The following is a 72,089-nucleotide window of genomic DNA, read 5'->3' on the forward strand; positions in this document are numbered from 1 at the left end:
TGTTTGATAAAAACTGTTCGAACTACATGAAATAATACGGAACTTTATTCTAATATCCTATTATATACGTGCATAAACCATACTTCATCCATAGTCTACATTGTTCTTTAAAGCTATTAATTGTAGAACGTCAAGAACACATCATTTTCGCGGCGACCACTATGTTGCTTGACGGATAATTGTTAAAACGTAAAATACTAACGATACTAACTTTTTATCTGGTGTTCACTCGATGAAATATAGCTTTATCTTAGACTAAAACTAACAAACAGTCTTAATGTTATATTTGGGGACATGTAAAAACGAAACCTGCAAACTTGTGAATAAATCCATGAAAAAAATCCTTGAGAAGAGCAAAGCTTGCATCTGGAGCGATATTAAGCTATTATAGTTTCTATTAAATTAGTAGCTCTATCTTTTATTTATATAAATGTACTTCTATGGTGCTTAGAATCGTTGTGACGGTGCTGAGCGTCCTAGTAATATAATTATATTTGCAAAAGTCATATCATCGAGACAGAGGTAAAAACACAGCGGTTACTGTGAGATCTTAATGGCTGCCGAGTGAGACACAGAAGTTTCTGTGTAATGTTAATATTTGCGGACTAAGGCTCAATAGTGTCTATATGATTAAAAGAAATTGATGTAATTAAAAGGTGTACTGGTGATTACAACAAGGGATGTAGACACATCTGTCCATTTATTAGTTTCGATAACAGAATCATTACTGCAAATATTGATGTTTTTTAACTAAAAGTACTTGCTCCCTGTCACAATAAAATTTGATATTAAATGTATATCTGACAGTTAGAAGTAATAAAACAATTTAAAACTGTTACTGCACTAATACACCGGGGGTGGGGGGGGGGGGGGTCTTATCCGAATGCCACTTAGTATAATTGAAAGGGCGTGGAATCAAAATGCACGGCCTTTATTTCGTAGTCAGACACTGGACCACTGCTTCAGCTCTACTGCTTCAGCTCTACTTTCTGTATGAATAATAAATGTTCTATTTGAACAGATTTTCCGCGTTAAGAATGCTTAGAGGTTAGTGACGTTGCTCTTCTATAATATATAAACACTCACGAATAGATTCAATCAAATCGAATCTATTATTTTGCTAAGTCGAATATGATAGATTCCAATAGATTTTTTTTTGCTTTTTTTATAGATTTTATTTACTCATACACTCATACACAGAGTACATAAAATACAAATTGTACTTTCAGGTACCATTAACACAATTCAACCGAACTGTCAGATTCACCCTAGCGTCAGGTCAACGGCAAACGCCTTTTTCTAAAATGTCTACAATTTTCTGAAAGACCTTTTCGATTAAGTAAAGAAATGCATAAAAAATTCAAAACGTTTAAATAGTTTTCTGTTATCAGATCAAAAAGAAAGAATGTTTATATTTGCAATATTAATAGTCTTTAATGAAACAGAAAAAGAGCTATGAAGAAGCGATCGTGGTGGCTTTTCATTAATATGATGTTTGCACAAACTTGATTTACCCCACATTGACAACTGATACTCTTCAATTCGTTTATTTGCAAATAACTTTATACAAAGGCTATACCCTATCTTCCTTCTGTGGGTCCATATAACAGAAATATAGTACCCTATCTGTTTCTGCTAATATTACACTGGACTCAATGTTATATTTTCCGGTCCTTTCGGATCATAAAAAAGCATTCTATCTTTCTTTAATAATATCCTGCTTGAAACGGTGCTGGGGTGCTGGTGGGACGTGGGGGTGGGGGGGTGGGGGGTGGGGGGGGGGGAGAATGGATGAGAGGTGTTGCACATTTCATTACGACTTATGAACAGACTCATTCAGCCCGAGTCTGCTATGATTTTGCCTCTCTGCATTATTTGCTTCCAAAAGATCTTCAAAGAGACTTAATGTGTTAGTTTTAAGTAAAAAATAAACAAAGGTATAAATGTACTACAAAACAAAACATATTAAGATTTTCAATAGGTTCTTCTACAGTTAATGCACTAAATTGATAGTAAATAAATGTTGGAAATAGAACACATAAAAGCTTTGTGCAGTGCTGACTAAGAATAACCAGAGCAACCAAGCACGGAAGAATCAGATTTATCTCTTAATTCGTTTATCTCAATATCCGCTTTTAATTTGTTAAAGGGTTGTTTAAAATGCAGAAAAAGACACATTTTAAGGCTGATCAATTACTTCTTTTAACAAATTTCATTAATAATTGAAATTGTTGTTTTTTTTTAACCAGGTAACCCAATAAAAGATAATTAGCTAATACACGACATCTTGGATTATACTTTATCGGGATAGTCTTGCGCACTGCAAAATCGTTTGATCCTCTGCTATTGAGACAAGTTTTATCGATGGATATTAAATATTCAACATGTAGTCTTAACACTTGCTTCGTAGGGGTAAACAAATTAAAATCTTATTAAGTGTACAAATACGCGAGAAACAGTGTTGGTAAAGGTGAAGCAAAACACATTTTCAATTATTCAGGGAATGAAAACATTAAGCAGTTATCGTGACGATCAGACGCCTTGTCTTGTTTCTAAAAATGCCAGTACAAAGAATTTAATTGTTATTTTATCATGCAGTTTTAACGACATTGGTTCATGAATAAGCATGCGATGCCTACATTTACTGTTTCGTCGAAGATATAAATGAATTAGGACATGAAAGAAAATGTATAATATGGACACAGTCAGACACATTGATCTTTGAGTTTGTAGCAACTGCATTAATACCAAACCATGAAATGTTCATCCAAAGATTTGAAACTTTATATTACCTTTAAACACACGGAATGCATATAACTCATGCAAAGATTTCACCGCTGAACACGTGAAATGCATATATAATTAATACGGAAGAATTAGAATATACCTGTTCCAGTCATTCGCATTTTATCATCTCGTCATCGTGTCATTCTTATTTTTAAGGAATTTGATATTTTTGACATTTCTTGTAATTCTTGTTTTACTCAAGCTCATTTAATACATACTGAAAATGACCGTTTATAAAACAACGTTCTCGGTATGAAATCTAAATGCAGTTAATTAACTTCGAGCAAGAAGTTGTCATTGAGGGTGGTTTTCGGAACTTGTAACACTAGTTTATATAAACGATGTCAAAACTGGGCATTTGTAAAACAAAAAATAGCCAGAAATATTATTGATTGTTAATTGCTCAAATTTGAAAATGCGAAATCTAAGTATGATATTTTTTTCGAACGAAAAAAATACGAGATTCGGATGTTTTTTGCTTTTATCAAATTTTGAAATTATTTTTGCGTGTTTCCAATTGATAATGCACGAGTTTATCAAGCACTAATGTAAAAGTTGTTAAATACGTCACTTTCTTTCTTACAGAAGAATTAATAAAATGCCTAAAGGTCTGCTCAGATGAAGTAAGATTCGTTTTAATGTGTTTGATATTATTTTATGTGTCATTTGCCAACGTCAAATAACACATAAACCAAACTGAGCATACCTAAGATTTTCAACATACCAAAAATGTGCCTGTCCGAAATATAATCAATAATTTCATGGTCCAGAAGTAAATGATAACTGAATTTCTGAAAATGGTGTTAAAGAGAATTCCTATAGTTTTTTTCCTTTCATAGAATTTTTTTAAATTCACATATATGATAGGAAAATTTGTGCTGAAAACAATGAACAAATAAAAACAATAGGTCACCAGGCTTGTTTTTGTGAAAAATTGTTTTGAACACACCCACTGTTGCTGAAACTGCCAGCGATTTTTCAACATTTTCATAATTTTCTGCTTTTTTATAAATACCAACCAAAATATACATCCAGGCAGCACAATACGGTTTTTTCTTTTTACAGATTTTATTATACACTTATTTGATATCATAGTCATATTTGTAATACTCTATCCTTACAATAATGGGTACAAATGAAAAAAAAATATTGTTTCATATTTACTTTTGTGAACTTTTTTCAATGAAAAATACCCATAGTGAAGAATATTTTTTTTAAATTTTGAAAAAACTCTTTCATAGAATTTTTTCTTTTTCTTCTTGTGTATAGATAATTATATTGTGAGCATAAAAATGGCTAAAAATGTATGGGTCACCAGGCTAAATTTTATGTTAAGACCGCTAAAATACAACACCTGTTCGGACGGAAATGGCGCGAACCTGGCCAAATTGATTACATGTATGTCTGCTAAAAGTTAAAAAAAAGTTTTAAGAATTCTTAATTCTTTCTATAATTGAGTACTACATAATCTGAAAGGTGATATTGTCTTATCAGTACTAATGCAATTATCTTACATTATATGAACAACACTGTCTTTGTACTAAAATGCGATGTGAAAACACAACCACAAAAATAGCAAGATACCTGTCAGGCATGATACTTGTCAATACAACATAAACCAGTATCAACATTTGATTACTGATATAACTAATCAAAAATGTTATTTCATTCAAAATTCCTCATATCTAAGATCGTCTGTAACATGTTTCAACAAATGTTGACTTCAGTTCAGTTTTCCATAGAAAGTGTCGGCTGCGCAGAAAGATGCGCATAAAAAACTATAGGAATTCCCTTTAAGTAAATGTATAAATGTATACTTTTTTGAAAAATTGCGTGAGTAAAACGCAACCAGAATGACACACTACAAGCTAACTGACCCCGTAGTAAGAAGATGCATTAGACATGCTTTACACATTTATGATCATTTGCTACGTTATGTGAATTTACTAATTCGTGACTTAAAAATATTCTCTATGTCTGCAATTCTAATACAGAAAATATTTGAAATGTGTTTAATTTTAGCTTGGTCTTCTTGTACCTGCATTTATACGATTTGTTGGCCATCTCTTTCTGCAACTGACTTTGAGCGGGCGGTCTTTGATAAATAAATAAAATAAAATACGTATCATAAAATTATGATATGTGAATACCAGTCATTGGCGTGTATGTGTGGTGGTGGGGGAAGGGGGAGGCGAGGGAGGGGTGCAAAGGGACTAACATTCTTCCCCTTACTAGAAATATTACAAGAAATCCTTATCAATATAAACCTATCTAAGAGCTTTCTCAATTTGACACTTTTTTCTTTGTCTACTGTTATTCCTGAGAATAATCAGTTTTTGCAGAATATCCCTCCTCCTACATCCATGCCAATGTACGCTTCAGGAGTTCAGAAGTATTCCATATTTAATGATTAGTTGTCTTATGATTTCTTTAAAGATACCAAAAGTTCACAAATTACGCATTTATACATGAGCTATTTAAATAACATATGCCTTGATCACATACCTGATGTTATAATAAAGACTTACATGTACAGATTGAATAATTATTACACGTTTCTCTCTCCTTTTGTGTCGGCCAAGATACTTGGCATGTCTAAAAAACTTTATATTCATATTTAAATCATACATCTTTCTCAATTATTTATTTTCTATTTGCCATTAATATAAAGGACATAATTTCGTAAATATTTTGTTAACTGGAACATTTATTCCACGTTTAAATTTTCACGTTGAATGTACGTTAATTTCAATAATATCTGAAGCGTGTTGAGAGTTACCCTCTCTTTATTTATTTTACATTCTTGCATAAAAACTACTTTTTTCACTGGATCCGCCCATGTATTAACGGGAGAAAAATCGTGTGCAAACAAGGCAATTCACGTGCTGTTAATACCCGATTTTTATTTTTGAAATGCTTTCCCAGGGACGTATATGTAATTCTGCGCAGATTGACATCTGGTATCTGCGTCTTGTTTCTTCCATAAAAACCTCTTCTTGAAGCATTAAAGATGCAGTCTAAACCATAGAATGTTTTACTGTATCAGTAACTAACGCCAAATGCGCTGCCCCCGACAACGTTCGTACTATAGTTTCTTCCCTTGTTTACTCCCCTTTTAGAACTCGGCGTCAATTCAGATTTTGTAGACAACCGTGAATGTTAAAGAATAGCGTGTTTACCTGTGCGATTCTTTGTTTTTAGGAATCATATTTGTGATTTTGGTAAGTATCAGTCGGTATGTTTTTATCTAATTTCTCGAAGAATGTATATGAACAGCTTGGAAGCTTGACACTACGTTCGTACTCATCCGTACTCCAACTGTGTCCGTACTCAATATAACTCGAATGTAAAGTTATTATTCTTGAAATTGTGATCGAGTCCATCAAATTGTGAAATGATATGAACAGTCATTGGTAATTTTTTGTTTGTAATATCGAGAGATAAAAAAATCGCTTAAAAACCTTCAGGATGTGCTTTTGATAGTGTTGTTTATTTCTGGGCCCTGGATACGGATATTTAAAACATGTTTACCGTTTCCAACAACAACAGGAATGGTAAATAAAAAATGTACCGGAATCGTCAAGTCATCAAATATGAAAACAATACATAAATCGTCGTGAAATGTTTTTTTTTATCCTTCGGTCTCGGTCACAAACAATCCCGCGGGCTTCTGCAGACGTTAATACACACAAAAAAACGTGTATTATCCCTACATTCTAACACGACCCGATTTGTTTTCCTATAAACAAAGAAGACCGAACTCCTAATCATATTCTGTACGTCACAATTATTAGGTCATAGCGTTATACATTACACCGGCACGCTGGAAAAGATAACACACACAAAAAACTTTTGACTGTCGACAACGATTTTTAATATATTTAAAAATCGTTTTAGACTGAAATATTATATCTCATTTTTTCTCATGAACAAAATTATGGATGCATATTATCGTATCACTCGGACTGCACCCAAGTGATCTAATTCCTTCGCAACCATGTTTATATTCAGCGATATATCACTGTTTGGAATATTCCTTAATTAAACTTGATTGATGCCAGTCACATTTATACTTTTAATAACAGAGTGAGAAACACATAGACATGAAGGAAGTCAACGTATAGTTATGATTATCATTAGAACAAAAAAAAAATAAAGATATAAACACTTGTGCTATATATTTGCACTGAAAAAGTATGTGAAATACCGGAAGTATGAAAGAGTTTCAGGTGAGTTTCAATGGACGGACGAAACAAAGTAATTCCAAATTTTCTCTTTCTCCTGTTAATTGGACGTATGTATAAGACATATGCAGCTTGTGTAACGCACGAAAATATGACAAAAACAAATGACACAGAGAATAAATGAGACAGACTTTACCTTTCGCTTCTGCAATGTTATACTGGAGATCAGAGAAAAAATGAGATAGATTTTACCTTTAACTTCTGTACTGTTGTATTAAAGACAAAAAATTAACACAGAGAATAAATGAGACAGATTTTACCTTTCGCTTCTGCAATGTTATATTGAAGGCAAAAAAAAACAACAAAAAAAAAACAGACTGACATAGAGAATAAATGAGATAGCGTTTGCCTTTTGCTTCTGCAATGTTATAATTTTATTGGAGACAAAAAGACTAACACAGACTTTTTACCTTTCACTTTTGGAAATGGCACATTGCTCATTGCATGCATTGCTGATACTAATTAAATATTAAAGCATTTGATAATAATAATCATATCGATGGAAAACAACCAATGTCGAGGCGAGACAAAACCATCTCAATACATTTTATCCCTGCCGAAAAGAAACATACAGGACAGAGATTTACAAAAACCTTAAGACCTACCTTTTAATCCAGTTTATATATAATATTGTTGTAATGAAAATGTATGTATGTATTGAAATAAATATTGTTCCAGTGAAACATGGTTATTAACATTGCAAAAGGCAAGGCCCTGTAAAAGTCGTTTTAAAAATTAAGATATGATCAAAATTGTATTTAAAATGTCCAGTTGTTCTGTCTCTTGTCGACTTTGGATATGCCTGTACGAATATTGTTGATAAGTTGTGTAAAGTTCTTTGCCAACAAATGAGAGAAAAGGGAATGCACAGACAGACATAGAAATGGACTGATACCCGCTGATACCCGCCTTTAGTAATTCTATAGTACATTACTAAAACAGAAATTTAATGTATTTTATTTACCAAAATAGTAAAATGAAATATCTTGAGAAATGAATGTTATAAAGGAACAAGATAAAAAAAAATTTGAAATAAGGAAACATGTTGCTAATTTCTTGCATTTGTTCATTAACAGGTTTTCAAGTGTGTTAATTCGACAGTCACATCATAGTTACGCGTGTAAACAGTAGGCGATAATTGTGATAAGTTAGGTAAACCAGAGGCTCTACCAGCTGAAACAGGTCAGAACCGATCCGAAACGTTAACGGAATTGTTAACATGTATAATTAGTAAGTGGTTACTCTTTCTTTATTTTACATTGTTTTAGATTTTTATAAGTATAACAAACGAACACAGCTTCTTAAATCAGAAGCACTTGTGTTTAAAGCCTTATGTATATACATGTATCTTCCTTAAATAAAACCGAAAGAAAGACAATGCAGTTTATAGCAGCAGATTGCCTCCTCAAACGAAGGACCATAGTGCTTAAAGCTGAAACAAAATAATGTCGTAGATAGTTTCTTCACTATTAATATCATGCCTGGCTTGTTAACGCAAGAGACTATACTGTTTAAAGCCTTAAACAACCTCCTGAACAGGGTGGTACTGTAAAATAGCAGTAACAAAAGACAACATACACTCGTTGACAGCTTCCTTATTTCTAAAACCGTGAACAGCTCCTTAACACCAAAAGACTATACTAGTTAAAGCCGTATACAGCTCGTTCCCTGAATGTTAGAACTATGGACAGCTTCCTAAAAAGCAAAGATTATACTGTTTAAGCCGTAGACATCTCTCTGACTGTTAAACCTAACATAAAAGACTACAATGTTTAAAAGTATACACAGCCCCCTAATTGCCAAAACCATCATCAGCTTCGTAACATAAAAGACTACACTGTTTAACACCGCTGACAGCTCCCCGATTGTTACAACTATAGGTTGGGCCTCCGTGACCGAGTGGTTAAGGTCCCTGACTTCAAATCACTTGCCCTTCATCGATGTGGGTTCGAGCGTCACTCGGGGCGTTGAATTCTTCGTGTGATGAAGCCATCCAGCTGGCTTACGGAAGGTTAGTGGTTCTACCCAGGTGCGCGCTTGTAATGACATAATGCACGGGGTCTTTCTCTACCATCAAAGCTGGAAAGTCGACGTATGGCTGTAATTGTGTCGGTGCGACGTTAAATCCAACAAAATAAATAAATGCAACGATGGACAACTTCCTAACATAAAAGACTATACTGTTTAAAGTCGTAGACAGCCGCATGACTGTTAAACCCGTGCAGAAAAGACTATATTCTTTAAAGCCATAGGCAGTGCCTGTATTAAGGTTCTCTCAATCCTGAAATAACGAAACGTTTGGTATATGGGGTTACACCTAGTTGTAAGCCTGGACAAGATAGATATTTTATTCCCTATAGTAGCGTATGTATCTTTTATCGATGAGAATTATAGCCAGATTTATTATGAATTTTTAGAGATAGAAATTTCTTTTAAAATATACATTACTTCCTAAATATAATAAGAAGATATAAAAATTGATGATTTTGGCGAGTAATATAAATTACATAAAGTGTTATACTTAAGAAATAATTTATAGCAAAAGAATGTTTAAACACTATTTATGCACGATGGGCGGTTATACGTCGGGCGTAATAATTTCAGGAGGGCGCAGTCCGAGTGGAATTTTTTGTACGACGTATTACCACCCGAGTGTATAAATAGTGTTGAAACACGGTTTTGCTATAAATTATTTCGATTCTAATATATGCCCTCAATCTAAAACAGTTGATAAAATATAGAAGCGCTCTTTCTTGGTCGCAACAAAAACTTTGACGTCAATGCACGTTAAAGTGACGTCATTCTAGCGTAAGAGTGTTTCAACAGAGACAAGCATATTAGAATTCAGCTTAATACACCAGAATAATAGAGCTATGATGACAATGGCCTTACATAATTTGTGTAGAATTATGGTGACAATCACATTGAATCACTGGTAACAATTATCAGAATCAATAGTTACTGTACTTAGTATTATCTTGGAGTATAGTGGAATATAGCAATAACGACGCTGTTCGAGGTTAGATACCTTTTTTAATAATGACGTTACATACAAAACATTGCAAGGATGTCACGTTGACGTTTACGTTACGTTAAAGCGCACCAATTCCCGACAACTATATTTACTATATTTAGTAACAGTTTTCCATATTCCGAAGGGAAAGTTTCAACTATTACAATAACTAAACACTTTGATAAAATGCTATGTTTTCTTTGATATAATAATGTGAATGCTGACAGAAACACTACTAAAAAATATTAAATGTTATAGTCGTGTAACTATTGATCTTTACTCTTTAAATGTCGACATGTCTCAGAAACAATGTGTTTTACGTTTTACATCATTGAGCAGACTAATATTACAGGTACCTGAGAGAGAATGAGACCGATTTTAATTAGCTTTAACAGCGCCTAATTCCCTCATTTTCACAGAATCGTAAATGTTTATCTAATAGCTTTGCTCGGTTTTTCAGCACGTTTCTAATCAATTACATCCTATCATTCACTTTGTATCAGTCAATACAATCTCATTTAGAGGAATTTGAAAGAAACAAATCTTAATTAACAACGTCCGGATAATTACATTTCTATTATAATTTCTTACAACGGGGATTAACTGTCACGCTTGATATGTACAATTTGGAATAAATGGGAATCATTTCTTCCTACGTCTATTTAAAGAGGATATTTTAATATCGTTTCATGTCATTATCAGCGTCACATAAATTCTGATGTAAGCGTTAAAGGCAATTATGTATGATGCCGCTTTTAGTTTGAATGTAAGATACTATTTTGTGTGTTACAGTGCATTCTGCGAAGTGCCAGCTTTTCAAAGAAAGCGTCATAATTTGAAAATTTACAGCGATGTTACTTGAAGTTGCTGTTAAAGGGCAGCATGTTGAAAATATCTACTTTCAAAACATGACATTAAAAACAACATATCATTTCTCTACTTCCATTTGGGAGGGCTATAATACACCAATTTCTTTATAATTGAGCCGTGCCAGGAGAAAACCTACATAGTGGGTTTGCGACCAGCATGAATCCAGACCAGCCTGCGCATCCGCGCAGTCTGGTCAGGATCCATGCTGTTCGCTAACAGTTTCTCCAATTCCAATAGGCTTTAAAAGCGAACAGCATGGATCCTGGCCAGACTGCGCGGATGCGCAGGCTGGTCTGGATCCATGCTGGTCGCAAACCCACTATGTTGGTTTTCTCATGGCACGGCTCATATTTGAAATCGCTAAAGTACTGTCAGTTTACATATCAACAATTAAAAAGGTCGTCTGCGTTACCTTAAAGGTCCAATACTAAGGAAAGTGAACATTTTAATTTCTTTTAAAAAGCACAGAAACTATTTCATTTTATTGGAAAATGAAAGTTGGTATGTAGAAATTCGAAATAAATCGCAGTATATGTACAATTATTTTTCTATGAAGTATGAAGAAAGTTAAAAAGACCTGGGGGGTCATTCTGTCGATTCATTGAAATTTCAACATAATACACATACATTTCTTTGAGTTCCAAAGACCTTCTGTAATTTTGCAAATCGTCATATAAGTCTTTCAAGTTACATATACAAAATTCCAAAGTTCCTCAGTTACCTTAATACCCCTGTAATAATTCGGAACAAATTGCACATCATTGCCATTTTCTAAGAACGATAACTTCACAATATGAACAGTAATATTTCTACAAACATTATACAACGTAATCGGGTATTTGTCATGTTTTGTTACACTGTACTTGACTTTGTTACGGCATTGAGGAAAAAAAAATGTTTTGAAAATCATATATTCTTCGCCTTAAAAACTTCGTCCTCAGAGTGTGTCTATATTCCATAATGCCTAAATTATTGAAATGCCAACCCTATCTGATTGTACACAAGAATCGTAGACTTTACAATACGAGTAGATTCTATGTATAATTTTCTTTGTAAGTTCAGTGTTTCATACGTTTGAAGCAATGAAGATTTGATGTAAATTGGTTTTGTTTGTTAAGTAGAGATGACGTCCTAGAAAATTCAAACGAGTTAGTTTAACAGAACCATAAACAGCTCTGTGAAGCTTTTCTGTAAAACTGTCCGGAGGTAGATGTCCCATGTCACTTTATGTATTGATTTAAAGTCAAAGCATCTCATGACGTCACACTGTGTCTATGTCATTTGTATCATGCAAGTAAAAAAAAACACATACATTTAAAGAATGCAGTGACGGTACAAAATACCGTTTTCTCGTACAAAAACTGGTTAGGAACGGCTGCCGTAAAGCCACTGTTATGCGTAGAAAGGAAAAAGACTTTCAACTTCAAGTTGTCAATAGCTAAATTATTAAAATGGACATCTTTTGTAATATATCTACAACTTGGTGTACGCCATCAAATGCGTAAAGTTCGTTTAATTCAAGCTCATGAAAACAAAACATTTTTGACAAACTTCAGTGCCATATAGTTATTTGTTATATTTTGAAAACGGTTATAATTCCTTTGCATTGTATTACTATTGGTGGAATGGAACGTGGTCAAAATCTATAAGTTATTTCGAATGATTATGGGATTATATTTATAGGCAACGCAAATGTACAGCTAGACAAAAATTCTAATAATAAAATAGAAAAATACTTGTCCACCCTTCATGACTAAAACAAGCAACTGATATCAGTCAAAACATGCCATGTTTGACGGTATTAAGGTGTTAATAATATGTTCTTGGTTTTCACGATAACCTTAGTTAAATCGTGCACTCGAGTGTCTGAAAGTGTCAAAAGAAAAGAAATATTATATACAGATTTACACGAAATTTGTTGTCTAATACTATACTTCCAAAGAAGATAAATGATTTTGTGTCAAAACAAACGAAACCTTATATACAGACAGACACAAGCCTGGTTGTCTTAATATTTAAACTAGCATATGCATAAACAATCTTGCATTTGAAACAGCGAGTGACGTCATGGCGAGTGACGTCATGGCGACGTCACGTTTTCTTCGAAGTTATGACAATATTTACCCATGCAGTTTTTTTTCCTTTTTAAAGCTCTTGTATTCATAACAAAGCTGATTTGGAAAGTATTGACATTTTATTATTGAAAACAGATAATATCAAACAAGCGTGTTCGCATGTGAGTGATGCATTAATGCGTGATTACAAAATTTTCTCTTTTATTTGATTAATGTTTTTTATCTTTGGTAAATCCGATTACAAATTGAAGTACAAAGCATGTATCATAAGATACAATGCAGATACCATCAAAGATAACAGTAGCATTACTGGTGCTTACACTATGATAAAAGATATAACCGTTGGTTTGGTTTAAACATCACATATATTCGTGGCGGACTAATTTTCGTGGGTTTTGTGGTTGATCAATCCACGAAGTCTTATCACAATTTACTACTAAATTTCCCATTCATTTTCTCCCAAAGGTTAAAGGTATACTAGACTCATATTTCATATTATTTGAAAACATGAACAAATACTTCAACTCGTTTAAATGGGTCAACCGTGTTGTTGTACTTAAAATGCTTCTTCCCCTTCCGTTTGGATCCGTCCATGTTTACAAACAAGTTTGTTTATTCTATGTCATTCATTTCCAAACGGAAACTAGTTCTTTAGAAAAGCCTAAATTGAGAGTATTGGGTTGTAAACAAATCTCCTGCTTTTTGTTAATATCTCATTCTAGACGCCTACATGTTTGTATGTCGATTGGCATACGTGGTAAATAAAGGGGTGAGTTGAATATTGTTTACATACAATAATGTACATAATATATGTAACTCTCACGTACAGCAGAAATGTGTTAACAAAGTTGATGAAGTTTATTTGTTTGTTTCAAACATTTAATTATCAGGCAACTGAAGTCTGAGATACACCTAACGATACGCGTATTAACCTAAGCAATCTGACACGTAAACCTGAGCATGCATTTGTCTAGTACGGGACTTCATTCGGATGCGAAAGAATATGAATTATAAATAAATAGAACATACTTCAGTATAAAGTACGATACATTATCTGACACGTTTGAAACAGTGCAGTGAGTAGAGCAAAACCAGCCAAAGTCATACACGACAAAAAAGGGCTAGCCACAAGTAGGTCTATATCAAACAAATGCCTAATAACAACAAGCTTCATTTTCATTTATATTGAGGAACAATTACTATATATAAATAGTTTATATATATCAGGTATACATGAAATGAGTGAAATAAAGGATTTTGACTTTTGACTTTGACTAACAACGTTGTCTTTCACTTTAATGATATCGTTCTGCTATTGTGTTTACTCAGTTGCCTTCTGCATGCATATGCGTTCAAAGAATTCTTCTTACAGATTTTTTGTGTGATAAAACAAAACAAACATAATTACAAATAGGCTTAATCACAAAATGTTACCTTTATTTTAACAAAGTAAACGCATAAACAATAATTTGAAAGCTATTAGTAAATTAAAGTTTGTCTTCGTAATAATACATAATTACAGTATTTACACATTCAGAATCCTCTTTTCAAAGCTCTTATACACTACAAAGCTGATTTTTAAGATATTGACATTTTTGTATTGAAAACAGATGATATCAAACAAACGTGATCGCATGTGAGTGTTGCATTAATGCGTGATTACAAATAAAGCTCTTTTATTTGATTAATGTTTCCTTAACTCTGGTAAATCCGATTATTAAATGTATTGTAAGACACAATGCAGACACTATCAAAAGATAACAGTAGCATTAGTAGTGCTTATACTATATCTTTGGTTTAAAAATAACAAGGTTAGCTTTTTTTATTAAAAGCCGGGCAGCATCCTGTTTATTATGTTAATATTCAACATAACTGATACTGAAAGATCTGCGAAGAACATATTCTGGGATACCATCGACTAGTAACGCATACAAGAAACAAAACTACTTCTAGCTGGTTCTGAGCTTGTCAATGCATTTGGCAATTGCTCGCACAGAAAGCAAGGTAAAAAGGAGATTCGAATACTTCTTTCCTTTTCCTTGCTTTTAGAAAAAATCCTGTCTTAAAACCGACTCAGTCAAGATGAGATGGTGAAAAGGGGAGCCGAATGCTTCTTTCTCTTTCTTTCTTTTCAAACAAAAATCTTGTTGTAACACCGACCCGTCAAGGTGAGACTGTAAAAAAGGATTTAGAATGCTTCTTTCTTTTTCGTTCCCTTTAAACAAAAATCTTGTTGTAACACTGACCGTCAAGATGAGACGACAAAAAGAGGATTCGAAAGTTTCTTTCATTTTCGTTGCTTTAAAACAAAAATCCTTTTGTTACACCGCCACGTCAATGTGAGACTGTAAAAAGTCATTCAAATGCTTCTTTTTTCCGTTGCTTTTAAACAAAAATTTCAAGATAAGACGGGTCGGAATATCTTTATATCGATAACGAGAGTAACTTGATATACATATATAATGTAACCAATGCTGCAAATTCTTAACGATCTATTACAAATCTATAATTCAATGCGTATTATTAATTTTCTCAAATTGTCCCAGTTGAGTGAGCATAACTTCATTTTCATCAAAAGTTTTCTGCTGCCCAGCAACGAAAGAATGCCTTAAATTCTTTCTGGCGGCATAACATTAAGGTACCCCCATTGGAACCCAATAATATTTTGAAAGACAACATCGTTTAAAGTTCAAAATATTATAAATGGACTATATTTCTGTCGTTAAGACATTTCATCATAGAATTAACATGAACGTTTGTCTTTAGATAGCAACATTTCATGCATAATAGTTACGCAGCAAAGGAAGAATTTTGAAGAAATTAAAATTTTATGTTTTAAGCAAACTGCTCTGCTCAGCATGGAAAAAAATGCGCATAGTTTTCAGTGATTTTTTTCTTCAATACAATCACTATTTGTCGTTCAGAGCTATATTTTATCAGCCGGGCTGCGCCCTCATGCTAAAATACCTTCGCATCTGCCGGACTCCAAACAATGTTTTTATTCAACGACAAATCACCGTTTGCGATATAGTTTACCAATTATTTTCATATATGTGGCTGGAAAAGACCTACGTAGGCATTTCGTGAAGATGAAAGTTTTATGTGTTATATGTAAAGTATATGATATAAGTAGTTCACTGATGCCGGTAGTCACAATTCTAAGGTCAAATTAAGGTCAAGAAATTAGGTCAAAGGTCATTAAGTGCAGTTTTTACTAATTTCACTTATATGGCATCATATCTTCGCCATTTAGATGAAATAAGTGAGCAAAAATGGTATTTAATTGAAGCCAATGTATTTAACTATGAAAATAAATCACTAAATGCAAATTAGCTCATTTGCATATTAACTAATATTAATGAAAATGACAAAATCGTACAAAATTACGATGAAAATTGGCATGTATGTACAGCTGTACAATATTTATTGTTTTATATTTAATTTTCATGATTTGGAAAACAGAAAGGTAACAAATGATATGTGGGATACCCATTTCTTGATAAACGCAAATGTTTATATCGCCATCAAATCTGTTTTATGTGTAGATACTGCTTGAAGTGGGTGGGATGAGTTAACTTCTGACCAACAGTTAACTTTAGCATAATTGTGTAGTTGTTTTCACAAAAGCAAGGCAATTCTTTTATATTAGGTACATATCTGCCGGCTATTTCAAACTGTGAACCTATGTCACACAGCCAATATGGCTGCCATTTTTTTCAAAATGGCGACCAAATCAACCACCAAAGGTAAGTATGTTCAAAAGTATGCATATATATGAGCGTTTACATAAGTTTTAATGTAATTTATTGCAATATTAAGATTGATAAATACTACTGATTATAAGACCATACGCCATGTAGGCAACCTCAGATAACCAAAATGGCGCCCATTTTTTCAAAATGGCTGTCAAATGTCAATATGTTACGGTTTCTTTGCATACGTTATAGAGTAATGTAGTTTAGCACAGTATTGTGACTGAAAAACATTACTATTTTAAATCAGGTTGACACCATCTCAGACAACCAATAAGACAGCCACTTTTCACAATGACCGTCAAGAAGTCAGTATGGTCAGTTTTTTTTCTAATTTACTGTAGAATGTACAAAAGGTTTTATGTAAGGTTTTGAAGTATTTTGACGGATAATTAAACGATATACTATTTAAAACATATATTGGGTTTACAGATAGAATAGCCTAAACTGGTATCAATAGTATACTTGGTATAACGACTGGGCACTAAACGTATCTAGTGGTATAGAGAAGGCATATATGTATCTTTGGCATATCGGCAGGCAAACTTGGCTTTTCATACATGCCACTATGGATATTCTTAGGATACAAACAGGCAAACTGTGTAGAAGTGATAAATAGTCAGACCATATTTGGTATCATTTGTTTACAGACACGCCATCCGAGCTAAATATTGATACCACTATCGGTATCGAGGGTATACAGATATGCCACTCTGGGTATCCTGAGTATGCAGACTGGCCCTACTTGCTAAACATACAGACATCTAGGGAAAACCTGGCTATACATATAGACAACAATAGGTAGCCTTGATACAGAGACAGATAAAATGGGTATCCTAGTTATACTGGAAAATTATCCTGGGTATACATACATGCACATTCCTCTATAGGTATCTTAGTTATACAATCATTCACTCTGTGTGTTTTGTGCATATATGTATAGCCACCCTGGTCATACATACAGTCCACTTTGGGTACCTTGGCAATGAATACCGGTCATGAGTATACAGAAATGCCTATCTGGGTATCCTGTGCATACAGACAGGTCATATTGGCGACACATGTATACAAACTGACAAATACTGGTATACTGAATACACAGACAGGCAATTCTGGGTATTCTGGACATACAGCAGGGAAAACCGAGTTTCCTTGCAACTCTGGAATTTCTGTGTAAACAGGCATGTCATCCTGGCTTTACAGTTGTATATAAAGGCTACTAAGGGTATCTTTGATTTACATACACACCATTCTGGGTATCTTGGGTATATAGACACGCCATCGCGGCTATACATTCAGGTCACCTTGGATGGCATTGGTATACAGACAGGTTACCTATGTATCCACAGTATAAAGCCATGCCACTCTTTGTAGCCTGGATATACAAACATGTCATCGTGGCCATACATACTGGCCATTATGGATATCCCGGATTTACATAATAAGCCTTTCTGGGTAAAAAAATCTGGGTATACAGGCAGACCATCGTTGCTATATAATAGGCCAGTAAATGCGTTGAGTATGCCTGGTATATAGACAGGTCACCTGAGTGCATCCTAGGTAGGCCACCTTAAGTATCCTGGGTTTACAAAAATCCTGACCGTTTACTTAACGTCACCGCTATGAATATCCTAGGTATAAATACATGCCACCGGTGAACCCTAGGTATAAAGGCAGGTCTATCTGGGTATCCTTGGTAGACTGTCAGGTCATCTTGCCTATAAATACAGACCACTATTAGATCCTGGGTACTGCTATTTGTAAACTTGCTATACATAAAGACCACTCTGGGTATACTGGGTATATAGGTCTTCCTGGTTATATATACAGAAAACTATGGGTATCCTAGGTGTACAAACAGGCCTCTCGTGGCATCCATTGTATACATACAGGCTGTCTGGGCTATATATGTATGCCAATACGGATATCCACGATATACATAAAGACCGGCAGTGTATCCAAGATAGACAGGTCATTCTGGGTAAGTAATATGGATAAACATACAGGTCAGGTTAGTGATACATACAGATACACTTTGAGTGGCCATGGCATAAAAATAGGCAACTGTCGGTATTTTAGGTATAGATGCAGGACATTTTGGGTATCTGGGTTATACAGACTGACAACATGTGTATCCTGTTTATACAGATAGACCATCATAGCTATACATATATGCCAGTTATATACATACTAATTACGCTTCACATCTTTGCATCGACAGATAGATAATGGATCTAAGTTTGCATGCATACAAAGGATACCATGGGTGACATATATGTCTGTATTCCTATAATACCCAACGTAACATATCATATACTAATGTGGATTACAAGACGAAATGTGGCAGTTAAATGTGCAAATGCTACCGATCCAACCAGGTTTGCATGTTTGAATGTGCATGCGGGGCTATTTATATACCAACTTTAGAAATGTACATGGCAACAAGGACAATAAAGTTGTGACATTTTTAAAACAAAGTCCTGTGGTATTGCGTATAGAGAAAAGACTATGAGCAATTATGAATTGTGTAAACTACGTTGTGCAGTATTTGTATAAATGTTAAATACAAATAATATATATTCTTAGTGCATGGAATATTTACAAGCTTTACTTGGACAATAATAAAACTGATAAGATTCTTATCAATGGTTAAGAACAGATCTATGTGTACTAAATGAACGTTTAAAAGGCATGTTTGATACATTTCAATTAATATTCATGAGTATGCAAATGAGCTGAAAAGCTCTTAATTAATATTTTTGAAGAACATTATTTCAAAATCGAAATATCTTACTATCTTAAAATATGGTTTATATTTGAGAAATGTAAATATTGTCAGTTTTTTTAATATTTGTTTTTCATGATTAATATACCCCACCCACTTTTGACAGTATTTACTCGTGCAAACAATAAATAATGATGATACACACAGATATATATTTATATAAAGTAATGTTTCAAATGTAATATTGCTTATTTTTGTCCATTTATAAACACAAATAGTGAAGATTTTATCTTTGTATTATTTAATAATAACATTTTTAACGAATTATCTGCCCATATTTTAAGTTTTCATGAATATTCATAAGTATGTAAATGAGAAATTTTTTAATTAAGTGTTTGTAAATAAATTTACAAAGCCCTGGCTTCATTTTGATACCATTGTTGTTATTGTACACCAATAAATGACCAAGACACAAGGTATTTTATGTAACACACATGAAAATATGCACCGAATGACCTTTGACCCCGTTTATTTCACTATAAAGGGCATCTCAAGCGTGACTACCGGGCAAGTCTTTCTTGTGGCACCTAGTAGATAACGTTTAACATGGTAGTCGTCCATCTTCAGAGAATGCCTACGCAAGTCACAATTTTCAAAAATCTAGGTATACTAATATGATTTTTTTCCTGAAATTGGAGACCTGGTTGACAACGGGAACAAGGTTTCTTCCAATATATGCAGTCAGGCGTTTGACTGGTTTACAGCGTGAACTCGGTTTTGCCTAATTTTGTCATATAAATCTTAATTTCAGCGATTACTTTTTCAGTATAATCATTAAAACAATGCGTTTACTGGCTTGTACGTCCATGGGCCTTTTTCAACACAGCCTTAACTCATCGCGTGAAGTATATTTTGTAATTACGAAGTGTTTCTTTCATTAATAACATTTCTAAATAGGGAGATTTTTGTTTGAAATTTTATGTTGAGACATTGACCTGTAATAAAGTGATCTGTTGCTAAAATATCTAAATATGATATTATTGAATTCAGTGTTGTAATACTTTCCGGACCTTTTGAGGAATCTTTTCAATAGATGTGTAATAGAGTTCCGCTTAATTTTCTCATAAGATTGAACAGCATATAAAACATATATATAAGAAGAAGAAGAATCTTTATTATGCAATAAATCAAACAAGATCTATCAGCATATCTTCAATATACGTACAAAGTAATAAATATAACATGTATGGCAAGATAGCAGATATGTAAATACAAGTTTAACAATTGTTTCAGTAATTCATAGGTATCAGTTATAACAAAGCTTTGGGAGAGACAATTTTGATAACCCAAGCATGTGTATTAGCTATTTAAACATTAGAGTTTATCTTTTTAGATACCTCCTTTTTTCAAAAGCTTTAAAGATATACGTTGCGAGATTACGAGTATCTTTACTATTTTCGTTAATAAGTAATTGCAAAAATTAAAAATAACTTGGATGGTGCCAGAAATACTTTCTGATATACTGTTTTCTTAAATCTACAAACTCCTAACAATCAATGACAAAATGATACTCGTCCTCTAATATGTGACAGTTAGTACAAATTCTATTTTCATAAGGTATATTATTTGGACGGCTCCATCTACCAGTCTCAACAGCCAATCTATGCGATGACAACCTCAGTCTTGTTAATGCTATTCTGAACTTCCTTATATATATTACTATTAAGTAATTACTGAAACTGAAATCAAATATATTCTTGTAAAATAGTGTTCGGCTGGATTCATTTATAGATGTGTTCAAATCATGTATGTAAATGTCCCTTAGACGCTGTTTTAAAATATTAAGAAAGACCTTTGTGTCTCCTACACTCTGAGCAAGCCAAACATGATAGAATCCTAATTTTGATGACAAAAATTTCACCTTGGAGACCCAGTTTATTTTGCGAGGATTTAGATCTATACAATTTTTCAAAGAAATATATATTTGTTTAGTATATTTAACCTGGTCACAATTGCTAATTTTCAACCAGTACTTTATAATATTATAATGTCTATCTGTTAGTAAGTTGTATCTACCTGTTTCCGCATAAATAAAACTGTTGCGTGTGGTAATTTTCACCCCGAGTAACCTTTTACAGAAGCTTAGATGTGTTCGTTCTACTTGTAAACCTTTATTAAAACCCCAAACTTCACTTGAATAATTCAAAATTGGAATGATGAGTTTATCAAAAAGATCTAACGTATGTTTTGGCCCTTTATCTGTAAACTTGTAAAGATATTTATTCATTTTAAAAATTGCCTTAAGTGCCTGTCCTGAAAGCATTTTGTCAGTCTCATTAAAAGAGCCAACTGAGGTAAATAAGATACCAGGATATTTAAATTTACTCACTATTTCTAACTGAATATTCTTATATCTGAAATTGATATTATGGCTTAGCTTTCCCCCTTTTCTAAAAATCATAACTTTTGTCTTTTCTGTATTAACAGTTAGTTTCCATCTATCACAATATTCGGCTAAAACGTTTAAAGATTCTTGCAGATCTTGTGCTGTTTTAGCAAATAAAATGATATCATCTGCATATAACAATAAATAAATTTTTATGCTACCAATGTCTATCCCTTCAATGCCTTTCAATAAAAAGGTCTCTTAATATCATTTATATACGCTAAATAGCAAAGGAGATAACAACTCAGCCTTTGTTAACTCCTAGCGAACAGGAAATTTCATTAACGACTCCATGCTTTAAAAATTTTGACTTGACATTGTTAACATAAGAATTAAATAACATTAAGTATATTACCCCCGTTACACATATTAATAATTTTGAATCACAGAATTCCCTTAACAAATTTCAAAGGCCTTTTTGAAGACCACAAATGCGCAAAAAGGAGTATCTCCCTTGTCAAAATAATGACTTATTAGTGAATTAAGAATAAATATATTATCCACAGTACTCATTCCTTTTCGAAAACCCGCCTGAGCTTCAATATATGAGCCGCGCCATGAGAAAACCAACATAATGGCCTTTTCGACCAGCTGGATCCAGACAAGCCTGCGCATCCGCACAGTCTGGTCAGGATCCATGCTGTTCGCTAACAGTTTCTCTAATTGCAATAGACTTTGAAAGCGAACAGCATGGATCCTGACCAGACTGCGCGGATGCGCAGACTGGTCTGGATCCATGCTGGTCGCAAACCCATTATGTTGGTTTTCTCATGGCACGGCTCATATATGAAATATTTTTCAGCCCAGCTATTTAACCTTTCGTTGAAAATTCGTGTAAAAAGTTTCTCCAAAGTACTAAGTAACGTTATGCCTCTATAATTCGCAGGGTCATTAATATCACCCCGTTTATGTAAAGGAACGATGAAACTTTCTGACCAAGTTTCGGGAAAATAACCTGTTCGTAAACATGTATTAAACAATCGATGAAAATACAAAGTGTTTAAGTGTTCTGTTATATATATTACTCTATACAACAACTGTCTTTTTACTGATATATACATTGAATTCCGGAAAAGAGTTGCATAAAGGGGCCACACTTTCGGACAGTTCAGCGCCTTTAAAAATCTCACCATTTTCAAAGAACTGTTACACATCTTTGTTTCGATGCATTTGCAATAATGCCCCAGTGCTGAAATTTCAGATAACTAGTTTGAACTTAGTTTTCAGCATTTGTTTATTTTATTTTTTTACCAACGGTATTCATTTTAAATGGGGACAACTTTTTGAACATAGTTTAACTATCCCTCGTACGGGACACTACAGCAGAACATGTAATGGTCAGGTAGATTGTTGATTAAGATGTTGTTCGCTTATTATATATTTCCGTGTCTTGAAAATAATATTATACTCTTAAACATTTAGCTATGTGTTGAATATTCAATGTTTGCTCCTCAGGAATAAATGACTTGTTTACCTTTCTATCTTTTCATATGTGCTAAAAGGTTAATACTCCCCAGTGGTGATTTTGCTAATAACTGTACCAACACGACGCCCAATTGTTTGTTTACTTCTATGTTATCTATATATAGTTTGTTTATATATTTTGTGTTTTACAACTTACGCATCGATGCACTCATTACTGTAGGTTTTCTGTTTAAATGTTTCACATTGGATGACCACAGAGGTCTAAATTGCGGCTATCTTTTGTTTAACTGTCATAGTTGATGCATTTTTCACATTTTGGTAGAACCTTATAAAAAGCAAAATTCAATCATAGCATAGCATATCACTGCATGTCAGATCACCACAGTGTGCGAAGTTTCAATTCAGTTAATGTGTTAAGTGAAATATAAAAGCTACATCATTGTTTTGTAAAATAAGTGACCTAACTTTTGATAAAGCAAGAATCAGAGTTGTGAGACCTGTACACTACATGTTGAATCATCAAATTGAACAAGTGTGTGAAGATTCAATCCATTCCAACTTACCTGCTTGCATACAAAAATAGAAAACTGCTAAATTGAGAAATGGTCTAACCTTGCAAAAAAGCAAACTAAAGTAATGGAACCTGTGTATTTCATGTTAGCTCTTCAAAGTGAACAACCGTGTTTAGATTCGAAAAAAAAATCCCACTACTGGTTACTGATATAATAACTTACATACTGATAATTAACATAACAGGACGTTTAAGTTAGTAGGGTAGATGAAAATAAAACATTCTTTTTAACTTGGTAGTTTCTAAACATCTGGCTGTTCTTGAGAAGCAGCTGACAAATATGGTAGACAAATGAAAATTAAAAGGATTTGACTTGTCCCTCACCGATGTAGATTTAGAACCTTACGTGGGGTGTAGAACTTTTCATGTGAGGAAGGCATTTAGCTGGCTTACGGAAGATCAATGGTTCTACCCAGGTACCTACTCATGCTTGAAACAGTGCTTGATGGACAATTTGGGTCTTCCTCCACCATCAAAAGTTGGAAAAGTCGCCATATCACCTAAATTGTGTCCGTGCAACTCGAAACACACTAAAAAAGGGATATTGTTTAGATCAAATAATTGTCGAGACAGTAGACTGGCGTGTGATCAAACCAAGGGTTTCGAAAACGAATGAATCAGTAACAAAAATGATTAAAGTGTTAATGCTCGAGTTGTTTTATACCGAGTTTTTATTTTTCATTTTAGCTAAGACGTTCTGTGTTATCACCGTTAGTTTATAGATTTCATGGCATTCATATACAAGACTACCAAAAGGTTAGCTCAGATATCAGAGAGGTAAGTGAAGGAGATAACTGAGTTTTTTTTCTGCTTGAATCAACCTTTATACCATTCTTTTGTGCCTGAATACGAATTAAGTTGCTTTCCTAACCGTTACAAATACCAGTTCCAAACCGTTAACTGTTATTCAATTTGATGTATCCATACCGTTGCACACTTGATACATGCTGTTGACTTAGGATTGTATTGTTTTCAAAAAGATACTAAACTTTCAGTATAGTGATCAATGGTAATATATGCGAAAACGTTTAGCAAACTTGCGTGATGTTTTTTATTTTTCCTAATTTACCTCGGGAGATGCCATATCATACGACTACCTGTGTAGTTATCATACAGTGCATAGGAGTTATTTGTAATAATATGCAATGTTCTTTTATATTATACGTATATATCATTTGATATAAATATTCAATGCCTTCTAAAAACTGAAAAGAATAGCACAACGGACTTTTTCACCTTTTGGTGAAATTGCACAGTATCAAAGGTCAGCTATGTTGCTAAATGAATCCTCACTTTCGGAAACCAGTGAACAAATTTTAGTGTTCATAAAAAGTGAGAATGATTGTACTTGCACAACGGAGAAATCAATATTTTTATAAGAATATAGGCACTCGTACATATTTCAGTACATCCGTCTTGCGTACGCATTAAAGAAAGGACATGCATTTGCATAAATCAAGATACGGTTAATTTTCTAAACGTTTTTGCACCACCATTTAAGGTAGTCATGCACGTCCGATAAATCGGAAGTAATGGTCATTTTTGCATTTATTTACTTGAGTTATTTATTCAACCATAATTCATCTGTTATTGTACCCCACAAACGACAAAGTTGTAAGGAGGGTATACTGGTTTCAGGTTGTCTGTCTGTCCGTAGACACAGTTTGTCCTCATCCCCATGATACAATTTAATGAAACTTCATACAAGTGATCGGTAACAACAGTCGTTGTGCATGGGGCATGTTAAGTTCTTTCAAGAAGAAAATGCTGAGTTACGGGACTTTGATTTTACTATACTTTATACACAGAAACTGCATATGCAATCTTGTGCGAACCCACGCGCACAATTTAATGAAACTTCACACAAGTGATCAGTACCAACCCTAGTTGTGCATGGTGCATGCTACGTTCTTATATACATACAGTCTATATGCATACAGTCCACGTAATTATGCAATTTTGTGTAACAACAGTAGTTGTGCATGTTAGGTTCTTTCAGAAATAAATGCAGAGTAACAGGACTTTGATTTTTGTTACTATACTGTATAGATAGAATCTGCATATGAAGTCTTGTGCGGGCCTAATCTCCTGAACCCAATCACACAATTTAATGACACTATCAAGTGATCAGTAGTAGCCCTAGTTGTGCATGGTGCATGTTAGGTTCTTTCAGAAAAAAGTCTGCATGGTTATGGAACTTTGTTTTGTTTTGTTTTTGTTAATATACTATATACATACAGTCTTCATATGCAACTTTGTGCGCGCCTAATCTTCCGAACCCTTTCACACATTTTAATGTTTTTAATGAAACTTCACACAAGTGATCAGTACCAACCCTAGTTGCGCACGGTGCATGCTACGTTCTATAAGACAAATATTCTGTAGAGTTATGGGACTTTGTTTTTGATACTATATTATATATGCATATAGTCACCATAATTATGCAATCTTGCGTGCGTCAACTGCAATGTACTGTGTCATGGGGATGGGGGGCGAGTATACCCAACGCCATTAAAAACACTAATTTTCTACAGAATGAAAAACATTACATGTTAGACTGATGTAAATATTTTGTTTGTATATGGTAATTCCCACTGTCATAATGCACATAACCGCTGTTATATTTAAGAGCAAAAGCAATTCATTAGGAACCAAAGCCACAGTAAACCTCTCTTAAACTAAAGAATGCTAAAAAAAACCCTGTGTTTCTCGTCACCGCTGCTAAAAAAATGCGACGAATTTCATTAAAATTGCAGTTTCTGCGATGCGCTTTATGTTTATCACTATGAGTCAAAGAGTGAGCATTCCAGAGAACACAATGCCACTCTTGATTACATATGTCAGATTGTCATATAAGACACATAATGTTTACTGTAGTAATGGCGCTTTGTGTATCGACGTTGAAATGTATGCTTCTCCGTCAAAAGTTGTTAGTTGACGATTTTTTTTACTTTTAAAAATATTTTAAGTTTACAAGTATACAATACTAGATTAATTAAAAGGACGCAAATGAAAAAGTAATCGAAGCCGTCTAAACAAGAAATGAATCGCATATGAAGACTTCCCATTTAGGTGTGAATGTTTAACAGAGTGTTTAAAGTGTGAGCATGTCATTCGTTTCCAAACGGAAACTAGTTCTTTAAAAAAGCCTAAATTGAGATTATTGCGTGTGTAAACAAATCTCCTGCTTTTTGTTAAAATCTCATTCTAGACACCTACATATTTTTATTTCCATTGGCATACGTGGTAAATAAAGGGGTGAGTTGATATTGTTTACATACAATAATGTACATAATAGATGTAACTCTCACGTACACCAGAAATGTGTTAACAAAGTTGGTGAAGTTTACTTGATTGTTTCAAACATTTAATTATGAGGCAACTGTAGTCTGAGATACACCTAACGATACGCGTATTTACCTAAGCAATCTGACACGTAAACCTGAGCATGCATTTGTCTAGTAAATCAGGAAGTACGAGATGTAGAAGTACGAGCGCGCCTGTTATTTTAGGAGTCTTTAAGGTATAGGTCCATGTTTCGGAGAAAAAAGTTCGAACGTCATCAAATCATAGAAAGAAAGTATTGTTCTATATGAAAATTTAACAGCGTATAAAACATTTATATTATTCTACAAAACCATTGTCAATTCACTCATATATGTATTGAATTCCGAAAAGAGACTGTATGAAGGGGCCTCACTTCTGGACAGTTCAGCGCCATTAAAAACTCACCATTTTTAAAAGTTGTTACATGTCTTTATTTTGATGCATTTGCAACATCGTGCGGGTGTTTAAACTTTACATAAGTAGGTAAAACATCGTTTTTGACAATTGTTTACATTTCTTTACAAATGGCATTCTTATTTAAAGGGCGACAACTCATCATCAATCAACTCTGTGGGACAGAACAGTAAAACATGTATTGGGCAGATAAGTTGTGTGTCAAGATGCTGTTCATTTACTAAAAAAAATCTGTTGTTTTGTGATATACTGCTAAACCTTAACACGTAAAATATTCTATGGAAGATGCTAGCTTAACAGCGCAAAGTTATTGCCTATATTATGTTTTGTTCAGCGATATCTCGTAGGGTTACAGTGCACAAGAGACATAAAGTGTAGTATTATTACTTTGATAAAACTAATATATTTATTTTGTTGCACACATCATGTTTGCAGTGATGTTTTTGGATATTTTCCAGGTTTATCAAAAATGCTATGACTGATCTGGACTCCAGTTGCTTAATGTGAAAGATACAGGAAGCGATTTAGAAAGTGATCAGTATCTTCATGTATTGTTCCATTTTTATTAAAAATTAAAAGCTATTCACTGAACCGCTATTGGGACAAACACAGCCTGATATAGATATGAACATTTTCTATATAGTGCCATCTCTATCCTTTCCCCCAATGTGAATAGCATATGTGAATAATTGTCATTATCATACATTATTGAGTGTGTAAACAAATCTCCACCTTTGTGTTTGTTGATTGGCCTACGTGATAAATAAGGGAGTAAACTGAATAATGGTTACATAAAATAATTTACTTGACATATGTAACCGCAACGTGCAACAGAAACTCTGGTGAAGTTCAGGCAACAGAAGTGAGGCTATGTCGAGTATTTTATCATTTGGGCGCGCCATGAAAAAAAAAACAAATAGTGTGTTTGCGAACAGCATGGACCCTGACCAGCCTGCGCATCCGCGCAGTCTGGTCAGGTTCCATGCTGTTTGGCTTCAAAGCCTATTGCAATTGGAGAAACCGTTAGTGAACAGCATGGTTCTGACCAGACTGCGCGGATGCGCATGCTGGTCTGGATCTATGCTGGTCACAAACGCACTATGTTGGTTTTCTCATGGCGCGGCTCATTTTTATTCAAGTACAGTTGAAACTCGGTAATCTCGAATTCCGAGCGATCGAACGTTTTTAACGGAGAAAACCGAAATTCTACTTAAAATTATATTTTGCGCACATGTTTTCAGTTCGGAACTTGAAAATGTCTTCGAGATAGTCGTTATTTTAAGATAAGAAATTTCGAGATATCGGATTTCAAAAAGGTTTGAAAATACACTCATGTTAGGTACTCTTTAAAGTAGATCAACTGTAATAAGTACTGTAGTTTTCTTTAAATTGTTTAAATTATAACAATAATATGCAAGTCATTGAACAGAATGACGGACCTACCAATGTGTCTTGCAAAATTTGGAAGAGCGGAACTTCCTCGACACTGAGGCGAAATTTACTGATTCCCGGATTGTAGTGGTCGTTTCGAATGAGCTGGCAAAAGCGGTCTGGCGAAGACTGAGACTGGTCAGTCTCTTATTCAAATTAGCTTTACAGCTACCTATCCTAAAACTTTTAGATGAACTCAAGGATTGTATTGAAGCTTTTCTGTGCATGGCAGAGATATGTTCCCGATCGGAAACTGTCATTATCGTTATTATTTCTTGGTATTTGTGTATATAGTCCTTTTACTTTATCGGACAGCTTCTGGAAGCTTATGTAACGTCGATCTTTAGTTTCTCGTTCATAACTTAGTGTTTGCATTTATATGATATCTATTTGTTTATATGATATTTATTTGTTCATATGATATCCATTTATTTACATTTTATACCTGTAAGATCTTTTGAAATTTCCAGTACTTTCCGAATAATCATTTATATTAAATATGTAGTCAACTTGTATTTTTATTCACTGACCAGTTACTTCTTACAATAGATTTTCAGCAGATTCCATGAGATTAAACCTGGCATGGGAAATTTCTCGGTTGCTTCCGGTTTCAAACGTGCTTAACACAATATGCACACATCCGTTGCACGAGACCAACTAGTAAAACAGTTTCCGGTCGCCGTTATGTTTAATTAGTAGTAGCTAAAAATACTTATGGGCGGCTTTTTATTGTAGCTTGTTACTTTAGAAAGATAAATAATAATCACTATTTATTCTAATTGCAGAGAAAGCGATATTCGATTTAACACTTAGCCTGCTGGCAGCAAGTGATTCTGCCTTTGCGACCAGTGCAGACCAAAATCTACCTGCACATCCGTCCACATTGAAAGATGGAGAAGTACGTTATTGAAATTTAGCATGGTAAGGGCTAAAGGACAACACAATGCCCAAACATAGGCAGTTTGTTTGTGAGATGAGAGACAAGGAAATATCCACTAGATTGTTAAAATGTTAGTTGTCTAACCGCCTTTATATCTGTAGACAGCCACAGTTCTTGTTGCAACATCGAACGACAAGTGTTGTCGAAAGTTAAATCAAGATGTTTAGATACATTCTTCTTTTATTCTGATCAGTGTAAAATATCGGTACAAAATGTATCACAATAACTTTCCCTGCAAAGGCTTCTGATAGATTTAAAATCGTTGTGTACATCAAATCATAGCATTATTTGTACCATTTACAGCCAGGTTTTATTTCAGTTTTCTTTTTCTGTAGCTAACGTAGGGAACAAAATAGTTTTAGGGAAGGTAGATGTACAACTGAACACTTGATGTCTTTTTCTTTTATTTGACTGCATGCATTTATAGACTTTAAAAAGGCGTGCCACTATTGACCTTGATAAATGTTGATAAACTATTTACAAAAACCAAATATATGCGCGAAATTGGCAATATGTTCCAATCATTACTTTCCTTTCCATCTATCAATTTGGAATGATTTGTATGTTAAATGCATGGAATATATATTGATTTAGTATAACCTATGCTCTAAAGCAAGGATGTATTCTATCAACGATTCTTTTTATGCTATATCTTAATTATCTGGTATGATCAACAGTTAAGATTCTTGATAATGGTATCGATATCAATGGACAGAAAGTGACAGTCTTATCTTAATGGTAGGGATAGTGAATGTACATTAATTTGAGCCGTGCCATGTGAAAACCAACATAGTGGGTTTGCAACCAGCATGGATCCTGACCAGACTGCGTGGATGTTCCATGCTGTTCACTTTTAAAGCCTACTGGAATGGAAAAATTGTTAGCGAATAGCATGGATCCTGACCAGACTGCGCGGATGCGCAGGCTGGTCTGGATCCATGCTGGTCGCAAACCCACTATGTTGGTTTTCTCATGGCACGGCTCATTTATGCTAACAATACGAGTACCGTGTGCAGTGAAGAATTGCAAATTGTGGGGAAGGTTAGCAGTTACAAGCCGTTTTGTGTCCCTTTGTCTATATCTATCCGAACATTTACATTATGAACAGGATGTTAAATGTGTTTCTTTCCATATTGAATTTGTTAAATGAGTTAAATGAAGTAATAAAAAAATGCGAAACTCTTTATCAATTTTATTCAACAAGTTTGATATATTCAATATGGAAAGTCAGAAAAATGATATTCTTTTTATCAAATGTTAGCTTGTACAAATTAAACACCAAAACTTCTACTGCCTTTAATCATTATAAACATAAAAGACACCGACGTCAAAGCTATATAGTATATTATCAGTTCTAATACGATTTGATTCATTTTCCTATTAAACAAAGAAGGCAGAAAACAGTGAATTATTATACAACAAATCACTGTTCTGACGTCACAATTATTACGTCATGGCGTCAAACGGCATAGCGGCGCGCTGGAAAAGAAACCGATTAAAAACGGGCAAATATTTAATGAATGTCGTCAAGGATGTACTTAAAAATCCTTGGTAACGTGTTAGAATCGAAATAATATATCTCATTTAGTGATTTGCTCTTGAATAAATCATTGTTTGTCGTTCAGATGCGTGTTATTATATCACTCGGGCTGCGCCCTCGTGATATAATTCCTTCGCATCTGAACTCCAAACAATGATTTATTCAACGACAAATCACTGGATGAGATATATTATTTCTTAACTATGGCGTTATTTCACAAAACATGCTACACGTGTTTCACGAGTTTGATAAATATATTATACCCCAGTCACACATACGGCGCGGATAGCTACGTCTAGCTACGGACAGAAACGTAGTAATCCGTATCGGTCCGTACCTGAGCCGTACCTCAGAGTAGTCATTCGTACTAATCCGTACCAAAACGTGGTCAAAACGTATTCAAAACTTATTCCAATCTTGCAAGTTTCTCCAACTTTTGAACATGCACAAAAGTTTGAACGAACCGTAGCCATTTGAGCGTGACTTTAGTCCAACTTGGCTGAAACTTATTCATCCGTATTTAAACGTACTTAAACGTAGTAATCCGTGCAGTTACGTACCTCACCGTAGCCGAACGTAGTTATCCGAGGCTGTTCGTACTTAAGCGTAGTTCAACGTAGTTTACCGCAGACCCGTCCGTGCGCTGGGCAAGTTGCAAGGCGCAGTAAAACGTAACTCAACGTAGTACCTCGTACCTATCCGTACTTACTCGCGTCCTGTATTGTTTTGTTTGTTTCCTGTTTCTCGCTATTTTCCCCGTACTGAGGCGTACTACTCCGTAGTTATACACCCACGGACTAATCTTATCCGCACCGTACCTCAACGCACGGACATATCCGTATGTGTGACTGTAGCTTTATAGATGTCCTGGAAGTGGAAGTACATGTGTTTAAAAAGCAAGGTATTTCTTTCTATATTTACATTTCTGTTACATAGACATCCGGATATTTCAACAACCTCAACCAAAAGGCAAATTCAAAAACTGTATATAGCTTCGGAATTAATTGATATTTATTATACTGTGCGAGAAAGCAAATAATCAACAAAAAGTGGGTCATTATATTTCATTTCATCCCGAGGCACTTGTTTTAAGATATATACATGAACAGGAACACATTCCTTCAATTATCCAAACTTGTCCAGCATTCTAACACGACCAGCAAATAACCTACATACATGCAGAGCAAAATCTATCTCGGGATATACCACTCGCGTGCAATGACGTCATCCGATCTAGGTGCGTAGCACGGTCGTAAAACGTAGTTACCATTTTTTCTTACACTTTTGATACTATTATGTCGTGTTAGAATCGAAATAACAAGTTCCCAAGTGTGATTTATCGTAAAATAACCCTTGTTTTTCGTTCTTATGCGAAATAATATATCACTCAGGCCTACGGCCTTCGTGATATATTCTTACGCATAAGAACTCAAAACTCGGGTTATTTTACGATAAACCACGTTTGGGAACTTATTATTTCTTAAATAAAGCAGAGTTTTCAAATTATCCGTAATTTCAAATCAAATCCGAGAAATGATTTAATCTTCTTTTTTGCCAGTATATCAAAATTTCCTGTAAAATATTTTGTAACACGTTAAAAACAATATACATGTGATTTATTGTCTTTCTTACCATAATAAAGCGTTCAGATGCTTAAATATTTTAGATCGCTACGCATTCGTACCGTGGCAAATAAGACTGTGGTCTAGTGGATAAGGTGTCGGCTGCTCAGTCCAGGGTCGTGTGTTTGAGCCCCACTAGGGTCACGACCATGACTTCTTATATGACACCAGTACTAGTTTTCCTAGGAAGAGGACTCGAGAGTGGTTCCTTTAAGCTTGAAGCTTTCATCAAAATCGAGCTATGTAAAACAAATTAGTAAAAACTAAACAAAGCGAAAGCAGTACTAGTTGACAGAAAAAAGTACGGTTACGTAACGCGTCGTGCAAATGATCGAATAACGCTTCCGGACTCTATTTTGCACAATTCCGTTGTTATAAGCAGTAAGATACAAGTATTATAGACAAAATTTAAGTGACACGACATCGACATCATCTTGCTTTTAACGCTCGTATTTATACCTTTTTTTTTTCTTATTTACTTTTTACAAAATAATATAAATGAATTTATCTATACGTAAAATTATATGACCTCATATTCAAGATTTTGAGGAATGAAAAGATGATGTTCTAAAAGTATATTAAATTTTAAAAAATATTCTTAGAGGTAATTTGCCAAACATTAAGTGTTTTGTAAGAAAACTTGTAGATGTATTTAGTATTGCTGTAAAGACAAGTTATTTCACGGGATCAGTCTATAATAAGTGGCAATAGTATCCAAACTTTTAAATAATGTCGTGTTGAAAAAAAAATCATATTTTATAAATTGAGAAAACTATTTCATTACAGCTTTCTTTGTCGCGCAAATTGTTAAATCTCTATTACAATCAGCAAAGAACTGGCTGTGAACGTCTGGGAGCTTGCATTACAAGTTTCAAACCTTTTTATTGAACATACAGTAGAATCAACTGCATCTCAAATGGTTTGTTTGTTGTTGTTGTTTTTTTACCACTGTATTTTCGGCAGATTTTGGTTATAAATGCAAGATAATAATCACCGAGTAACCCTGACGAAATTAGTTCAGGCATTAGTTGCCATATTGATAGAACTACCGGTATTCTAATGTTACATTCAAATCGGCAATTTGACTCTACAGATTTTAGAAGCAATTTAGTTATTCAAATTCAACGACGTATTAAACTCGGTCACTGATGTCCGATATTCTCGCGTTTAACACACTGGCACCAGACCAGAAAGAAAATGCCTCCGTACTTGTTATACCCTACCCCTAGGTATCATATAAGAACCATGGTCGTGAACGGGAAAATATACTAACCCATTTCAATCGCGTATTTCTTACCTAAAAGACGCAGTTCAGTAAATGTGTATTATTGATATTAAACAAGCGATAATTTATCTTCATTCGTGCACCTGTCACATTGTCTTAATATTCCATATTGCAGAGATGCTTCACATATTTTATGCTTTAGTCAACGTTACAGAAAAAACTTGCGTGAACTCCCCTAATGAACATCCGGTCTAGAGGTCACGGCAGTATGCACATGTTAAGCGAAATGTAAACAAACAAAAACAGGATGCAATATATTCACAGTTTTACGATAAGACTCGAAATGATGAATGAAATTCATCTTGTATATGATTTTGAATATGAAATCATACATTGGTGTACATCTATTATGTTTATTTAATTCATTTTGCACATTTATGCTGCATATAAATATTTCAGCGTACACGGGTAGTAAAATGACGACGGACATACATTTTCACATCAGCCAATTATAGTGTGTCTGTAATCTAGACCGGAACTTCACCAGGGAAGTTCAAGCAAGTTTTTTGTGTACCGTTGAAAAAACTATAAACTACACGTTGTTTTTCTAAGATAAGAAGTATTGAAGAAATGTGACCGGTACACAATGGAAGATAAATTACCACTTGTTTAATATCAATAGTACACATTTACTGAACTGGGCGTTTTAGGTATGAAATACGCGATTGAAATGGGTTAGTATATTTTCCCGTTCACGACCATGGTTCCTATTATGATACTAGGGGTAGGGTATAACATGTACAGAGGCATTTTCTTTCTGGTCTGGTGCCAGTGGTTTAACATAATCTTTCTTATCGCCGTTGTATCGACCGTTAAAAATCAAAAGCACAAAATTGCATTAATTATAACTGACATAAGTATGAATATGTCTAAGTTTCAAATTTTATTCGTTATATTCATGAAAAAAATGCACTATTTGTGTTATTACTTTCAATCGCCATTTGAAAAGGTATGTATCGTGATAGTCAAAGAAACGGTTTCTGCATTGTAAACAACGTTACTAAAATGTGAAACAACTTTAACCACATTTTTTTTTAAGATTCCACCTTTTTTTAAACACTCAAATTACTACAATCATTCTTCATAGCGAGCGTAGCTCGCCTTACGTCAACGTGTATGCGAATATAACAAAGGTGTGCCGAATGAGCTGAAAAATTTTCGTCGACGTCTGGGCGCCGCCATTTATTTCTACTTCCGTTCCGTCAAAGTCGGGATTTTTTTTTTTTTGATTTTTTTTTAATTTCATATTTGAGTTACAATCTCTATATTCATTTAGATGTCTTTATTTTTGAAAAGTTATGTTATGGAAATAATTTCAATTTTGCTTTTATTTTACGAAAAGCGCGTCCCTAGTTGACAGGTGCTCACAGGAAATGCTTTGTTGGCAGTGAATAGAGAACTTCATTTGATTGCTGAATATTATCCATCACTCAAAAATAATGCAAGAAAGATTTCCAGTTGGTAGAAAAAAATATTATTTTCTTTTAAAAGATCAAGCATTGACCAGAAAATGGGATAAAATGTCATTAATAAGCATAACGCCACAAAAACGCGACAAACTGGTAATGACGTCACCATGACACCGGCTTTCCATAAACTTTGCAACGTATGATATTCGCTGTTACAGGTATGATGATACTAAATTTTTTGTTTCTTTTCAAGTGAATAGGTTCTCGCGAATTATTTTAAGCAGTGAATAGTTTCTTTGTCGTTTAGGCTACGCTCGCTCAGAGGCTTTGCCTTTTTCATATTAATATATGGTCATAACATACCATAGAAATCATTTGTACTTGTTTAACTGTTATCATTTGATTCAGTATCAAGAGTATTTTGCTTTATATTTAACAATGAATATTCAGTTCATTTCATTACATTAAGCTAAGCACGGAAAGTTTCTCGGTTATTTCCGTTTCCCAGAAAGCACAGCACAATATGAACACTTCCGGAACACGAGACAAACTGGTAACAAAGTTTCCGGTAGCCATTTGTAAAGAAAGAAATAATTTTGCTGTAACAAACGTATAAATGGATTCATATTGTTACTAGAAACTAATGAATACGACAATTACGTTCATTTTTGATAAATGAGCCGCACCATGAGAAAACCAACATAGTGCATCCGCGCAGTCTGATCAGGATCCATGCTGTTCGCAAATGCACTACTCGTATGTTGGTTTTCTTATGGTGCGGCTCAAATCTATTTGAATCAAAGCGCACCTTTATAGCTGACCGATGGCTCTCTGAGAGAAAAGTACCGCCCACTCGGCTTAGCTTCTAACAACAGTCTATAAAATGTAAGATTGCTTAGTTTACCACTTGGCCATATATACACCTACTTATTTTTTTTCACGAAATGAGATAAAATAGAAAGAACAAATGGATTCAAGGGAACCCCATTTTCGCCGACGACAAACTAAAAACATAATTAGTTTAATCCCTGAGTGACAGCGCCACTTGTTCGAAGATCTTTGAACAGAAGATGCATGTGCATTTTGAAAAGATAAATTTCAATGATAAACAATCAATTTGCTAAATAATTTATATATACAGTTATTGGAATGCATATATATTCCAAGGATTTTTTTAAAAAGCTAGGATAGTCTTTAAAATTATTATTCCATACAATATCGGCGTACACCTTTTTGTCCTTTTCCTTAGCACTGTGGCTGTGTAAAAAAAAAAATCTTTCATGGAGATTTTTCTGAAATTCGATACATTAATTGAAATTCGCACGAAATAAAAAAAAAACAGTGATCAAAATACTCCACGGCTTTCTGACGCCTGCAAATGAGTACTACTTACAGGAGACTAAAAGAAAAACATGTTTATATGTATCTACATTGGAAAACATCAGCCCAATGCCTCCGCCGGGAAGCATTACACCAATTATCGCCAGTAAAAATGTGCCGACAAACTTCCAAATAAATTAACCGGTGCTAGAAACAAAACAATGATCAATATTTGCACATTATACCCTAAATTGTCAAAATTATAGAGGTCTTTTCTTCCTAAGGTAGAACTCAATCCATCAAACTGTCCAAGATCGTCGCGAAGAAAACTCATTAGTTCATTTCTTTTGCGGCGTTCACACCATCGGAGGAATATAATCTGATTAAGAAACGTTTTCTAGACGCTCTCATAGCACCATTAGGACAAAACAAGACATTGTTTGCCAATATGAGTATTAGTTTCATTCCCCTAAGTGAGGGCTAAACAGTTTATAAATTCTGCACAATCTAATTAAAGGGTTGCAGATTTACACCCGTTACGTACCGCTATAATGAAACGATAATCAACTTCATAATAGTGGTGTGAAACCTTAATAAACTCGCAAAGGATAATTAAATCAAAGACGTTTAATATTTCACCGTTAGGAAAATGTATGGCATTCTGAAGCCGTAATTTCAACACGTTGGCATATCCGATTTCCAGAAGGCCAAGGGGCACTCTGTTTCTCATAGACAAAAAACACAAAGAACAAATTGTAGAGTTCGACAGAAAATGAACAAAGAGTTACAACATAATTCAGACAGGATACTGGTGTAAACGACAGACAGACAGATAGACAGACGTTATTTGACAGTTGTACAGTCATGTAAACAAACATACACATTCAGCTGGTCATCTGATTGAATTGGGCAGTTATGTATTAAGACAATAGGTCATAGAGGATGAGTCTTATACGTTCAATATGTATTACCCTGAAAACATTAATCCTTACTCTGCTTAATTTCTATAATGTACTTGTCCATCTTTCAATTTGGACAGTGCCATTACCTGTTAAAAGGGGTGCTTACCAAAAAGATATTGACTGAATGGCAAATAGTGTAGGTCATGATCTACACTTCTACACTGGTCACAAAGACAAAATAAATTGTGTCCAGCATGATAAGGGTAAAGAATATTTTCAAGTATACAAATCATTGAAGATTCAAAAATGGTAAAAAAATGTCTCAAATATTATTTTGTGAATGATTACTCCAAACCATTTTATTAAAACAACAGGTCGAGTGACATAAAAACAATTTACAGTTCAATCTTAGTTGGTTTAAAAAAGCTATGCGTATTTCTTAAAAGTACAAAAATGTATCTTATACGCTTTTGAAATGATAAGCAAATATAGCATTGTAAGTGTACTTTTAAAAAATAGTTTCACTTCACTTTCTTAGTTGCAAAGACGATATAAACATTTATATCCTACTTGTGAGGAATCCTTGGCCGTGTGGTTAAAGTCGCTGACTTCAAATCTCTTGACCCTCATCGATGCTGGTTCGAAACCCCGCTTAGTGTATAAAATTCTACATGAGAAGAAGCCATCCAACTTGCCTAGGAAAAGTCGGTGTTTCTGTCCATATGCCCGCCCATGCATGAAAACAATGCCCAGAGGGGCACCTGGGCACTGCCTCCACCATCATAAGCTAGAACGCCATATGGCCAATATTGTGTAGGTGTGACTTCTCAAAAAAAAAAAGGAAAGAAAGAAAAACGGCAATAATATCCTACTTGACGTAAATAAGCCAAGGCAAAAGACCAGTTACTATCGACCTGCACTCACTTTCCGCCAATTAGGTTATAGTTAATTTCTTGGTGGCTGCTACGATACATACAAATGTATATGTATATAAAACCGGCCCGCTTAGCTCAAAAGGGAGAGAGCAGGTCCACGGATCGCAGGGCCGCGAGTTCGATCCCCGGGGGAGGCGTATATTCTTCGTGAAGACTTGATAAAAGACACTGTGAAGTCATATGCCAAACAAATTTGTACTATTACAGAATACAACAAGACTGGTTAAGTTAACTGCCTGCCGTTACAGAACTAAAAACTATTCAGTCCAAAACGAACAAAATGCAAACAAAAAATGCACGTAGTACAAATTCTTCAAGAATACAAAGCAAAGGCCAAAGCGTAGTAAAACATATACAGCTTCTCATCGGTCGTGACTAGAATTTGCAACATGCTAATTATTTGATTTTGGAATTATATGTAGTACGTATTTTAGAGTATGAATTTGGCAAATGCTAACGAAGCAAAAACACGTGTGTATATTAGAATATTTTTATATGATGAGGCAAATATCCGAGTTTATGGACCTCACGAAGGTGATTTTCACCTAGGTCAATAACATAAACCCGAAATCGAATAGATGGTTGAAGCATCAATTTTACATGACACTTAGTTCTCTATTCCAATCAAAATGAACCAAGGTCGCAAATTTGTTTATTTTAAAGAACAGAAATCGTGCACAAGTTCGCCTGAGGTTTTAAAAAAAAATCTGAAATTTATACATAGGACATAAAATATGATGTTGCATGGCATTTCGCGAAGTATACTCTACTCGGCTCCATATTGAACATAAAGTTTTCTCATCTTCTGTAAAGTTTTATGACCCTTTTCAACCATTATGTCGATTTAAACAGCAATAAACTGCATACCAATTTTCAGATTGGAGCATTGGGTTCTCAGTAACGTCCAGATCAAGAAACTTTTTTTTCCTTTTTGAGTCTTTCACAGTCAAGTACAATCTTCTTCCATACGGACAATGGACACGGGAGTTTTGCCAATTTCATAAATACAGTAGCTTCTAATATTCTTCTGCGGTTTCCACTTCCGACCTGAAGTTTTTTTTTCACTCTAAAGTAAGGAATTAAGGACCTGTAGAGGTAAGCATATTTACATGTACAAGGGCAAGTATATATTGAATGAGCCCCCTTTTATATATCTAAATACTATGAGCACTTTTTTGCTGGAAACAGTTATGAAGCCCATGGCATCTTCTTGGAATAATGACAAGGAAAATAGGTGTAAGGTTTCATTTAGTGCAGTTTATGTACAAATCGTACACGTACAAGCAGATATAAAATTGAACCTGTATTTAAAGTTTAGAAATATACCTCAACACATACGTCAGTCAGTCAGTCAGTCAGTCAGTCAGTGTTTAAGTTTAATTACGGTCCATCCGCCCTTTCAGACACATGAAGCATAGAAATGCCACTTAGAGTATAGACCGCAAACATGTCCCTTTCCATGCTCTTAAATGGTGTTTTTGTTGCCAAATAGGGATAAAGAGTACCTCTCTGCAATTCCCAGAGTTTTGTTTAAACCTAATGAATTTTATTGCAAATTAATGACAATAAGTAGAGCGGCCAATGAGACCTTGACGTACTTAAGTCGGTTAATGCATATGTTTTATATCTGTAGGTATATATCCAGAAAAGTAATCAGAAATATACCTGCAGACATACAAATATATCTGCAGGTATATATCCAGAAAAGTAATCAGAAATGTACCTGCAGGCATAAAAATATACCTGCAGGTATATATCCAGAAAAGTAATCCGAAAATTGTGTGTACCAGCAGGCATAAAAATATATCTGCAGGTATATATACAGAAAAGTAATCAGAAATGTGCCTGCAGGCATAAAAATATATCTGCAGGTATATATCTAGAAAAGTAATCATAAATGTGCTTGCAGGCATAAAATATATCTGCAGATATATATCTAGAAAAGTAATCATAAATGTGCCTGCAGGCATAAAAATATATCTGCAGGTATATATCCAGAAAAATAATCCGAAAATTGTATGTGCCTGCAGGCATAAAAATATATCTGCAGGTATATATCCAGAAAAGTAACCAGAAATGTGCCTGAAGGTATAAAAATATATCTGCAGGTATATATTTAGAAAAGTAATCATAAATGTGCCTGCAGGCATAAAATATATCTGCATGTATATGTCCAGAAAAGTAATCCGAAAATTGTATGTACCTGCAGGCATAAAAATGTATCTGCAAGTATATATCTAGAAAAGTAATCATAAATGTGCTTGCAGGCATAAAATATATCTGCAGATATATATCTAGAAAAGTAATCATAAATGTGCTTGCAGGCATAAAATATATCTGCAGGTATATATCCAGAAAAGTAATCCGAAAATTGTATGTACCTGCAGATATATATCCAGAAAAATAATCCGAAAATTGTATGTGCCTGCAGGCATAAAAATATATCTGCAGGTATATATCCAGAAAAGTAATCAGAAATGTGCCTGCAGGCATAAAAATATATCTGCAGGTATATATTTAGAAAAGTAATTATAAATGTACCTGCAGGCATAAAATATATCTGCATGTATATATCCAGAAAAGTAATCCGAAAATTGTATGTACCTGCAGGCATAAAAATGTATCTGCAAGTATATATCTAGAAAAGTAATCATAAATGTGCTTGCAGGCATAAAATATATCTGCAGATATATATCTAGAAAAGTAATCATAAATGTGCCTGCAGGCATAAAAATATATCTGCATGTATATATCCAGAAAAGTAATCCGAAAATTGTATGTACCTGCAGGCATAAAAATATATCTGCAGGTATATATCTAGAAAAGTAATCCGAAAATTGTATGTACCTGCAGGCATAAAAATATATCTGCAGGTATATATCTAGAAAAGTAATCATAAATGTACCTGCAGGCATAAAATGTATTAACTATTTCCCCATGTATATTCCTGATATGAACTTTTATTTCTGTCACCAGGTTTTGACCCAACTGGTACCCCGTACAATAAAGTTACTGACCTCCGTTTATAGCTCAATAAAACTGCAGAAAGTGCCTAAATGTCAAGTACTACGTCTTTACAAAAATTACTTGTGAATGTGTAAATATTGATAACTATTTCATATCAGGTATATTCTCTGTGATAATTTTCAATATAACGGACACCACGAATAAGTTAACAATATATGATATATGTTAATATCAACAAATTAACAAGCAATTTTGGTTAAGACGTAAATACGTGACATTTACGTCCTTTACCAAAATCGCTTGTTAATTTGTTAATAATTTTTACTCATTCGTGTTGTCCGTTATATTGAAACTTATCACAGAATGTATACTTGATATGATATTTTCCGCCGAAAGTAGCTGGAATTAGGAAACGTAAAGTTTCTTTTGGCTTCAAACGCTGCAGACAAATTCTTTTTAGGCAAAGTGCATGTAAAACTGGTTAAAGTTTTTGCCATGACAGTCATTTAATAAACTCCTTTTCGAACTTACACCTGCAGAAATATGCATTTCATCTTCCTGCTAAAACGTCAAAAAGACGGCATTTTTACAAAAAGCTACGGTATTACGAGACCAAATAGTCATAATAATCTCATTATTACGATATACGACTTAATAACAAATATTTTCTCGCAACAAGAGCTGTCCGCGGGCAGCCACGCTCGACTAACTAACAACATTGACCTCAAGAAAGTTAATTGAATGAATGTAAAGGTCGAAAGTGGAGCACTGTGATGTGAATATGCAAAACAGAGTTATTGAACCTATACAGTACATGTCAACTCATCTCAATGGACAAGTGCGTAAAGTTTTGTAATCGACCTGGAAAGTTTCGAATATATCCAAAACATCACTGCAAACAGAAGTTTGCTAAGGGGTTGAGATGTTGGCAAAAATGAGGTAAAGATATCTAATGAGCCGCGCCATGAGAAAACCAACATAGTGCGTTTGCGACCAGCATGGATTCAGACTAGCCTGCGCATCCGCGCAGTCTGGTCAGGATACATGCGGTTCGCTTTCAAAGCCTATTGCAATTAGAGAAACTGTTAGCACTATGTTGGTTTTTTTTCATGGCGCGGCTCAAATTAATACTACTACACTTCATGTTTCAAAGGCGTTGCAGCTGTAGCCGTTAGGAATATTGCTGACAAAAATATAGGCAATAACTTTGCGCTGCTAAGTTAGCTGCAATGCATTAAACCTCCAATAGACTAATACTTGCTATACTCAAAGAAAGTCGTATTAAGTTTCATAAACATGGCCCCGAGCTGGTACCCTCCGTCGTTTGGACTGGTGTCAACCGATAAACAAATGTAAAGATAAAACAGTCAAGGGTATATAGCTACGTCTTCCCGTGGTTCATATGATTTTATGCATAAATCTGTGTTCAGGACGAAAATGTCGATTTTCTGAGCTCCCTGACAAAGCGACGACGTTGGAGTTCATTGTTTACCGCACAACAGTTTTGTTCTGAAGTGTAAATTGAAGTCTCCCAGTATGTCAACTTGCGTGAGGTGCACCTTTTTTTCAAATATATTTAGCAAAAACACAACCAATAGCGCTATAGCTGAAGTAGTGATTAATCACTTCAAAATATAAATGTTTGTAATCGAGACAGTTTACCTGGAGTAAAAGCAGCGTGACAAACGCTTTTCGATTTTCATTGTAAAAAGTAGTAAAAACAGCAAATTCTCATGTGTTTCCGTAACATAAAGTTGGTCAGTAATTAAGTTTTAAAGCCTTCTTAAGAAATATAGCATTTCAAGATATCTAAAAAAAATTGTTGATGTCAAACGATGTGGAGGCATGTTGCTTTAAAGACTCATGAAATAACAGTCGCGCTTGTACTTCTACTTCTTGCACTTACCTGATTTACTAGATAAATGCATCCTCTGGTTTACGTGTCAGAACGCGTACCGTTAGGTGTATCTCTCACTTCAGTTGCCTAATAATTAAAGGTTTTAAACAAATAAATAAATATTCATCAACTTTGTTAACACTTCAGCTGTTCTACGTGAGAGTTAGATATATCTGGTACATTATTTTATGCAAACACTTTTTAGTTCATACCTTTATTTATCATGTAGGCAAATCGACACACAATCATGTAGGCGTCTAGAATGAGATTTTAACCAAAAACTGGAGATTTGTTTACACAATAAACATAAATCGCATCGCAGAAACTACAATTTTAATGAAGTTTGTCGCAATTAAACGACAATCATTTGAACGTCCAGATCAGGTGTACGGAAAGGAAATGGTTCTGTATATATAAGTAATCCCTTCTGTCCATTTAACATAACGGCACTATTACTTTCTTAAGATAAAACAAAAGATAACAAAAACGTTGCCAAAATAATAATGGAAATTACTAATGTCTTAATTCATAAGTATATTTCTCAAAAATAAGCACACGGACCTATATATACATTTTATTTGAACATTTGAAAGATAACGTGTTGGCTAACATATCTGAAAAGTTTCATTAAAATCTACAATGTAGGAAAAAATCTACTGGTCAAAATTTTGTTCTGAAGTGTAAACTGAAGACTCCCAGTATGTCAACTTGCGTGAGGTGCACCTTTTTTCAAAGAAGTTTAGCAAAAACACAAGCACGCGACCAGATCATTTCTGTTTGCTGAATTGTCTTAGTATATTTCTAAGTTTAGAATAATCAGGGTTTGAGAAAAAGTGCTAAATTTCATTTAATTCTAAAGGTGACGTTATCTCATGACGTTACGCTCACCGGTAAGTGGATTCGAAACCCCGCTCGGGATTCAGAATTTCTTTCGGTGGTTCTACTTCCTCTTTTGGTTTAAAGTTATTTTATCCATAATTTATTTTAGGTCGATTGTGAAGCAAGTTCTACAACTTCTATTAATCACTCTCGATGCCTCATTCCTGATGGAATCCATCGCCACGAGGGTATGAGAGAAGAGAAGCCAGTTTCCCTTTTAATACTGAGCGTCAAGCAAGGGAGCTACTCGTACCATTTTTCACGTCTTTGGTATGACGCGGCCGGGGATCGAATCCACGACCTCCCGCACTCGAAGCGGACGCAGTTTACAGTTAATGATTCCTAGGTAGAAAAATGCCGGATTCGTAAAACTTAGATGTTTACTTTCGTAGCTACAATCCTTTCTTACAGGCACGACTGTGAACCTCCACGGTTTAATCAACAAAGTTAACGCTTTCCTAATGAATCAGATTATGCAGAAAAATATTGCTACTGAGCTCGAGAATCCACCCGGTTAAATTAACATAGTAATATCTCTCCTTGCTGTAGGTAATAAACAATCTATCGCTGGTGAGGACCACCGCTCTAGTTTGCTTATTCCCAAAAGGTAATGTGTTAATGCCTCAGTCATGGTGTCATATTTTCAACCGGACCGCCAACTTGAGCCAACGTAAAACAACTTGACTGAAACATGATTGAATGTGACAAAACGTGAATTGGAAATTTTAGTTTCGGAAATGTTCAAAATTCGCTTGCGTTTTCCAACAACGTACTACAACGTGGCAATAATGTAGAGAGAACGTAGTACAACGCAGTATAACGCAGCAAAAAGAAAAAAAACGTAACAGGACGTGAGCATAGCGCATCCGGTCGGTTGATATAGAAGTTATGATTTTGTAACTTTGTTTATTTCAACGAACGCAAATTAAATGAATCAGATTATGCAAAAGAAAATATTACTAATGAGAATACAGGGTCTCTGGACTCGAAAACGCGACGAAGCCAAGATTATGAATGTTCTCCCTGACCTGACCAAACCAATTTCATAGATCCCCTCATCTTTTAAGTATACGTGGATTAAAGTTACCAGTTGCTGGCCGAAAACAGTACTATCATACAGTCAGATTAACCGATTTTTTTCAGCGACGCTCGTTTAAAGTTTCATAAAACTTTTTATTTTATGTTGAAAACAGACAAAGCAGCTACCAAAAATAGATTTTATGAATAAGTGGCTTTCGACATAACACATGAATATTTACAGCTAAGATCATAAAGGGAGGTAATCATAAAGAATGGATTCAATAATATTTTAATCTATTTTTAAATTGTTGGCAACTATTATCGAAAAAAGGTTTTAACAAGAAACAGACATATTTTATGTTCACAACGAAAGAGATGGCAGTCACATTGTAAACAAAGGCACTTTTTTCGATCGGCATTGACCATGTTCACATAATAGATTTACACTATTGTGTGTGCGTGCGTGCGCTATTGCGCGCGCGTGCGCATGCGTTTGTTTGTGTATACTTACATACTGGCAAAAAAATACTTTAGACAAAAGTCAGAAGTGACCACAAACTCGCGCCCATGGAGTGGTAGAGTTTCGCCAAAAGATAATTTGTGTGATTCTTTTTTTCTTATGTTTTTTTAAGTTTTAATTTTTGTTTTAATCAGGCTATCGGCTTCTGACACGAAGATATTTAATGATTTCAGTATGCACATAACTGAATAATATCACTACGCACATAAGTGGCAAAGTTTTTGATAAAGATTTTCTAAGGAACATTTGAGCCGCACCATGAGAAAACCAACATAGTGCATTTGCGACCGGCAGATCCAGACCTGAATCTGAACAGATCCATGCTGTTTGCTAACGGTTTCTCTAATTGCAATAGGCTTTGAAAGCGAACAGCATGGATCTTGACCAGACTACGCGGCTGCGCAGGCTAGTCTGGATCCATGCTCGTCGCAAATGCACTATGTTGGTTTTCTCTTTCTCATGGTGCGGCTCATTTGCGTGCAATTATTTCGAAACAGCAATAACAGTTTCTGGCATGAAGATTTGAAGTTCCAACTAGTTCGAGTAAAAATAATTCGATCATTCTTTATAGAAGGTCATCCGAGAAACATTTGCGTGACAGTATTCCAAAATCAGATGCTAATCATTTTGCAATGAGATTTAATTCTGTACGCTTACACGTACACACAGAAGATCCAGCTTCCCCTTTCTCTGCATTTTCGTGGAGTTAAAGTAAATGCTAATGTTGAAATTTCAGTTCGTGTATGTACGTGCGGACATGTAGAAATCCTAATGCGTACTATTCAATTGGACGATATTTGCGGCACTAGTAGAAAATGGTTCTTCGCCTATTGTATATGATATCAGATAATTTTTCTTTTTAGAAGTAAATATATGTGCTGATTAAGTGTAAAATCTAATTCAAAGAAAATTGAAAGGGTAATTATTCTTGGCATTTACCGGGTCGTTAAGATTCAAAATTATAGAGACTGAAATTTTATACTCTACGTGTACTGGTACGTGTTTACTCGTGTACTGGTACGTGTATACTCGTATTGAATATGCACCACTGAAGTACGTAAATCAGAACTTTAAAAATTTTGATAATAGTTGATTTAAGGATTTTCTTATTACTTGAGGTTTCAGTAGGAAGATGAAAGTACTTATTTCTGCATGCTTGAATTCGGAACGGATTTAATTAAATGTCTATTATGGCAAATTACTACCGTAAGAAATGGTCTTGCATTTCGCAATTTCGAATAATGAAAGATTCTAAGCAAATAAAAATATTCCACATTAACGAATATATTTGCCTCCGAAGTTTTTACGCTCGTCCTCTTATTTTCGCTCCGTAGTTCTGTCGCCCAGTGCGAAATGTTTTGAATCACAACCATACTTCAAAGGAAACTTGGAACCATCAAACTATTCATATCTATATTAAAGCGATGACCACTAGAAAATCAGGGGGCGAGACTGTCAGATAGTAAATTATTAGTAGTCTTGTCTGAGTTATAAAAAAATTAAACTTCTAAAATTTCGTAAGACATTTTACTTGCTTCGCTCTGAATAATAAATATTACAGTATTTAACATATCCTTCTGCCTCCCAGTCAAGGTCAGTTTGCAATTAAAATATTAAAATCTGGCTACAATTAAAGGATATCCTAGAATATTCGACAAAGAATACGCTCGCTTTGGTCATAATAACTACAAGTATTCTATTCTGTCCCATATGCTACACATTCAGTATGAAAGATAATATTGTTATAATTTTGCTTTATATCCAAATATGTATAGCTTCTCGTGCAGTAACTATGTTGCCCATTAAAACTAAATTTAAAACCGGCATGTCTAAATTTTACTTTTGTACCAAAATAAGTTCTCATTTTGCAGAACCTGTTGTTTCACGTATTACTCTCATCAATTTATACCTGTTTATTTGTATATGATACTGTTTACAGAAGAAGTAAAAATGTTATTTGCAAAAGCGCATAAAATTGCTTCCAGCAGTTTAAAGTTTGGTTCTATGTAAATGGATGTTTCGCACAAAGTTTTCTATTATGAAAATAAAGCGGAAACGAGTCAGAGCAAAGTCTGCCAGCTCAAGCAGTGTTTTTACAACCCAGATGTCGAAGACTCGTGAGGCATACGGTATCCGTCGTCCGTCCGTCTTTCACCGTGAATAACTGTCGTTTTCAGCTCCTTTTCAAATCAAATAAAACTTGATATAAATCATCAATTTCAAGTGGGCCTCGTTTCTCTAGACAACAGTGAAAATAACGTACCATTACTTAATAGGGAATCGATCCTATCGACGAAAGTCGGGATCATTCGTAAGAATTATTGCTATTCAAAATACTTTCTGTCCAGTGTTTTGAGATTGATCGAAACACAAATATACATTTACGTAGTCGTGTACAATTCCATTTACGCGGCAAAGGTCTATAAACACATTCACAAGCAATTGTTTTGTAAAGACATAATACTTGACATTTAGGCAGTTTCTGTAGTTTGCTTTGAGTTATAAACAGTTCTTAATTACTAGTAGGGTAGTAGGGTACGTAGTAATCAAATTGTACTTGTAAGTCCATATCAGGAATGCTCATGGGGAAATAATTCGACCTACGGTTTTATGCCTGCAGATACATTTCTGATTACTTTTGTAAATATATGCCTGTAGGTGTAAAATGTATACGTTGAACTTTAAATACAGGTTCAATATGTTATACCAGTAGGAACGTATCTGATTTGTACATGAACTGCAATGAATAAAACTTCACACATATTTTCTTTGTTATTATTCTATTCCAAAACTGTTCCAGTCATTAATATAAAAAGTATATTAAAAGCTTCGAATGTAGGACAAAACCGTCTGCACCCCTCAACATCCCCCTGACAAAAGCAGGACAAGGCAGACATCATCCCCACTTTGATTTTGTTGAATAAAAACACTAAAATTAAAAAAAATGATTAACAGAAATTTAAATATAAGCTGAATATTTGCGGAGATGGGCATGGGGTTATTCACTTTGTTCACGGGGAATTTGACATGTCCGTATTCCGAAAATTTCTTCAACAAACTTTTGTTTCTGATTTTTGGAAACAAGCATTTTGTTATCAAAAACACATTGCAGTACTAGTATAATAAAACTTAAAATGTGTCGTTCCTGTATTAAGTCCAAAAGAATTATAACGCTTTTATATCCTCTTGCTATTATCATGATAACATTTGCTCCCACCTTAACCTTAAACACTTTATTATATGAATGGAAATGCATTAGAATAAGCAGTGTTTGACCAAATTCTACTATTAGAAAAAGTTTTAATCCAAACGTGCTGAACTACCTTAAATTCTAGCGGTGACACTATAATGTGAAGTTACGCTCACCTGTAAGTGGATTCGAAACCCCGCTGGGGATTAAGAAGTGCTACTTTCTCTTTTGGTTTACAGTTATTGGCTCGGAGCTACCGGTTATTTTGCCTCCCCAAATATAGTCGTAGTAGATGAATATAACCAAGCGGCAGGATGTAAGGAGTTTACTGGTTGATCACACCTACATGCTACGGTCCAACGGGCATTTGCGTTTCATGACAGTCTATTATTAATTCGAAGGTGTTTCATGAACAAAAATACGAGTACAAAATGTGAATCAATGACAAACATACATTCTTTGTAGAGCAAAGATGTATACGTTAAAAACAATAAAGCTGTTAAATTTTCGAGTAGCTCCGGTATTAAATCGTCTGAATGTTTTGATCAAAATTGTGTAGAAAAAAAAGGAACGAATATAGTCAAGCACTTGATATATTTAATAATAACAAATGTGCTGAAAATAGACAGCAACTGCTTTTGAAGAAGAAAGCATATAAGTTAACTGTAAAACGCAAAATGTCTTGATACAAGTTTACGAAACGTAGTGAGATTAAAGAGCTTCGTAGAAAACAGCCTCGTGATTTTTCAGGATCAAAGATTTCTCGAAATTATGTTTTTAAGTGACATTATAATGTATGAGATTTAAATACTAGTAGGTGTACATTAATATTCGAGCATATCGCTACAAGCTGTAGACTTATGCGATTGCTACATTTTTTAGACCTTGACTTTATTAAAAATTTGAATGTTTTAATTTACATCCTTCAGACGCGTAATGAATACGAGTATACGAGAATATACGTACCCGCACACGTAGAGTATACGAGAATATACGTACCCGCACACGTAGAGTATATAGTCTCAGTCTCCTTAATTTTGAATCATAACGACTCTGTAAATGCTCTCTCAATTTTCTTTGAACGAGCTTTTAAACTTGATCAGCACATTTTTACTTCTAAAAACTTGGATACAAGTAGTGAAGATCCATTAGCTAATTGCCGCAAATATCGTCCAATTGACTAGAATACATAAGAATTTACTTCATGTACGCGCGTACTCATACACGAACTGAAATTTAACATTAGTATTTACTTTATTTTATTCCTTCCGAATGCAACTGGAAATCAAAGAGAATGGGGAAGTTGGGATAGCAGTGCGTACGTGTAAGCGTGCTGAATTAAATCTCTATACAAAATGATTAGCATCTGATTTTGGGTGACCCTCCACAAAGAATGATCGAATTATTTTGAATCGGCAAAGACACTGCCATCAGAGGCGAATTTCCCCATAATGTGTAAGGTGAGAATTTACAAAAACATTAAATGCGTGTCAGAAACTGATGATCCGATTTAAACTAATTTCACACAAATGTCTCTTTGGTGACATACTACAAAAGATTGTTTTGATTCATCCGATTCTTCAAAAACGATGGCTAACAGAGGGAGGGCGTGGTGACTTTTTCCATAGAGGTTGGGGGCGGGGCGGGTTGAGAGTAACCCTCTACCTGTACTGTTCAAATTATTCCTCTTTGAACAAAAACATGGCCATCAGAGCTAAAAATAAAACAACCCTCAAACAACATTTCGTGGTCTGATTTAAAAACATTGCCACCGGTGAGCGTGGTGATATTTTTCAGTTATGTACGTACTTCTTGAAATAATTAAAGATCTTCGTGTCAGAAGCCGATAGTCTGATTTCGAAAAAAAAAACATCACAAAAATGATATTTTTGTGGAATTCTACCATAATGGTTCAGATTAATTTGATTTGTCAAAACATGGTGGCGAGTTTGTGATCACTTTTGCCTTTTATGTTAAGTTATTAAGTTTTTATACCAGTATGAAAGTATAAACATACACACACGCACGCACGCACGCACGCACGCATAGTGAGTAAATCAATCAATAAATCAGTGAATTAACCAACCAATTAATTGATCAATCGATTTTAAACGCAATGTCAAACGTAATATTATAAACATAAAATATGTCTGTTTTGCTGTTTTCTTAAATAATTGCTGAAGATTTAGATATTGACTAACATACTACAAAATTTTATCGAATCCATTTTTATAATTACCTCCCTTTATTGCCTTAACTAAATGACCATGTGTTATATTGGAAGTGGTGGTTTTCTGACCACGAACATATACGCATAAAATCTATTTTGGTAGCTGCTTTGTCTGTTTATAACATAAAATAAAAAGCTTATGGAACATTAAATGAGCGTCGCTGAAATATGTTATGTAACGGAAGTCAGTTAACCTGATTGTATAACTGTACTGTTTTCCACTGGCAACTGATAACTTTAATCCACGTATGCTAAGAACATGTGGGGACTATAAAATTGGTTTGGTTAGGCCAGGGAGAACATTCATAGTCTTTTCGAGTTCAGGGACCCTGTATTCTCATTAGTAATATTTTCTCGCATATTCTGATTCATTTAATTTGCGTTCGTTGAAATAAAAACAGTTACAAAAGCATAACTCTTAACTCAGTACTTCTTACTCATAAGCAGACTAGAGTGGTGGTCCTCACCACCGGTGGATTCTTTATTACCTCCACAAGGAGAGCTAAAACTATGTTGATTAAACCAGGTGTATTCTTATTAGTAATATTTGATTCATTCTATTAGCATGTTAATTAAACGTGTGTATTCTCATTAGTAATATATGATTCATTCAATTTGCATGTTAATTAAACGTGTGTATTCTCATTAGAAATGTTTGATTCATTCAATTTTCGTTGGAGGAAAGCAATAACTACGTTAATTAAACTGCGTCTGTTAATAAGGCCGGTAGGTACGAAAGTAAACATCTAAATTTCTGCGAATCCAACATTTTTCTATCTAGAAATCACTTTCATATGTTAAATAAATTTTCATTTTTAAAAAGGCATGGCTTGGCTAGTTCAGGTGCAGTAGCAAACTGAAATCTTTCATTACAAATACCCCTTTAAACACAAATGGATTCGGCCACAAAGTAAGTGCAGAAAATGACGGCATATTCTCCAATGGGATACCCATTTGGCAGATTACATTTTTTCACGGGTGTGCGTACTATGACAGGTATAAATGTCTATAAATTCTGTTCAATAGTAACTAAAATAACTGAAATATGTAAAGTCTTCATTTTCAATAAAATCTTTATACATGTAATTGATTCACATTTTATAATCATACTGTTGTTCGTGAAACACCCTCGAATCAATGATAGACTGTCATAAAACGCAAACGCCCGTTGGACCATAGCATGTAGATGTGACTAACCAGTGAACTCCTTACATCCTACCGCTCGGTTATATTCGGCTTCCCGGCTTATTGTAGTGGACACGGCTTTATTTGGGGAGACAAAATAACTGAAAACAATATCGAGATAGCTCCAAGCCAATAAATGTAAACCAAAAGAGAACGTAGAACTACCGAAAGAAAGTCTTAATCCCATGCGGGTTTTCGAATCCACTTACCGGTGAGCGTAACGTCACAAGACAGAGTCACCGCTAGAATTTAAGGTAGTTCTGCACGTTTGATAAACCGGAAGTGATGGCGTAACGTCATTTTTCCGGAAAACGTAGAATAAAGCCTGGATTCGTCGTACGGAAATGAAAAGCATTTTATGAATTAATGGCAATCTGTAAGTAATTTTGTACAATGGCACTAATACTATCTTTCTAAAGTTAAACTGTGATATTAAAACATCTTACACGTTCAATAAGTCAAAATAATGTCTTAAAATTAGTTTGAAACGTGCGGTTCGCTTTAATCAGGGTCAAATATCTCAAAAACAAGCACACGGACCTATAAATTTTATTTAACCATATTACAGAACATATGTTTATTTACAACTGTGAGAAGTTTCATTAAAATCTACATTGTAGAAAAATTTCTATTCCCGAAAATGATATGAAAGTTGTGATTTTCCCAGACTTCCATTATGAAAAATGGCGTTAGGTCCAAATTTTTCAAATCAGTCTAGCAAAAAATCAAGCACACGACCCTAGCTTTTTATTTGCTGAATTTTCCAAATATATTATGAAGTTTTGAAAAATCAGGGTTTAATCAAATTCTACTTTGTAGAAAAAAATTCAACCCAAACGTGCAGAACTACCTTAAGGTAGTTTAGCATGTTTGGATTAAAACTTTTTCTAAAATGTTGAATTTGGACAAACCCTGCTTTTTCTAGTGCATTCCTATTTATCCATTTATAAAAAAAATGTGTTTGAGGTCAAGAAGGGAGGGATTTTATCAAGATAATAACAAGAGGATATAAAAGCTTTATAATAATTTTGGAATTATTACAGAAACGACAAATTTTAAGTTTCATTATACTAGTACTGCAATGTGTTTTTGATAACAAAATGCTTGTTCCTAAAAAGATCAGAAACAAAAGTCTGTTGAAGAAATTTTCGGAATACGGACATGTTAAATTCCCTATGAACAAAGTGAATAACCCCGGGCCCATCTCCCCAATTATTCATTTTATATCCAAATTTTCACTTCATTCCGTTGTAAAGAAAATGTTATCATAATTGGTGTATTTTTTAATTTCTGTTAATCTTTTCTTTTTAATTTTAGAGTTTTTATTCAACAAAATCAAAGTGGGGGTTATGTCTGCCTTGTCCTCCTTTCGGGTGGGGCGGTTTTGTCCTACATTCGAAACTTGACATATACTTTTTATATCAATGGCTGGAACAGTTATGGAGCCTATTGTACCTTTTTAGAATAATAAAGAAAATAGGTGTGAAGCTTTATTTAGTGCAGTTCATGTACAAATCAAACACATACCTGCTGGTATAGCATATTGAATCTGTATTCAAAGTTCAACGTATACATTTTACACCCGCAGGTATATATTCATAAAAGTAATCAGAAATGTACCTGCTGGCATAAAACGGTGGATCGAATTATTTCCCCATGAACATTCCTGATATGGACTTAAAGTACAATTTGGTTTCTACCCTATTGGTGCGTCATACTATATTAAAAGTAACTGACCACTGTTCATGACACGTCAAGTATTACGTCTTAACAAAAAAAAAATGCTTGTGACTGTGTTAACATACCTTTTCGGCGTAAATGGAGTTGTACACGACTACGTAAATATATACGTTTTTCGATCAATCCAAAAACACTGGACAGAAAGTATTTTGAATAGCAATAATTCTTACGAATGATTCAGCCAGTTCACAAGGGACGTACGTCATAAAATGCCTGGCCCCGTGTTCACAAAACATTTTTCGATCTCAGCTGAGTTTGAGTTTGAAATTTTAATATCAGTTTTACTAAAACTTCAAGCTTAAATTCCAAATGAGACTGACCATCAATACCGAATAATCACTTTAAAATTCTTATTAACTTAAAATTTTGTGTTAAACATGCTATCATTTTCACGGGAATCACGATATAGCCGGGAAATCTGACTACTTTGGCGCGGATTGAAATTTACAATTTAAGGCCCGTTATAGTGGTTTTGGGGATAAAAACATGAATTATTAAAGTTTATAAAATACCAACTTTCTTGTTACTGAACCGAATTTTAACTTATGAAATACAGAAAAACATGAGAGGTATTTTATGCATAAAATCTGACATTTACCTCAATAACTCAAAAATTTGCGAAAAGATGATGCAATACCTGTATTTACACTACAGATACATTGAGGCCCGTATGTCAATCAATTTGTGACATATGTGTGTAAAACCAACACTGAGTACTTGCCTGTAAACGACGCTGAAGCATTCAATTAATTATTTAATTAAGTAGGACAGCGAGTCACAGACACTCCATCTCCGCCTCCAATGGATTAGTACAAGCATCGCACGAGGGGTTCGACATTAAATGACATTATAAACATGACGACTGATTAAAAGAGACAATTTTGTATGCATTTTTTTAAAATTTCATTTACGCCTTTAAAGGACATAAATTGCCTACTGTACTCGCAAGATGGAACACAGTATCACTCGCAAATACGCGTTTAGATCAAATATCAAAATTGGCAAGTCGGCATACAGTTAATGTTTTTACACAGACTAGATAAAAATTAATTTCATTCGAAAACGCAATAAATACGAAACATTTTATTTACATATATTTATGGAGTATGCTTACATATTACAGAAAGCATCATGGATAATTGACTTACAAATCAATTTGGCGTGATATTCATCAGTTTCGTGACTTGGTCGAGTGAATTTTCATGCAATGAGTGTGATCAGTCAACATTTTGTAAACATTACCTGTCAGTTTCATCTATTATATCACCATATACACATATTTATGTTACACTTATCGTTAAACTTTAATACACATACAGTGTAAAGCAAAATAATGAATCTGAAGACGATTCTTACCTTTCGCGTGTCTGTTTATTGTTTTGATCACTCGCAAGAGGAAGAGGGGGGCTACAGTCGTTTATAGGGTGTGTAGAGGTAATAGGAGAGATCGCCGTGACGTCACGCGTTAACATCTGTTTATCTGGTGGTTGGCAAAACAAATGATTTTAACACCGTTTGCGTATTGAATCAGAATTTTTAATTTTTAATAACTTTTTTGCTCATTTATGGATTTTCAAAATTCAAAAAGATTTGAAATACTAACAATCTTCATATTTTTGCATCCAAATATCTTTTTTCAATGAATAACCGTTTTAAATGACATATAATTTTAAAAGCGACGTAGTGATTTTCACAACCTTTAGAAAAACAGTGTAAGTTAAGCGTTCATAATTAATCCGTTTTATTTCGAAATAACAATTAAAAGTAATCAATAAATTGCTTGTTTTATAACCTTTCCACTGATCAAAAAATTATTTATGTAATTTGTGTTTTAAGAAAGTTTAGACCGTTAGAAAAACATCACTGTTTACAAAAAACATGGACGGTCGGCTTCTGCCCACCCGATCATTGTCTTATCAGTTCTAAAAATAGAATTTGTATACAAACACGATCTCTCCAATTGGCAAGTTTTATTACAGGTCCAATAAAAAGGATTTATGCGTGATGCATACAACATTTTATTACTTCTATAAACTATCATTCAATAGGATTACAGTATAGAAATTGGTTTCATGTAAAATTATCTTGAATTGAACATATACAATAAATTATGAAAGTAAGTTAATCACGACGACATTTATGATAACTGAAAAGATCATGAAACCACGTAAAATGTTCACGAAAACAAAAATATATCATTAAGTTACTGATGTAAATTTCAGTTCTGTTTTAAATGCAAATATTATTAACATTGCAAAAACATTCTTTTACACAAAAATACTCCGGACATATATTCCACCTTTAATTTGATCAAGGCGGACCTTGAATTCATTCACTAAAATTTATTAAGTAAAATATATACAAAAAAATCTATATTTTACCTTTTTGTACTGTAACTGAGTAGAAAATTAGCGACAGTTTGCATTTGTGATCCAAGGGCCGATAGAAAAGCTATCTCTTTTAATGTTTAATTGACATAATTGGCATAATTGACACTGATATTTAAATTTATCTTGCCTCCTACAAGTTTCTCGCATTTCTATTGGTCAATAGACGTCACGTGGAGACAGGATATATTCCATATCCTGCTAGTACATTTCAGATATGAATTTTGATTAAAAAAAAGTGGCTGCCGCTTTGTTAATTTACAAAATATTAGATTATAGCATGTAAGTAAAGGGTAGTCGGCAAGATAAAATCGTTACACAGCTTGTTGGTGACAGGATACGGGAAATACGCTGTCTCGAAAATCCATATCAGGCTCGAGTGATATGGATTTCCTCGACAGCGTATATCCCGTAACCTGTCACCAACAAGCAGTGTAACTAATAGTATATGAAATATGGTGAGAACAACAACATAAGAAGAAATGGGTATCTCTTTCTTTTTAGAACCGAAATATTAATTGCAATATTTAATTGCATTTCTTATATTGTTAATGTGTGATATTAACATAAAATGAATTACTCGCGAAGTAAAATTACATTAGATGATTAAATCATTACCTTTTGATCACAATACCGCATGTTCACGCGGCATAATAATATCGTCTGCTTATGACGTTAATTTTTAAGTTAATTTTTCTTCCAAATTAGTGGAAATAAACCGTCTGCGAACGAATCAAATTTTTATTTCACAAAAATGAAATAAATATCATTCAAAAGATAAATTCAATGAGAGTAGGAAATTTCTTGCACCTAAGCTTTCATATCAATGGTTTTATACAAAAAAAAATGCTTTGAAGAAACGCATGTATGAGATTTTTGCACATTTTATATGGAAAAAAGAAGGGAAAAAATGACGAAATGATGGCATTAAACTTCATGTGAAGAACGAATCAAAAATTAAGATAAAATTTACTTTAAAAAAAACCCTGTGATGAATAAAATGTTGAACTTTGGTAATCTTTTTGCACCTAAGGTTTCTTATTTTTAGTAATTTTGTTATTAAGTAAAATGTGTACATGCCCTTCTTATTTCTATATAGAAAATCTGACCGCTATCGATTAGTGGCCGGAGGAATATTCTTCGGTATGTTTGATATAAATGAGAAATTAAGTTTCATTATCAAACTCAGCTGAGACTGAAAATGTTTTGTGAACACGGGGCCTGGATACAAAAAAGACGTGCGATAAGCAAAATCAGTTTTTTCTCGGGCGGTCTAACTCATCTGTGCCTTGGTATTTATAATATGAAATAAGGCAGTGCCTTAATCGGGAATCGTAACAGTCCATCAGCTTGCCCAGAAATATGCGTTTGTATCCATTTAAATGTAGATTTTGGAATAAAAAACAATACTGCAAATATTTGTACTAATGTGCAAGACGTTGCGGTTCGGGCAAATTATGGACGCTTATTACTCAAAAGGAAAAAGCGTATTCTTCCAAAAATCCGAAGTCCGACGCTCTGTGCACGTGCCGGAAGACCACATTTTTTTCATTCGATAGTATATCTCATTCGTTATATATCGCATGTTACCGTAGAGGGATCGATCCCGATTTCCGTCGGTAGGATCGGTTCCTTATTAAGTAATGGTACGTTTTTTTCATTGTTGTCTAGAAAAAGAGGCATGCCCACTTGAAATTGATCATTTATATCAAGTTTTATTTGGTTTGAAAAGGAGCTGAAAACGACAGTTATTCGCAGTGAAAGACGGACGGACGACGGATACCGTATTCCTTACGGGTCTTCGACATCTGGGTTGTAAAAACACTGCTTGGGCTGGCAGATTTTGCTCAGACTCGTTTCCGCTTTATTTACGTAATAGAAAATTTTGTGAGACATCCATTTACATAGAACAAATTTTACAACTGCTGGAAGCATTTTTATGTGCCTTTGCAAACCACATTTTTACTTCTTCTGTAAACAGTATCATATACAAATAAACAGGTATAAACGGATGAAAATAATACGTTAAACAACACGTTATGCATAATAAGACTTTATTATGATACAAAGGTAAAATTTTGACATGCCAGTTTTAATTTAGTTTTAATGGGCAACATAGTTACTGCACGAGAAGCAATACATATGTGGATATCCTTGCTGGAATAAAAGCCAAATTATAACAATACTGTCTTTCATACTAAATATGTAGCATATGGAACAGAATAGAATACTTGTAGTTATTACGACCATGACGGGCGTATTCTTTTTCAAATATTTCTAGGATATCCCTTAATTGTAGCCAGATTATAACATTTTTATTGCAAACTGACACTGGCTGGGAGGCAGTAGGATATGTTAAATACTGTAATATTTATTCAGAGCGAAGCGAGTAAAATGTCTTACGAGATTTTAGAATATATTTCTTGATGTTTATTTCCTTTATAACTTAGACAAGACTACTAATATATATTAAGTTTTAAAGTTGGAGTATTTATTTAATATCTGACCGTCTCGCCCCTGATTTTCTAGGGGTAATCGCTTTAATATAGATATGGATATTTTGATGGCTCCAAATTTCCTATGAAATATGGTTGTGATTCAAAACATTTTACACTGGGCGTCAGAACTACGGAGCGAAAATTAGAGGTCGGGCGAAAAAAAATCTGAAAGGCACGTATGACACTGGCCAGAATCGATCCAAAATTTATCACAAAAATGAAAATCAAAGATTAGTACAAAAGTTAGTTTCAATTTTCAGCTATTTAATATTAGTTAACTTTTGCTAAATTTCTAAAACGGACTGGTCCATCATTCAATTAGGACAATACTATTTATTACTTGAAGGGATGTTCTATGAAATTTATTGACTGAACACCACGGGACGTGCAGGCTTATCTTGGTCTGCACTGGTCGCAAAGGCAGAATCAAATGCCGTCAGTAAGCTAATTGTATAACCTTCAATCACCCTATATAAGTATCATCTGATATACATGTAGTATTTTCCGCTGAAAGTAGTTGGAAATAGGCAAGGTGATGTACAAAAAAGTTATTTTAAAGTTTTCAAACGCTATAGACATATATTTCTCATGCACTTTGCGTGAAAAACTGGTTAAAGCTTTTGTCATAATAGACATTTGAACCGCACCATGAGAAAACCAACACACTGCATTTGCGACCAGCATGGATCCAGACTTGCCTGCGCATCCGCGCAGTCTGGTCAGGATCCATGCTGTTCGCTAACAGTTTCTCAAAATTGGAATAAGCTTTGAAAGCGGACAGCATGGATCCTGACCAGACTGTGCGGATGCGAAAGCTGGTCTGGATCCATGCTGGTCGCAAATGCATTAAGTTGGTTTTCTCATGGCGCGGCTCATTTAATGAAATCCTTTCCGAACTCAAACATGCAGAAATAAGCAATTTCATCTTCCTACTGAAACGTCAAGTAATATGAAAATCCTTGAATAAACTACTATTCAACAGCTTTTTCACTCAAGAAAGTTAATTGAATGAATAAAGAGGTCGGAAAAGGGGCATAAATTTGTAAATATGCGAAACAGAGTTATGGAACCTATAGAGCGCATGTTAACTAACAAGCGCGCGAAGTTTCAATCCATTCCCATAAGTGGGTACTAAGATACCTACTTACGTAAAAAAATAAAATAAAAATTGCTAAATCGAAAAAAGGAAATACTTTTGTAAACGTGCAAAGTGATACGAGGTATGGAACCTGAACACTGCAAGTGAATTTCAATCTATTCACATTAGTGGGTACTGTGATACCAGCTTTAATACGAAAACTTGACCAAAAATTGTTAAGTCGAAAAGGGGCATCATTTTGTAAAAAATGATAGAGTAATGGAACCTAGGCATTGCGAATGAGTTCATCAAAGTTAAAAAATGTTTGAAGTTGCAATCCATTCCCAAAAGTGGTTATATACTGAGATACCAGCGTACGTTCAAAATCGGCACGCCGACTCCGACGAATGGGCGAGTGTAATAAAATCAGGGCCATGTTTAAAGAGACAGAAAAGCCTCAAATTGTCCACTGTGCACAAGATATATTTCTAAGTGAAATAGAACGAGATGAATTAGATGACCCAGATGGTCTAATTTAGACCATAAAAAATTATAAGAAAAACCAGAAACCCCATGCATTTGTAAATTGCTGGGCTGAATATAATCGTTTAATTTGGTGCCAATGCTAGATACATTTTGAACAGTCCGTATATGCTCCAGTTGCGGAAAGATTCAAAATAAACGGGCAATGTAATTTCATTGTAAATGTTTTCTTACAATCGAAAAATAAAATCATTTCATTAGTAAGACTAGGTATTTTTTCTGTGAAACATACTGTATACATTTTTCGACTGTAAAATGAACAGATGATATGCTTAGGTGAAGATCGGGACATAATATTATTTGTTATCAGTCAACTTTGTTGAAGTTTTGTCTGTGTTTCACTTTCAAAAAAAATCCTTAATATGATTTTCTCGCTCATTTTAATCAATAGGAAAAGACATTGCTATTTGTATAAAATACCCGCTTTTCTTATTGACAGGATTCAAAGAATTCTAGAAATTATTTTTTAAATGAGATTTTAATACGTGTAGGGGTACGAAATGCGAAAACAAAATAATAAGCGTCTATTAACCTTTAGCCTGCTGGCGGCGAGTTTTTCTGCCTTTGCGACCAGTGCAGACCAAGATTAGGCTAATCATGGTCTGCACTGTTCGCTATTCAGTCAATAAATTTTCAGTGAACACCCCTTCGAATAATAAATGGTATTGCCCAAATTGAATGATGGGCTAGTCCATTACAGAAATTTAGCAGGCTAAAGGTTAATTTTCGAGCATATCGCTACCAGCTATAGACTTATGCGATTGCTACTTTTATTCAGATCTTAATCAGTTTATTAAATTTTTGAATGCTCTAATTTACGTACTTTATTGAACACGAGTATACACGTAGAATATAAAATTTCAGTCTTGAATCTTAACGACTCGGTAAATGCCTAGAATAATTACCCTTTCAAATTTCTTTGAATTAGATTTTACACTTTATCAGCACATAATATTTACTTCTAAAAAGAAAACTTAGATGATATCATATACAATCAGCGAAGAACCATTTTCTAATGCCCGCAAATATCGTCCAATTCACTAGTATGCATTAAGATTTACTACATGTCCGTGCGTACACACACGAACTGAAATTTTAACATAATATTTACTTTAATTCTACGAAACAAATTACTTCCAAATGCAATTGGAAATTAAAGAGAATGGGGAAGCTGGGTCTCCTGTGTGTACGTGTAAGCGTGCAGAATTAAATCTCTATGCAAAATGATTAGCATCTGATTCTGGAATAATGTCACGCAAATGTTTCTTGGATGACCCTCTATAAAGAATGATCGAATTATTTTGACTCGAACTAGTTGGAACTTTAGAAATCTTCATGCCAGAAACTGTTATTGCTGTTTTAAAACAATTGTACGCAAATGTTCCTTTGAAGACTCTTTATCAAAAACTTCGCCACTTGTGTGCGTGATAATATTATTCAATTATGTACGTAGTGAAATCATTAGACATCTTCGTTTCAGAAGCCGATAGCCTGATTTCAAAAATAGATAGATAGATAGGTTTAAACAAAAATGAAATAAAACTTGAAAAATCACACAAACGATCTTTTGGTGAAACTCTACCACTCCATTGTGGCGAGTTTGTGGTCACTTTTGACTTTTGTGTAAAGTTATAAAGTTTTTTTTTACCAGTGTGTAAGCACACACACACACACACACACACACACACGCACACGCACGCACACACACAAAGACACACACACACAATAGGGTAAATCAATGATGTGAACATGGTCAATGCCGATCAAAAAAAGTGCCTTTGTTTATAGTGTGACTGCCATCTCTTTCGTTGTGAACATAAAATATGCCTGTTTTCAGTTAAAACCTATTTTCGATTATTGTTTTCTTATATGTTTGCCAACAATTTAAAAATAGATTAAAATATTATTGAATCCATTCTTTATTATTACCTCCCTTTATGACATTAGCTGTAAATATTCATGTGTTAAAGCCACTTATTCATAAAATCTATTTTGGTACCTGCTTTGTCTGTTTTTAACATAAAATAATGTTTTATGAAACTTTAAATGAACGTCACTGAAAAAACAGTCCGTTATCCTGATTGTATAAAAGTACTGTTTTCCGCCAGCAACTGATAACTTCAATTCACGTATACGAAGAAGCCGAGGATGAAGACATGTGGGGATCTATAAAATTGGTCCAGTCAGGTCAGGGCTTGGCTTGGTGGCGTTTTCGAGTCCAGAGACCGTGTATTCCCATAAGTAATATTTTCTTTCGCATAAGCTGATTCATTTCACTTGCGTTCGTTGAAATAAACAAAGTTAGAAAAACATAACTCGTATATCAACCTACCGGACGTGCTATGCTCACTTTCTGTTACGTTTTTGCTACGTTATGCTACGTTATATTACGTTCTCGCTACGTTGTTGCAACGTTGTATTACATTGTTGGAAAACGCCAGCGAATTTTGAACATTTCCGAAGCATAAATGTCAGTCACGTTTTCTCATGCTAGATCAAGTTTCAGCCATGTTGTTCTACGTTGGCTCAAGTTTGGGGCCAAAACGTGACACTATGACATGGGCATTAACACATTACCTTTTATACCCCAGTCACACATACGGCGCGGATAGCTACGTCTAGCAACGGATAGAAACGTAGTAATCCGTATCGATCCTTACCTGAGCCGGATTGATACGTCTTACTACGTTAAGGTACGGAACAGGTACGGATCGTTACGGATTACTACGTTTGGTGTCACCCCGCTATAGAAGTACTTCCGGGTCGTTGTATCCTAGAAATTAGTTCTTTGAAATTTTGAAGTTCCCAATTTAACGCTATCCCTACTTTGACATGTTAAATTCCAAATGTATTTATTGATACTGTGTACATTTTTTGTCATTTCTGATGTCTTTAACAGTTGTTTTATGTGTGTTTTTCAGGATAACATTTCTGTGCGGAAGGATTAAAAAACTACACCGGACTGGTGGCCATGACAGATGTCAGTGGAAAATTTAAACATGGACTAGATACCTTGATGTGTAGCAAAAAAAGTTTATCGTTGATGATGGTGTTTTTCTGTGATATATTGACTGGGATAGTATTACTCTTCAGAAATACAGAGCTGTCAATGCTGCAATTTTGTTGTGAAATTCACAATCCATGTCCAAAAGTGCTCGTTTTACTATACAGCAAAGAAGGAGAAATTGTACTGGGCCGACACCGTTTCTATCCGTAGCAAGACGTAGCTATCCGCGCCGTATGTGTGACTGGGGTATTAGCAATAAGCAAACCAGAGTGGTGGTCCTCACCAACGATAGATTCTTTATTACCTACAGCAAGGAGAGCTATAACTATGTTATTTTAAGACTCCGGTTACCATAATCCAACATACTTGGTTCGATTCCCGAACAGCTTGGTCTGCTTTGCGTAATAGTTGTTTATGGTGGCCATTCATGTACATTTGGGGGAATCTCATACCCAAACGGAAGATTAGGTCTCCCAACAATAATTAAAAACACAACAACTTTACTTCAATTAAAGACATCATATTATTATTATTATTATTATCATCATTATTCATATCGGGCAAATGCCCACACAGTGATAAATTTATTACAACTAGCACTATGAATTGTCACTTATTTAAACAGTCAGTGTCAATATGCTTATTTCAATAGATAGATCTTCTGCGGTACCAAATAGGTGACAGATAGATCAGATCCTCCGCGGTACCATATAGGCGACAGATAGATCAGATCCTCCGCGGGACCATATTGGCGACAGATAGATCAAGTCCTTAGAACACTGTTTTCAAATTAAACGTCTGTCCCTGTATTGCGTAAAGCTTCCTATAATTTGTCCTGCTGTCGTTGTGGAGATATGTGGCCGCTAAGTAATTCTGAAGTCGCGATAGAAACACACTAAGCACATCTGACTGGCGCGTAGCGGAAACTCAAGCTTAAGGTGTTATGTGACAAACGAAGAATAAAAACTATTTTAAGCCATCCCCTGATTTGCTTGACCCAGTGGACTAATATGGTAAGTTATTAAAGTGTTACAAAACACGCAAGATTTGTTACACCATGCACTACCGTGCTACACCATGTACGGACGCGCTACACCATGCGCTAACGTGCTACACCATGCACTAACGTGCTTCACCACGCACTAACGTGCTACACATGCACTGGCGTGCTACACCATGCACTAACGTGCTACACCATGCACTTACGTGCTACACCACGCACTAACGTGCTACACCACACACTAATGTGTTACACCACGCACTAACGTGCTACACATGCACAACGTGCTACACTAGTATGCACCAACCGGCTGCAGGGCCCCCCAAAACATTAACCAAACAACAAGGATTACTCGAGAGACACCAAAATATGCACGAGCGAACCTCGAGGCCCTGTAAGATCGTATTTTTAAATTTTGTTGTACGCAGTAACAGGGGAGGCTTAAAATACGTTCACTTTAACACGTTTAATGGTAAAAGATTTACTAAGATTATCAGTTTTAATGAATTTCGAATAGCTGGAAAATACATGCAACTCTAAAGCTAGAATTTCCGCTGGGCTTGTACCCTTCACTTAGCGACTGTGGAAATAGAATAGAGAACTTTGTTCACTCCTCGCAGATCATTTATACATGGTGTACATATAGAACGTTCCACTACGTTTGTTGATACTCTTCTCATCTATTAATTTTAAGCCCTTGACTTGTGTAATGCTTATTCTCAGGAGCTTGATTCCTCTGCCCTGGGAGCCGTGAAATATTTAGACCGCTTGAATTCATCTTGGCACTGAAATGCAGATAAAATCTCCCGCAGTACTCTAGTAAATACTCAAAATTAGCCAACATAACAATATATAAATGAGGTTTTCGATATTCACAAACAACAAAATAGCGTTAAAGATACAAATGTAATAATAAGGGTGTGGTGGGTGGGAATTTTGCTAGTCAGGCATTGGCTTCCTCGTGAAAAGAGGGTGCTTATGACGTCATTATTGATAATGACGACAAATTCGGTAATCATCGGCAGTTTCCGCCGTATTCGCTAAAGCTGGAGTGCTATTCTTATAGTAAATTATATTTCATTTATTTATTTACTTATTCATTTATTTAACTTCTGTACGATTAATATCTAATCAAAACGAATAACCGTCGCTAAAATAAACCTGGTTATTTTTGAGCAATAACCCTAATTATTTTAAGACTCCGGTTACCATAATCCAACACACTTGGTTCGATTCCCGAACAGCTTGGTCTGCTTTGCGTAATAGTTGTTTATGGTGGCCATTCATGTACATTTGGGGGAATCTCATACCCAAACGGAAGATTAGGTCTCCCAACAATAATTAAAAACACAACAACTTTACTTCAATTAAAGACATCATATTATTATTATTATTATTATTATTATTATTATCATTATTCATATCGGGCAAATGCCCACACAGTGATAAATTTATTACAACTAGCACTATGAATTGTCACTTATTTAAACAGTCAGTGTCAATATGCTTATTTCAATAGATAGATCTTCTGCGGTACCAAATAGGTGACAGATAGATCAGATCCTCCGCGGTACCATATAGGCGACAGATAAATCAGATCCTCCGCGGGACCATATTGGCGACAGATATATCAAGTCCTTAGAACACTGATTTCAAATTAAACGTCTGTCCCTGTATTGCGTAAAGCTTCCTATAATTTGTCCTGCTGTCGTTGTGGAGATATGTGGCCGCTAAGTAATTCTGAAGTCGCGATAGAAACACACTAAGCACATCTGACTGGCGCGTAGCGGAAACTCAAGCTTAAGGTGTTATGTGACAAACGAAGAATAAAAACTCTTTTAAGCCATCCCCTGATTTGCTTGACCCAGTGGACTAATATGGTAAGTTATTAAAGTGTTACACAACACGCAAGATTTGTTACACCATGCACTACCGTGCTACACCATGTACGGACGCGCTACACCATGCGCTAACGTGCTACACCATGCACTAACGTGCTACACATGCACTGACGTGCTACACCACGCACTAACGTGCTACACATGCACTAACGTGCTACACCATGCACTAACGTGCTACACCATGCACTTACGTGCTACACCACGCACTAACGTGCTACACCACACTAATGTGTTACACCACGCACTAACGTGCTACACATGCACAACGTGCTACACTAGTATGCACCAACCGGCTGCAGGGCCCCCAAAACATTAGCCAAACAAGGATTACTCGAGAGACACCAAAATATGCACGAGCGAACCTCGAAGCCCTGTAAGATCGTATTTTTAAATTTTGTTGTACGCAGTAACAGGGGAGGCTTAAAATACGTTCACTTTAACACGTTTAATGGTAAAAGATTTACTAAGATTATCAGTTTTAATGAATTTCGAATAGCTGGAAAATACATGCAACTCTAAAGCTAGAATTTCCGCCACAAAATTTTCTGGAGAAAATTTCCGCCAAATTCTAGCCTTAGTTCTCTCGTCGAGTCGAAGTGCGACGCAAAGTTTATCAAGTGAAAAAATCAAGGCCGGAGTTAGACGAATGGATACATCTGCGCGAAATAATGATTATAATTCTATCGCTTTATAAGAAATGTCAATTTTGAGAATCCTGTTACGACTGTTCTGAACTATTTCCTTATGCCCTATCCCATTTGTACGGCGAAGTTTATCAATGGACACGTGAAACGATACACAAGGAGAGGACCATTGTGGTATCAAGGAGGCCTGTTGTAGGAGCATGTGTAACCTGACAGTTTCGAATTGAATGTTTAGAGTAATAACATTGCCCAGCATAACCGTCAAACTAGGAATTAGGAACACTTCCATAGGCAAAACCTTGTTCACGCACTTAAACTGACCGGCAGAAACACAAGTAAACCAACACACGAGTTTACATAACTTAGCACAACTTCACATCATATACCACAACACGGGTTTACGGATATACACAACTTCATACACAACTGACATGTACACTTTTATACACAACTGATATATGCCCTGACACGCCGAGGATATATACATGGACACGCCCAACAGTATCTTCTCGGACACATTATTACTTACACGGACAAGTTTGCATTTAAATGGACAAACTGATGCTAGTATATACACAGGCACGGACACGCCCTGATTACTGACACAGACATACTGGCATTTGTATACCGCATAACTTACACATACCAACTGGCATTTGTATACATTATTACTTACACGGACAAGCTTGCACTTTAAAGGACCAACTGATGATAATATAAACACGGACACGGACACGCCCTGATTACTGACACGGACATGCTGGCATTTGTATACCGCACAACTTACACATACCAACTGACATTTGTATACATTATTACTTACACGGACAAGTTTGCACTTAAACAGACAAACTGATGCTAGTATAAACACGGACACGCCCTGATCACTGACACGGACAAGCTGGCATTTATTTACCGCCCAACTTACACATACCAACAGATATTGTATACATTATTACTTACACGGACAAGTTTGCACACAAACAGACAAACTGATGGTAGTATAAACACGGTCACGGACACATCCTGATTACGGACACGGACATGCTGGCATTTGTATACCGCACAACTTGCACATACCAACAGACATTTGTGTACATATGCACTTAAACGGACAAAATGATGCTAGTATAAACACGGACACGGACACACCTTGATTACTGACACGGACATGCTGGCACTTGTATACCGCACAACTTGCACATACCAACAGACATTTGTGTACATTATTATTTACACGGACAATTTTGCACTTATACGGACAAAACTGATTCCATACACGGGGACGGACACGCCCTGATTACTTACACGGACATAGATCTACTGGCATTTGTATACCGCACCACTTACACATACCAACAGACATTTGTATACCTTATAACTTACACGGACAAGCTTGCGTTTGACTGCATTTAATTTACTACTTGATATAAACCCTGGCACTGAATAGACAGACCGGCGGTACTCCTTTTGCGGACAGAATGGCGTTTGGGTACATAATTACTAACGGACAAACTTGAACGTTCCTACCTTTACGGACAAACTTGCGGTTGTGTACATACACGGTAAATCAACCAAGGCACTGACTTCTACTGAGACTGAAATCTCTTACAGTACATAAATAACAACTATGAACTACCCACGGAGAAATCAATACGTAAACGCGTATAATATTCAGTCTATAAAATTAACGAATTAAATTATCAACACATGCGCCTGCCCGCTTATCCGTTTTTCATTTTTGCCACTACGATAAATTTTAAGATTATTCACCCGAAAATTCAAATCAAATAGCTATCAATCCGAAATTGATGCACGATTAACCTAAATATCATTGCTTCAAACCTTAAATATGGTTACCGTGTAGATATTTTAAATACTAAGTATCGGTTATTGTGTCAAGTATGTCCTATTAAATCGGAATAAATGTTAATCTTTGATCGACTTGATTGATTTCTTTATGTTTTATGTCATGCCAAAATGACAACATCTTCACAATAAGACCATTATTTGGTCCAAAAGGCTTTAGCTTAGATGACATTTATTATTGGACAAAAACCACCAGCCACATAAAAGTCAGGTATTTCATTTTTTAAAAATTGTAGCTCCTTCAAATTACTGCAAAATGTTGTGTAGGAACTGGTTCGTCTTTCATTTTATTGTTATTATTATATAATCGGAAGTGGCCTTGCAATAATTCCAGTAAAGGATATTGATTTTAATTTGAAAAATAATCCATACGTACAATGTCGAGTTTATTAAAATATATTTCGAAAAATATGCGATAAGGATAAGCTGGTGCGGGATGCGCGACACTGATCACCCAAATTTCTAATTATGGAAATACATCGAGTGCCCTCAGTTTGAAAAGAAATTCAATTACAGGGGCAATTCTTTATAATACCTATTACTATACGTTGAAGATGGGCTATAGAGATTATAGCACGTGCTATAGAGATTATAGCACGTACGATGCAAGGTACGGATCTGCTTTCGAGCTAAGAATGTTTTACTAATACGTGTATTTAACTACTGGCGTTCCTTAAGTGGTGTTTGTGTGTTGCTGCAGGTGCTGGCGGTCGACCATAATAAAATAACTTGCTTTAATGAACTGATGATCTGTATCTAATCATAGTTCAAAGTTCATAGCTGAAAGATTATTCACAGAGATGAGCTGTCACTTATTTAGAGTCAACTATTTAAAATAGGCGTAGAATCTAATTGAGGTACTTTGGTCTTTCAGATAAGATGTACCAGCACAATGAAGATTTAAGGGCGAAAAGAAAAATATTTCCAAATAGAACATTTATTCTTATGCTTTTTTTTTTTTGTGTTATACGCTATATGTCATGTTATGAGCACTTCGCACTACCTGAAGAAAGTCACCCTCTGACCTTTATTATCGATTTGCTTTTCTCCATTTGTGATGTCACAGCTTTATTACGTCACGGCGCATTTCTTTCGCCGTCATGTACCAGTACTGAATAACAGTGAGTAAGTAACGTATATTCATTGGCCAACTATATAGCTCTAAGTCTATTAGCGCTATAGAAAGTTATATTTTTACAAGGTTCTAACATCAAATTACAACATTTGAAAGCAAAAATATTTGAGGAGATATATTCATATCTATTCTTGTGTGTTTTTTCTTTCGTGAGCATCCGAGATAAAACGAACGTGACTTTACATTGTGCTAAAAGCTCTATGCAATACGTTCATTCATAATTTTAATAGATGCTAACTGTTTTTCTATAGGTTTGATGCAGAACATGCTGAAGAAAGTTTCTGTTCACGAGATAAATGTACCACCTACAGCAAATTATAATATCTATTTCGTTTCCTGTAGATCAATATATGGAACTTACAGTTTATTTTAATGTGAATCACTAATGTACGATAACGCCTTTTTCAGACGTGGCTAATCAGACTGAAATGAAAGTGATTAATTGTAAAAATGTTGACATAACTTTTGGCCCAATCCATTTGTATAAATAATTAATTATCCTCCTTATGATTATCATGTTCATATTGTTGTTTGTATGCCTTGCAGAGTTCCCACTCACGTAAAATACTACGTAAATCACGTTATAAAAATAAAATTCACGCAAGTATTTTTTACCCGGTGCGAGATCGCGCGCGTACGAAACTGCCGGGGACGAATCGGCTAAGCTGGAATCCCACGCTATGTGTACAAAAATAAACCTTGGAAATACTGCCGCAATGCGTCATCTGCGAATCGATTGGCTTACAGCTCTCTGACGTCAAAAAATGTAGACGGGTTGTATCTTTTAACGCATTGGTAAATGAATGTACACTTATTAAACGGTTACCGATCTACATCCGGCTCCCCGGAAACTGTCTCATCTGCAAGAATGTCGCAGTCGAAGCTTTCGGCGTTTGGCTTCACGGCAAATTTCATACCCCCAAAATCTGTGTTTTACCCCCAGTTTTTGTACCCAGGGGGTAAGTTTACCCCTGAAAAAAAATCTGAGTGGGAACACTGCCTTGATAACAAATACAATAAATTATTATTACACTAGATTCTATACTAATTACTAAAGGCATTTGGATATCGGAATATTAAGGGTACGAATCATCGCCTCACTGTCACGATTAAATTTTATCTAGATCTATTAGACCTATGAATTCATTAATCACTTCCTTTCCCAGAATACTTACAGTGCAGCAATTGAAATTTAAAGCATGACCTACAGCTCAATACAGCTTTTTATATTCCACCCGCCATATTTGCTAGTTTGATGCTTTACAGTATTGGTCTATGTATAGGCATGTCGTCTGAGGGCGATTTCATAGGTTCGATACCCGCTTGGCCGGTCAATAAAGCAGAATAGGCATCTGTTGCCACAGAA

This window comes from Mercenaria mercenaria, chromosome 8, assembly GCF_021730395.1.
Source record: "Mercenaria mercenaria strain notata chromosome 8, MADL_Memer_1, whole genome shotgun sequence".
In the NCBI taxonomy this organism is placed as follows: domain Eukaryota; kingdom Metazoa; phylum Mollusca; class Bivalvia; order Venerida; family Veneridae; genus Mercenaria; species Mercenaria mercenaria.